Consider the following 72,089-nt stretch of genomic DNA (forward strand, 5'->3'; position numbering starts at 1 on the left):
CAACAGAGAAACCGCAGATCTAAACAACTGCATAGATCAATTAGATTTAACACACATCTACTGCATATTTCATCCAGCAGCATCAGAATATACATTTTCTCAGCTACACATGGAACATTTCCCAAAATAGACCATATTTTAGGCCACAAAGCAAACTTGTCCAAATTAAGAAACCTTGAAGTTATACCTTGCATTCTCTCAGACCACAAGGCAGTAAAATTAGAACTCAACACTAAAAGCCAGCAAATAAAGTCCTATAATACATGGAGGCTGAATAACACACTGCTGAATCACAAGTGGGTCATGGAAGAGATTAGAAAGGAAATTCAAATGCTCATGATATTCAACAAAAATCAACACACAAATTACCTGCTCCTCTGGGACACAGCAAAGGCAATACTCAGGGGCAAATTTATAGCTTTGAGTTCCTACATCAACATATTGGAAAGATCTGAAACCAACAAACTAATGAGACATCTGAGCCTCCTTGAAAAAGAGCAGCAAGATACACCCCAATCCAGTAGACAAAAAGAAATAGTTAAAATTAACTCAGAATTAAATGAATTAGAATCCAAAAAAACATACAAAAATCAACAAAACAGAGTTGCTTCTTCGAAAAAATTAACAAAATTGACAGACCCTTTGCAAATCTTATCAGAAAAAGAAGAGAACACACCCAAATAAATAAACTCAGAGATGAGAATGAAAATATCACCACAGAAACAACCAAGATTCAGAATATTATAAGGTAATACTTCTCAAAATTATATGCTATAAGTTTGAGAACTTGGCAAAAATATTTACATGCCGAAACTAAACCAAGATGAGTTAAACCATCTTAACAGGCCCATATCAAGCATTGAAATACAGCAATAAGAGACCTCCCATCTAAGAAAACCTAGGACCAGATGGTTTTACGGCAGAATTCTACAAGGCATTCAAAACAGAGCTCACAACAATACTCCTCCAACTCTTCAATGAAATTGAAAGAGAAAGCTCACTACCAAACTCATTCTATGAAGCCATCATAACCCTCATCCCAAAAACAGGCAGGGACTCATCAAATAAAAAGAACTATAGACCCATTTCGTTGATGAACATTGAGGCAAAACTTCTTAACAAAATTTTGTCCAATTGACTTCAACAATTCATCCAAAAAATCATACACCACGATCAAACAGGATTCATTTCAGGGATGCATAGCTGGTTCATTATACGCAAATCAATTGCTATAATTCATCACATCAACAGGAGCAAGGATAAGAACCCCTTGTTTATCTCAATAGATGCAGGGAAAGCATTTGACAAGATCCAACAGCCCATTATGATGAAGGTTATGGAAAAATTAGGAATCTATGGAACATTCCTCAATACAATAAAGGCTGTAAAAAACAAACTTACAGCCAGCATTATACTTCATGGTGAAAAACTAAAGCCATTTCCTTTCAAATCAGGACCGAGACAAGGAATGTCCACTCTCTCCAATTCTCTTCAATCTAGTATTTGAATGCCTAGATTCAGTGAAAGACAAAAGCAAACATAAAGGGGATCCAACTAGGGAAAGAAGAAGTAAAACTCTCCCTCTTTTCTGATGACATGATCTTGTAGTTAAAGAATCGCAGAGACACCACTCTTAAATTACTCAAGTTGATTCAAAACATTGGCAAATTAGCAGGGTATAAAATTAACCTCAAAAATCCATGGCTTTTCTGTATGCCAACAATGAGAAAAGTGTGGCTGAAATTAGGAAAGAAACACCAACCATTCGTAATAACACCAAAAATCATATAGTACCTAGGAATTAACTTAACCAAAGAAGTGAAGGACCTCTATGCTGAAAACTTTAAAAAGTTGAAATAGGAAATCAAAACAGAATTTAGAACGTGGCAAAATCTCCCATGCTCCTGGATTGGAAAGATCAACATCATGAAAATGGCAATAATTCCCAAGGATATGTACAAATTCAATGAGGTACCAACCTCATTCTTCAAAGAAATTGAAGTGGCAATCGAAAAATCCATAAGGAACACTAAAAGACACCAAATAGCAAAAACGATGCTCAGCAGAAAGAACAGTGATGGAGGAATATCAATACCAAATTTCAAACTCAACTACAAAGCCATAGTGATCAAAACAGCTTGGTACTTGCACGATAATAGACTTCAGGACCAATGGAATAGAATTGAAAGCCCCGAAATGAACCTACAGACCTATATTCATCTAATCTTTGATAAGGGAGCTAAAAAAATAGATTGGAAGAAAGACAGCCTCTTCGGTAAATGGTGCAGGCAAAATTGGTTAAGTACTTGTAGAAAACTAAAGCTAAGTCCTTATATATCACCCTGGGCCAGAAGCAATTCCAAATGTATCAAAGACTTCGGAAACAAAGCAGACACTCTGAAAACAGTACTTGATGGAATAGAAGAAACCATAGGTCTCCTTGGCACAGGCCGAAATTTTCTTAATAGAGACCCAGAAACACAACAAATCAAAGAAAAGTTGGATAAATGGGACTGCATGAAATTGCAGAGCTTCTGCATGGCAAAGGATATAGCTAGCAATATCAATAGAAAGCCCACACATTGGGAGAAGATCTTCACTAGCCATACAACGGACCAAGGGCTCATATCTAAATTATACCTGGAACTCAAAAAATTAAGTCCCCCAACAGTAAATCTTCAAAGAAACAACTACCCAATAAACAAGTGGGCTAAAGACTTAAAGAGAAACTTTTCTGAAGAGGAAAGAAGGATGGCCAATAGACACATGAAGAAATGCTCATCCTCACTAGCCATAAAAGAAATGCAAATCAAAACACCATTGAGATACCACCTCACTCCAGTTAGAGTGGCAAAAATCAAGAACTGTAATAACAACAGATGCTGGAGGGGATGTGGACAGAAGGGAACCTTACTTCATTGTTGGTGGGAGTGTTAACTTGTCCAACCACTTTGGAAAGCAGTATAGAGGTTCCTCAAAAGACTCCACATAGAGCTCCCCTATGACCCAGCAATCCCACTTTTGGGCATTTACCCAAATGTTTACAAACAAGACCACACTAAAGCTAACAGCACGACTATGTCTACTGCAACGTTATTTACTATAGCTAAGATATGGAACCAACCCAGATGCCCCTCAGTAGATGAATGGATCAAGAAAATGTGGTATACATACACAATGGAATTCTATGACTCCATCAGAAAGAATGACATTTCCCCATTTGTTAGGAAATGGAAGGCTTGGAAAAAATTATATTAAGTGAATTAAGCTAAGCCCAAAGAAAGACAGGTCCCATGGTTTCCCTTATTTGCAGTATCTAGTATATGTGTGAGTCAAGCAGAAAAAGTCAGATAAGTTGATGTTAGGGAAATGAACCCTAAGATATGTATTCAAATGTTGTTTTTTTCTTTCATGCGATTGTTTCTAACACATTGATAAGAACATTTCTTTGTTACTATGTATGTCCCTCCCCGAAAGTATAACCCCTGCTTTCACTGTATTTGATGTCGGTATAATTTGTGGAGGGGAAAGGGAAAAACAAATCGTTTAAATATGGATACAGGTGGACCCATTGCAACAATGAGATGTACCAGTCGTTATGTCGAAAACGAACTTTACAACTCTGTTGCGGCATGGCGGGGGGCGGGAGGGGGAGCTGGGAGTATTGGGTTGGGGGGGCTAGGAGAGGATGGGAAGGAATGGGCAGGGGAAATAAAGGAGGAGGCTACAATGCTTGATAAGAAATGTACTCATTATTCTGCCCATGTAATTGTAACCCCTCTGTACAGTATTTTCACAATAAAAAAATAAAAAATATATATATCACATTAAAAAAAAAGAAATGTTCTCATTGGTGCTGGGAAGGTGGCTCAGTGGTAGAGCCCTTGCCTTGCAGGCATGAGGCCCTGGGTTCAATTCCTCAGCACCACATAAGCAAAAAGCAAAAAAGCTGGAAGTGGGGCTGGGGCTCAAGTGGTAGAGCGCTAGCCTTGAGCTGAAGAGCTGAGGGACAGCGACCAAGCCCAGAGGTCATGCCCAGACACCCTCCCCGCAAAAAAGATATGTACTCATTATCTCGGCTATGTAATTCTAACTCTTTTGTACAGTATTTGCACACACAAAGAAGATGTAACTTATTCAGTTTGGAATATAGTGAATGAGGAGATGAAGAGAAATAGTTTGGAGTAAATATGTTCAAATACTTTATAACTTAGTATGATCACATAATAAAATTTAAGTATAAAAATAGGGTGATGAAATTAATAACAGGAATAAAATATAACAAGCTACACTATGTGGACATATGTGTATAACACAATTAAAAATACTTTGTGAAATTAAAATTTCTAATAAAAAGACAAAAATTCATTCCAGTTGTTATAGATTCATATGTTAATTTCTTTTTTCAGTTAATTCCTTGACAAAGTAAAAGGAGAAATATATTTTGCTCATTTAGAAAGACAATCTTGTCCAATTAGCAGTAAAGTATTCTAGTTAATTACTGTCAATGTGAAAATGTTCAATCAACTTAACTATTATATTAGAATATTTTCAATGCATTCTTCAAAATATTATCTCTATAGGTATATACTTTTGCTATTTATTGAATATGTTTTCTTACTTAATTGCTATATACCATTTTCTGACTGTAGTTTGGTGTATGCAACTAGGATATATTATACCTGATCTCGAAATCAATTATTCAAACAGGTTTTTCAAATAAAAAATGCTTATAGTGAAAGAAATAGTTTGACTTTAAACCAGTGATTTACTTTATGCTTCATTTTGTTTACTTTATATTCAGAAAAGCTAAATTCTTTTTTTAAATTATTTTTTTATTGTGAAAATACTGTACAGAGGGGTTACAATTACATGGGCAAGATAATGAGTACATTTCTTATCAAGCATCGTAGCCTCACCTTTGTTTCCCCTTCCCATCCCTTCTCATCCTACCCCCGTCCCCCACCCTCCCAATCCTCCCCGCTCCCCCCCCCACCCCCCTGCACCAAAGTTGTAAAGTTCGTTTTCGACATAACGACTTGTACATCTCATTGTTGCATTGGGTCCACCTGTATCCATTTTTAAACGATTTGTTTTTTCCCTTCCCCTCCACAAATTATATCGACATCAAATACAGTGAATGCAGAAAAGCTAAATTCATATCTTATTTTCCTTAGGCTTTATACTCAAGTTTAATGACTGATAGGTGACAGATAAAGGTGACACTTTTTAAAAGTGGCTAAATTTCGGCTGAGGAATCTAGGTACAAGTATACTCATGCAGATAGGCCTCATCAGTCGTGAGACCATGATATCAAAATGTTAACCTCTGCTTACTGGTGTCATGCTTATGAGATTATGTGTATTATAAACAGTGATTATGAGCATTTGTTTTGTAAACAACATCATTTCATGGGTTAGGAACTGAAGTGAGACATTACACTCAGAACTAAATTGAAGGAGAAATCCAAAATTAGTTAACCATATACACTTAACAAAATGTTTCAAAAATGCAAACTAAAGGAAATAATTTATGAAAAAATCAACATTTACAATAAATACAGAATCAGTATGACTGATTTTTTTTTATCCAGGTTGCAATAAGGCTTCCATGATGACTTTTCTGATTATGTGTTTAGTTAGGTCTTGATATTTAGTTGGAGAAATTCTGTTTTTTCATATATTCATTTGTCAGATCAAAGAGTAACTGAATTCCATGCCATAGCCAACATCCATAATAATGTTATAGTTGTACCCTGATACTTTACCAACCTTTCACATCAGTTCGGGTATCTTGGGTCTTTTCTCGATCTCACTAAATAGGTATGCAATTTTTTTTGTCAACACTAGAAATAGTTTGACCACCATTTATTAAAATTGTATTTTCCAGAAGCTACTATTCTCTCTTTTCATGAGATTTTTTACTTTAATTTTATAATGTGCTGATGTTTGCCTTTAGATAACCCATGTTCAGTCTTCTACAAACTGTGTAATTTAGAGTAGGTTTATATTAGGTACACTCATGTAAACGGCTCAGATTCTATTACTTGCATATTTTGTGCTTGTTAAATCAATTGTATTTAGTTGTCAATATGGATACTATTGGACTTATTCATTGCATTTATGAATATGTTAAGTATGTCATGATTTTTGTGATTTAATACTGTAGGATTTTTTCCTTCAAATATGTGCACATCTTACTTCATATACAGTTACATTTGTTTTAAATAATTTGATCCTTTCAAGGGATTTGCTATATTAGGTTCACCCAGATGAACTTAATTACAAATAAAAACAAACTTATTTCTGAGAGACAGGTATCCTTATAGTTCTACTCAAATTAACATGTATTTGAGGTTTTTGTACTTTTAAAAAACTGTACATAACATGTTTTTGTTTCTGGGGAAGTTCCACTTTCTTGGTTCTTTTTGCAGATATGGTGACTTCAACATATGTGTGCATTTTATTTCAATTGTTTTGTGTTTATATTTTTTTTATATAAGAGAAAGTACAAATAGAATCAGTGATTTAGAACATTTTCAAATAGAATTCTAAGAGAGACATGAATTTTTATGACAACTGTGAATGGACAGGTCTTAGTGGAGGAGTAGCAAAATAACAGAGACATTGTTGGATGTGAGTTTAATTCTTCCTCCATTTGCCTCACTATTTCCAATGATATTACTTCAAAGTCTTTAGTGAAAAGAAAATAATTTTGTCTGTATGAACTCAGAATTTTTGGTTTAGTAAAAGGCGAAAGATTTGTACGATCTGAAGAAAAACCAGAGTATTTTTGGGGGGGACACACTACACATTCATATTAGATTTTAACACTAAAATCTTTCTTCCTCAGTTTAAAAACACAGTTGTGAATTTATAACGTTAAAATAGCACCTAATAATTTATATGAAATTGTCCAAACTATTTTCATTTCACACTATATGCATTATAGAATGTAATAATACTGTGTAAGATAGTATGTAATAATTGACTTTGTGCAAAGTTAATGACAGTGGCTATTTGTGAGATACTGAGTAATAGTAAAAATTATATTTGAATCTATTAAAAATCCCAGTTACATCTAAAAATAACTCATAGTTATAAATTAATGCTGAAAAATAAGTTTGTTTATTGGAAAAAGCCAGAAGTTTCAATAAGCTTGCTTTTTTAAAATTGCCTTGGATCTGGGCTTTGTTGGCTCATGCTTGTAATCCTATCTACTCATGACTCTAAGATCTGAGGATAATGGTTGAAAGCTATATGGACAAAAAATCTGTGAGACTCTTATCTCCAATAAACGTCCTAAAAACCAGAAACGGCACTGTGGCTCAAGTGGTACAGTGCTAGCCTTGAGCTGAAGAGCTCAGCTGCAGTGCCCAGGACCAGAGTTCAAACTCCATGACCGACAAAAAAAATTGGCATGGTGTTTTACTTTATAATTTCATGATTTTTTATGAATGCTTGTTCAGTGAAAATGTCATTGGTTTTTATATTTTGTGTTGGCATAAAATGAGCCTTCTATTGCCTTAAAGTAATCAGAAAAACACTCTGATTCTATGACAGCATAAATTTTGTGGGTAATGGTTAAGACCAAATTGCCCTTTTGAAAAAAAATTATGTCACACGCCAAAAAAGAGGAACAAATGAAAATATAAGCCAAAAACTTACTCTGTAAATCTTTATGGACTAATAGTCTGTCAGTTTGTTTTAACTATTAATCAAAAATTAAGGGAATACTGGGTAATATTAACCAATTTAAATTTCTTCATCCTTGTCATTTAAAAGACACTTTAAAAAGAAATTCAACAGATGAGTAATAGATGAGTTTTGCGATTATGTAGTTTAATAGAGCTCTGAGTTGTGGATATAGGACATTCATCTAAGTGACTAAATATGTAAATTAAATCCCATAAAGTATATTCCTTCAATTTTCTGGCTAAAGTGTTCTACAATCTAGGTAATTTTAAAAGAAATATTGTATGTTGTTTCCTTGGTGACAACGTAATTGTAAGACTAAAAGTTTTCCTATAGCACGGCCACCTTAAACAAGGTGGATGTGTTAGGGTTGCCATGTAAACCTTTTGGGACAGCTTTAATGTTTGAATCTTGGATAGGATTTGATTGGGAATTGTGGCACACCTTCCTGGTTTGAGAAGAAAAATGACAGGCCATACGAAATACTTTTATCTGATACATTGTTATATTAGTTTTTTCAAACGCACACATACACGCATACATGCACACAGATACACACATTTGTAGTATAAAGACCCACTCCATCTGCAAGAAAGTATTTTAATAGGAATTCCGGAAAATATTTAGTCTGCTGAGATCTAATTAGAATTTATAGAAATATCTAGTTGCTTCTACCCCTGGACATGTCATTATCATTGGTGAAGATGTTGCCATTTGAATTTGGAATGCCCCAGAAAGACCTATGTGTTAAAGAAAAATGACTTTCTATTTCTTACCAGACTCTGGAGAATACCTGAATAGTTCTTCTGGAGAGTAAGTTCTTCAGTGTGAAATCTATGAGAACATAGACTCTCGTCTACTTTCTTCTTACATCTTTTAATCATTCTAGGTCAAAAACTTTTCCCTTTGACATACTCCCCACCTTGATATTGTCTTGTGACATGCCCCAAAGCAATAAAACCAACTAAACATACACTGAAACCTTCAAACTTGTGAATCTGAGTAAGACTTTCTGTTTAATAAATGGACAATATCACTTATTATGGTAGGTTATAAAGCTAACACAAGTCTAGTCTTTCTAACAATGTAGAGTATATTAACTTGTGCTTCATTATAAAATATCTAACTTCAGGTTTTATTTTATGTTCTAGTTTCTGTTGATCCCAGGGCTTAAACTCAGGGCCTGGATGGTGTTTTCGTGTTCTAGGCCAGTGCTCGACATACAATCTGAACTGGAATTCCATTTGCCCTGGTGGTTAATTGGAGATAAGAATCTAATGAACTTTTACTCAGATTGGCTTTGAACTGTGATCTTCAGATCTCAGCCTCTTAACTAGCTAAGATTACATCCTTGAACCACCAGTGCCTAGCCATGTTGCATATTTTGTGCAATTCCAATTTTCAGCATCATATAGATGCTCCTACTGCAATAAAAAAATTACCCCTGTTTTCACTGTATTTGATGTTGGTATAATTTGTGGAGGGGAAGGGAAAAACCAAATTGTTAAAATAGGGATATAACTGGACCTACTGCATCAATGAGATGTACAAGATGTTATGTAGAAAAACGAACTTAACAATTTTGGCTTGGGTTTGGGGGAGGTTCAGAAGGGGAAGATGGACAGGGATGTTAAGGGGAAACAAAGGAGGAGGTAACAATGCTTGATAAGAAATGTACTCATTATGGGGCTGAGAAGGTGGCTCAGAGGTAAAGTGCTTGCCTTGCATGCATGAGGCCCTGGGTTCGATTCCTCAGCACCACATAAGCAAAAAAAGACGAAAATGTAGCTATGGCTCAAGTGGTAGAGTGCTAGCTTTGAGCTGAAGAACTGAGGGACAACACCCAGGCCCAGAGTTCAGGCCCCACGAGTGGACTCCTAACACCCCCCCAAAAAAAGAAATGTACTCATTTCCTTGCCCATGTAATTGTAACCTCTCTATACGGTATTTTCACAATAAAAAAAAAACTTAAAACATACTAAGGATATTTGTAAAGTTTATAATGAAGAATTTTCATTCTTTACAAAATCTATGCTAAACTATATTTTAATGGACATTTCCTGCAACCAGTTTGATGTAGTTTAATACTTGTCACACCAACTTTCTCTATAGTCTACTGGAGATTTAATTGTTCATGTATGTACGTATATGTGTATTTATATGTATATGTATAAGTATCTATCTATATATGTTCCAATGTGGATAATCCGAATTGAAACTTTGCTTTGTTTTACTGTACAGCAGTTAAACCTGGTCACCTCATTCTGTGGCAATATTTGTGTTCATTCTAATCATTCCTTTTTTTACCACACCATCAGCCTTCTAAAATCAGCTTCATTTCCTGGAGAAATTACCAATCAGTCCAACCAATATACACCCAGAGCGTTTTAATAAAGCAAGTTTTAATGAAGGAAGATAAAATGAAGAGACAACTACAGAATTTCTACAGAGACCTGACATCTTTCACATTTCTGCCTTCCTCCTCATACTTAAGAAAGTATTGACGAACACTATAAATATACTGCATTTATAACTTTAGGATCAGTGTTTGTTTGTTTTTTTCCAAATTGAAGCCTTCTTTTCCATGATTTTTGACATAAACTTTTGGGGGATATTTTTTTATTGTGATGGGATTTCATCCAAAACAAAGCCATATATATCAAGAAAGTCAATGTTTTCAACTCAGAGTACTAAACAAAAGAGGGAGAAAATTATGGTTAGCTATATATGTTAAGCACAAATATAGGCAACATCAAGATATTTTGAAATTGCATACTTTTACTGGATAAAGTTGCTCAAACCTATATTATCTACTTGGAAAATAGAGATTAGAGAATTCCAGCTCCAAGCAAGCCCACACACAAAATGAAGTTTCAGATACTCTAACCATTTGCTGGGTGCAATGTTTTATGTTTGTGTTAGGAGGACCGCAGTCCAAGAATACCCAGGCATAGTGATACTGCCTCAAAATAAGCAATCCAATTATAATCTGCAGATATGGTAGTAGTAGGGATGCTGTTTCACAAGTATACGGTTTTGGGTTCAATCCTCCAGTTCCCCTAGAAATATAAGTGTGTGCAAGGGTAAGAATTTGGCATGTCTAAGGTCAAGATTTCATACTCATTTAACAAGCTCTAATAAAGCCTTTACTTTTTTTTGCTATTTTTAAAAAGTATAACCATAACTTCCATGCCACAAAGAAATGATTTCCTTTCATCCATTAAATAATATGTTATGTGTTGGATACTGTCCCACTGAAATCATACTAAAGATCAAAAACCTATTGTCTTAGAAAGTGACTGCATGTGGAAACAGAATCTCAATGGTAACATTGAAGTTGAAGTCTCCTCCAAGAGAAGCAGAAGGTCTTGAATATGCCAAGGAAAGAGGACTCAGAAGAAGAAAACTCTGATCTTGGAGTTTTAGTTCCACCAACTCAGAGGAAATATATTTACAGTGTTAATGCACTCAAGCTGTGGTAGTTTATTATTACAATTACTAGCAAACATGTGTATTCTATAATACATGAAAAGTCATTGACTCTTGGGGTCCATGACTCATCTCTATAATGCTAGTGATTAAGAAAGATGAGACTTGGGGGATAATGGTTTTCGGTGTGGTAGGAAAGTTCATGAGGTTCTATCTCCAATTAACTACAAAAATTTCTGGGCTGGGACATGGTTCAAATGGTAGACTGACTACTGTTAGCAAACTGAGCATGAGTTATGTTCAAGCCCCAAATTGGGAGAAAGAAAAAGTCCTTAGAAAACTATTATGAGAAACAGAATTATGAATAGGAAAGCAGAAACAAAAGAAATAAACTTATTGATACAGAGAAAGCTTCCTAATATGAAATATGGCACAAACTATAATATTTAGGGTTTTCCTTCCTATACAGTAAAACTAAATGATATTTTGACTTGACGAAACTAAAATGTAAATCTGTATGCAATAAATAATCACATTACTTTTATGTTTCCATAATTTAACTTGTTTTCCTACAAATTTATAGAATACTGTAGCTATGGAAAAATCAATAAATGTTTCATTTTCATATAGGTTTACATATCCTTCAAGTGTTGTCTAAAATTGTTCTATACTGAAATGATCGTCATTGATATCTTTCTCAAGATTCCAAATGTTTATACTTTCAGCTGACCTTCCACAAAACTCATACCCCAAACATAAATTTTTAGTTTGTTCATGCAATCAAAAGAATATAAACATATGTTTCAAAATGTTAATTACGTTTATCTGCTGTCATTAATGTAATAATACTAATAGAATTAAGTTTATACCCTGAGAGAAATAAGACACTTCCTTCTAAATACAGACTGGCAGGCACACACACACACACACACACACACACACACACACACACACACACACACATACAAATTTACCACTTTCACTCAGGTTAGGTTCCTGACATTGGGTATCAGACAATGATCTAATAATCAATCTTCCTGCCCAGACATAAAATACATTCATAATTCCACACATACAAAAACACCAGAAATTCAAAATAATGAGAACATTTAACAGAACCAACCAGCTCTTGAGCCATCTACTCCCTGATTTCTTTTATTCATGATGATGCATTTTTCATATCATAATTAATAATAATTTTGAGTCTCTCTGATTAGCAGCCAAAAATATGTTATCATATAATAGAAAATGTAGGTAAAATTACCTGTCTGTAGGTAATCTTTAATATGTCTTAACAAAGACTTCTTTTTAGAGTCTGTTTTTGGCATTTTGCCCTAATTACTCATATTAAATTACAAGGGACATGCCATATTCCTTAATTCATTTTTCGTAAAGGTTATATTATGGAATTGAATCTGATTTGTTTGCTTATTCTAAAGTAAATTTTCTCAAGAACTTGAATTATTTTTTCTCTTACTCCTAAGCAATTTGAAATATCAAATAAAACTGGAAATTCCCTTCAGCAATGATTTGTGAATGGCATTAATATTTGTGGAGGGATGCAGGACTTGAATTATCTAGAGTGCCTTAAAAATGACACTGTTGGGGCTGGGAAGGTGTCTCAATTTTAGAGTGCTTTCCTTGCATGCATGAGGCCCTGGGTTTGATTTCTCAGCACCACATAAGCAAAAAGAAAAAAATCCAGATGTGGCACTGTGGCTCAAGTGATAGAGCACTAGCCTTGAGCTGAAGAGCTGAGGGACAGCGCCCAGGCTCAGAGTTCGGGCCCCACGACCGGACCCCCCCAAAAAATGGCACTGTTATTCAAAAGGCTGATCATTTAGTCATCTTTTAAAGTGTGGTCTTATTTCATCTAAGAAGATAAAAGTATGCTTTTCATCACATTCTTGCATGCAAAACAGTAGAATTATTTCCTTTGTACATTTGATGTCCAGCTGCGAATGTAGTGAAACCTACAAACAACTGCACAGCTGTGTTAGTTGCTCTACATTTTGAAATTTTCTTCCAATAGTCCTTCTGATTTGAGCCCAAATTCATGGGATAGTCACATAATCCACAATTACAAAGCACCAAATTATACAAAGACCACGTGCAAAATGAAGTTTAATTTTTTTCTGTTGTTTCCTTTTTTCGTATTATCTTTTTAGGAGCTAGGGGCTGTTTATTTCTCATTATTGTTGATGTGACTTAAATAAATTTACCAGATTTTTCAAATAAAATAAAGACATATTTAGTCACAAAATACAGCTAAGCATTTGCGTGATTTATTTTTATTCTAGTCCTGTTCTCAGTTATCTTCAAATAACATAGAGATGAGCCAATCATATGTGTAAATCGACACGTATCAAGCACACAGAACTCTAATTACTATATCAACTTCACCTAGAAGAGAAAATTATCATTGTTTCATGTCTTAAGTAATCTACTTAAAACAAGTTTTATTAATTTTATCAATAAATTTCATAATTATGGAATTGATGCATTGCATAAGTATTTGATTGCTCATTTCCACTGAATTAATGTTACATGTAGTTTACTTTTTTACATATGAAATAATGACATTCTTGAGGATAAAACATTCCTGTTTTTCATTTTGGTTGCCAAAATGGAAATATTAGGCATTTTCAAAATTTAACTTTAAATCTAAGCCTATAAATTTCACTAGAACTTGAATTGTGTTACTTACAATTTTCATATTAAAATAAAAAGTATTATTAAATAGAAAGCAAAATTATGTTATCACACCTTAATCCCTGAATTAACTTTATGATAAAAAACAATTATATTTATATAACAAGATATACATATGCAAACAATCAATGAGATATGGAAAAGAAAGCTTTTTGTTTTTTGTTTGTTGTTTATACTTTGTGATAATTCTCTCTTCTTTACCTTATGCCTGGCATATTTATTGTACATCTTCAGGAAGGTGAGGGGTGGGCACAGAGCTTTAGGGAAAAGAGCGAAAAATTGCACATTGATGAAAGTGAACTATTTAACACATGGATGGGGACAGGAGGGTGGAACTGGGAACAAGTGAGGGAACGGAAGACATTTCACAAAAGGAAATGTACTCTTTACCTGACTCATGTAATTGTAATCCATCTATAAATCACCTTAATAAGAACAGCAGAGTAAATTTATTTTAAAAAGGCAAAATAATGTTGTTTCTTAGAATCCTAGAAGTTTGTTTTGTTCACTGGTTTTAGCTGGTTGAGGCTATCTCTGAAAATAGCTAGGTTGACCTTCATTGGGCAAATATGTGAGCTACTAGTAGATAAATGCCAATTATGATTGTACGTTTTTTTAAGACTCTAATTCATTTATTTCTTTAATCTACTTTATATTATTTCTGTTTACCAGTTTTTGGTTTGGCTTGTTCCTGTTTTTCAAAGACATAGTTCCACATCATTAGTGCTGATTCAAGATGGTTCTAATTTGTTGATATGCATACTCAAAGACGTAAATTTTCCTCTGAGTATTGCCATGTTTTTGTGTCCCAGAGGTGGTATTATTTTGTATGTTCACTTCTACTGAATTCCATAAACGTTGCAACTTCCCTTCATATCTCTTCAGTGACTCGCTGATGATTTATCAATGTGTTATTCAGTCTGTGAGTTTCAGAATTTTCTGTGATGACTTTTGAGGTCAAGATCTAATTTGGTCCCATCATGGTCTGACAAGATGTAAAGAGTAATTTCATCTTTATTTTTGAATTTTCATAGACTTTCCTTGTGATCTAAGATCTGATCTATTTTGGAGAATGTTCCAGGGGCTTCTGAGAGGAATATGTATTGTGAAGCTGTTAGGTGAAATAGTCTGTAGATATCTGTTAGGTATAGCTTGTCAATGCTATAACCAATGTTATTTAGCTCTGAAGTTTTTTGCTAAGTTTTTACCTGGGTGGCCTGTCCAGAGGTAAGAATGATGTGTTCAAGCAACCAACAATGTATTTGGATGTATGCATGTTTTTAATGTAAGTAGTATTTGTCTGATGAATTTGGAAGCTTTAGGATTCAAGGCATTGATAGTTAAAATTGTTATATCCCTCTGATGGAGAGTTTTCTTTATGAATATTTAATATCGTTCTTTGTCTCTTTTTTACTTTCATATCACTTTTAATTTAAAGTAAATTTTATCTAATATTAGTATAGCTACTCTGACCTGTTTATGAGGTCCATTTTTAATTTGTAAAGATCATGTACAGAAGGGTTACCATTACATAAGTCAAATAATGAGCACATTTCTTTTTGAACAGTGTCACCTCTTCCCTCATATACTCCCAGTTTTTCCCTTTCAACCTCCCTCCCCCATAAGTTGTACAGTTCATTTACAATGTAGTGTGTATTGAGTAGCACTGCTGTATTTGTTAACCCTGTGTCTCACCATTTCTGTGTTCCCCGTTGCACTTTCCAAACTTACATATGAGACAAAAGGTGCAGAAATATAAAAAATACAGCATCAGAACACAGAAGGAAAAAGCAAAATAATAAAAAAAACCTCTCATTTTCATTTTTTGGAGATTATGTTAATGAACATTATTTTATATGATGATATTCATATAGATATTTACCCTTGGTGATCTTCTCAAAAAGGCATCCTCCTTTGACCTCACTGTATAAATGTTTAGAATCCCTTATAATTTATTATGTGCAAGTGTAATGTTTTCTCTTTTACCATCCAAGTGTTTTTACTTTTAGAATTAGAGGCACATTCTAATAAAACAAATGAGAGATATCAGGCAACTTATATTTCTTTGAGTCTGTCTTCCTTCACTTAATATAAGTTTGGTCCAAGTCTTTCCATTTGCTTATGAATGGTGTAATACCATTATTTTTCTGGGTAAATAGAATTGCATCATACTGAAGATTTTCTTCATGCCAAAGGAAAAAGTTAGCAGGATATATAGAAAGAGAACAGAATGAAAGATTTTTACTAGCTAAGAATCAGACAATTGGTTTCATAATTAACCCATATTTAGAGATCAAAACGTTAAACCCAACAAAAATAAAGCCTCAAATAAACAAGAATCCAATTAATATATGGGATAATACTTCTTAGAAGAAAAGGTAAGCATGACAAATAGACACATCTCTCTCCATAAAAGAAATGCAAATCCAAATAACACTGAGATTCATCTCACCCCTGTTACAATGTCATTATGAAAAAATGAACAATCAGAGTTATTGATAAATGTGGCCCAAAGGAAACTCTATTACCTTGTTATTGGGAATGTAATCTTGTTCAACCCCTTTGGAAAACACTATGGAAATTGCTCAGAGAACTGAATAGAGAGTTATCTATGATCCAGCATTCCACTTACAGGCATTTATACAATGGAGCAGAAACAAGGCCAAACTGAAGCTACCAGCAAAATCATGGTCATTATTGCATTATTTTCTCTGGCCAATATAAGGGAGCAGCTCAGATGCCTCTCATTGTAAAAAGAGATAAAGAATAACATATGTATATATAAATTATATATATATTATATATATACCTAATGTTATTGATCCCAATTTACAATTATATATGTGTGTATATATGTACATTTATATACATACATATATACATATATATATACACATATATATGCATACATAATGGAATTCTATTCATCCATCAGAAAGAATAATATTGCACCATCCTTAAGGAAAATGAAACAATTATAAATAATATTAAGTGAAATAAAGCCCACTCAGAGAAACTTAGCTTGCATGATTTTCCTCATTTGTGGTAGATAGAAGTGCCTATAAATGTAAAAGTAAACACACTGGATGGTATGCAAGGAGGTACAAATGAATTATCTGAAGTGTCAGAGTCACTGGAGAGTGAAAATTCCATAATTCTCTTAAAAGACTAAGTCACAGCTCAACAAAATAATTACCAATAAATATGTAATGCAAGAGAGGACAGTGGGGGGCATTATGTGAGGGGTAGGAAATTGAAGGTGAAAAGGATAGTATACAGGCAAGAATCCATTGTATACTTCCAAGAATTGAAATATACAAAGGAAAGGGTAGCTTTAAGTCAGTGTAGAGTATCATTTGGATATTATTTCATAGAAGATAATAACTTAAGGACAAACTTATATCATGTGACATGTGAATAATTCTTTTTACAATGGGAATAATTATAGTGATAGCAAAGTGAAATATGATTGTTTAGTGGCTCTTGAATCACATCATAGGTAATCATGTAAATGTGGCACAGCCTTTTTAAGTACCTTTTGATGTATTTGAACAATCTCCAACGAGTTAATTGCTTTTAGAAATATTCATTTGAGCCATCAAATACAGATCTCCTTTGATTTTAATTACTTTCTGCTATTAGGACTCAGACACCAAAATCAGAGCATGCTAATTTCTCTGATAAAATACATAATAAAATTTTTATAATTATATAACATTAAGACTGTAATATTAATAGCAATACAAATCCTTGTATTCACATTATATAATATATTGACATCCTTTGGTTTAATCAATTTTTAGAATATTTATACCTAAGTGTAAAATGTTGGCAAATATTTATTTGGTAATGTATAGAAAATGAGAAAAAGATTTGCATACATATTACTACAGATGCAAACAGATTCACGAGGTTATTTATGATCCTTCATTTGTTGCTTACATTCATGCATCCAGAACATGCAAAGAAGTGAAAATTGCCAACTTGAATTTACTAAAGGATTCATTATATGAAGTTTTTGTTGGGCTAAATATATTTTATAAACTAGATGGTTTTGTCCCTTCCTTTTTCGCTCCCTTCCTTCCTTCCTTCCTTCCCTCCTTCCTTCCTTCCTTCCTTCCTTCCCTCCTTCCTTCCTTCCTTCCCTCCTTCCTTCCTTCCTTCCTTCCTTCCTTCCTTCCTTCCTTCCTTCCTTCCTTCCTTCCTTCCTTCCTTCCTTCCTTCCTTCCTTCCTTCTTTCCTTCCTTTTTGTTATTACTCCTGACTTTTTGGTCCTTTTTTATTGCTTTCTTTTTTGAAAGAATTAATTACTGTTCTGATAATCCCCAAATATTTACCCATGTTTGATAATTAGACTTTATCTGCCATTGTGTACACACTTAATCCAGAAATTTATTATTTAATTCACAACCTCTTTCTCTTAAATTCTTTAATATCAGTATTACCAATTTATACCTATATAATTTTAAGGTAACTAAATTTGAGAGTTTTTTTTTAGTTTTTCATGTCTCCTTTCTATCCTTGCCTTCCTCACATCCTATCCTTTTCTTCTCTCAATATCATATTTAAACATACATACTTGTTAAGTGTTTCACTTTTTTAATTTAAACTTTTTTTCATTTTTTCTTGTTTATTTTTTTCTTAATCTCTGTCCTATCATTCTGTCCAATCCATTTCCCTCTATGAGATTAGGACTTGGCTAAATTCACTCTCCTTTTATCTGTCCACATCCTTCTAATCTTTTTTTCCCCACATTTCTCCTTAAAACTAATAATTTCTGGTTTGCCAAATTCTGCTTTGTTGTTCTTAGCCCATTAATCCATAGTTGTTTGATATTGAATAGATTTTATCTGGTAACTAGATTGTATCTGCAGTCTTTTGACTGTGCTACTACAAGACTTTGGTTGATGCTTGCCTTAAAATGATGTTCTAGCACAAAATTGGTGTTACTTTCATACCAAATGGGCAGAACAAGCCGGAAAAACACAAGAGATAATCAGTTGACAGAATAGTTAATAAATAATCCAGAGGAGAGTTCCCAATAATCTCTACAAATACTATTGGTAAACATGGTGAATGAAAAGATTGAAAACCTGCAAAGGACGAGTTTGAGTGTGATACGGAGAGACAGGCAAACCAAGGATTCATACTGGAATCTGATGAGCATGAAGGAGCTACTCAAAGATTGATACAGGAATTGCATGAGCAGGTTGAGGACAGTCAAAGAGAAATACAGAAATTGTGTGTGCAGGCTGAGAACAGTCAAAGAGAAAGACAGGAATTACATGAGCAGCCTGAGAACAGACAAAGACATACAAAGGAATTGTGTGAGCAGGCTGAGAACAGCCAAAGAGAACTACAGGAATTGCATGAACATGAGGAAGCTAATCAAAGAGTAATACAGGAATTGCGAGAGGGGGATGAGAAAAGACAAAGATCAATACAGGCATTCATGGAATCCATAAACAGACAGCTGAAAGAATTCTAGGAGACCACAAAAGCAATGATGAATGGAGACCACCAGAAGGAATGGGAGTCCAAGGAAACCATCACCAATCGACTAAGTGATTTGAGAATAAGCACAGAACACCAAATTAAGGAAGTAAAGAAGTTAATCCAAGACCTAAAACAAAGCTCCAACAAAAAATTTGAAGCCATCAAAGCCCACCAATTAGAAGGAAAAGAAATAAAAGACAAAGAAGAAAGTCTTGGCAGAAGGTTAGACCATGCAGTAGATGGAATCTCAGGTATTGAAGACAGCCTAGGTGTTATAGAGAAAGAACAATTACCTAAGACAAACCCAAGAAATATGATATATCTATTCAATATTTGGAAGACACCATCAGAATTCCTAATCTGAGGAAAATGTGTGTAGAGCAGCACCTAGAAATAGACATTAATGGTCGAAGAAATTTGTTTCAGGATCCTAGCAGGGAACTTCCCAAACATGCAAAAAGATAGGCCTATTCAGATACAAGGGGCTTTTACAACCCCAAAAAGACCAGACCAGAACAGGACATCCCACTGTCACATTATAATCTGAACAGTATCAATTCAGACCAAGGAAAAGAAGCTTAAAGCTGTCAAGGAGAAAAGATCAATCACTTATAAAGGGAAACTAATTAGAATCACCTTAGATTTCTCAGCAAAGACAATTAAAGCAAGTGCCTGGAATGATGTATGCCATGCCCTAAAGACAAATAATTATCAACCAAGAATACTGTTCCCAGCTAAACACACCTTCATAACCAAAGGTCAAATAAAAAGGTTCCATAGCAAAGAAAAACAAACAATATTTCTCCACCAAACCAGTCCTACGAACTGTCATGTACTAGAAACCCAAAATCTCAGAGAGCAGCTCCAAAGGCAGTTCTGGCACTATCACTTTTTATAGATTCTTCTTAAAATCTTCTCTTTTCATGATTGCTATTATTTTGAATTATGGTTAATATTTATTTGACTTCTATTTTTAAATAATGCACCACCCAATTCTGGACCTCTTTTTCTTTTTGTGTCTAATCTATTTCTGAAACATCTTTATTTGAATTACATGAATTTCCTGTAGTTGAGTAATTGTGGAGAGGAAAAGAAAAGATGTCTCTTTGTGCAAGTCACATTAAAATTGTACCTTTAAGCTTTTTACTTTAAAATCATCAATTTTTCATTATGTTTAAATTCTGATAAAATTTAGCCTCTCAACTCACACAACATTAATGCAGTCTTTTTTTTTTAAATTTGTGAACATACTGTACAGAGGGGTTACAATTACATGGGCAGGATAATGCGTACACTTCTTACCAAGCATTGCAGCCTCCTCCTTTTTTTACTCTTCACATCCCTTCCTAGACTCCTCCCAACCGCCCCCCCCAGTCCCAATCCTTCCCGCCACCCCGCACCGACGTTGTAAAGCTCGTTTTGGACATGACAACTTGTACTTCTCTTTGTTGCAACAGGTCCACCTGTATCCTTAAACGACTTATTTTTCCCCATCTCCTCCACAAGTTATAGTGACATCAAATATAGTGAAAGCAGGGGTTATACTGTGGGGGAGGGACATACAAAGCTACAAAGAAATAATCTTATAAATGAGTTAGAAAGTCATGCATGAAAGAAAAAAAAGCCTTAAAATACATATCTAAGGGTTCATTTTCCTAACATCACATTATCTGACCTTTTCCGCTTGACTCATACATATACTAGATATTGCAAATAAGGGAAACCATGGGGCCTATGTTTCTTTGGGCCTGGCTTACTTCGATTAATATAATGTTTTCCAAGTCTTTCCATATCCTAACAAATGGGGCAATGTCATTCTTTCTGATGGAGGCATAGAAATCCATTGTGTATATATACCACATTTTCTTGATCCATTCATCTACTGAGGGGCATCTGGGTCAGTTCCAGATCTTAGCTATGGTAAATAATGCTGCAATAAACATAGTTGTGCTGGTAGCTTTAGTGTGGTCTTGTTTGTAAACATTTGGGTAAATACCCAAAAGTGGGATTGCTGGGTCATAGGGGAGTTCTATGTGGAGTCTTTAGAGGAACCTCCATACTGTTTTCCAAAGTGGTTGAACAAGTTTACATTCCCACCAACAATGAAGTAAGGTTCCCTTCTGTCCACATCCCCTCCAGCATCTGTTGTTGTTAGAGTTCTTGATTTTTGCCATTCTAACTGGATTGAGGTGGTATCTCATTGTTATTTTGATTTGCATTTTTTTGTGGCTAGGGACGTTGAGCATTTCTTCATGTGTCTATTGCCATTCCTTCTCTCTTCTTCAGAGAAGTTTCTCTTTAAGTCTTTCACCCACTTGTTTATTGGGTAGTTGTTTCTTTGAAGATTTGTTGTTGGGGGATTTAATTTTTTGAGTTCCAAGTATATTTTAGGTATTAGACCCTTGTCCTTTGTATGGCTAGTAAAGATCTTCTCCCAATCCCTGGGCTTTCTATTGATCTTGCTAGCTATATCCTTTGCTATGCAGAAGTTCTGCAACTTTATGCAATCCCATTTGTCCAACCTTTCTTTGATTTGTTGTATTTCCGGGTCTCTATTCAGAAAATTTCGGCCTGAGCCAAGGAGACATAGGGTTTCTCCTATTCCATCCTGTAATGTTTTCAGAGTGTCTGCTTTGACTTCAAGGTCTGTGATCCATTTGGAGTTGATTCTGGTGCAGGGTGATATATAAGGATCTAGCTTTAGTTTTCTACAAGTAGTTAACCAATTTTGCCAGCACCAATTACCGAAGAGGCTGTCTTTCTTCCATTCTATTGTTTTAGCTCCCTTATGGAAGATTAGATGGCGATAGGTCTGTAGGTTCATTTCTGGGTTTTCAATTCTATTCCATTGGTCCTGAGGTCTGTTCTTATGCCAATACCATGCTTTTTTGATTACTATGGCTTCATAGTAGAGTTTGAAATTTGGTATTGATATTCCTCCAGCAGTGTTCTTTCCATTGAGGAGCGTTTTTGCTATTCGGGGTCTTTTTTTGTTCCATAAGAACTTCTGTATTGCCTCTTCTATGTCGTTAAAGAATGAGGTTGGAATTTTGATAGGTATCGCATTGAATTTGTAGATAGCCTTGGGAAGTATTGCCATTTTCACGATGTTAATCTTTCCAATCCAGGAGCATGGGAGGTTTTGCCATTTTTTAAGTTCTGTGTTGATTTCCTTTTTCAAGATTTTAAAGTTTTCATCATAGAGGTCCTTCACTTCTTTAGTTAAGTTAATTCCTAGGTATTTTATTTTTTGTGGGGCTATTACAAATGGAGTTGCTTTCCTAATTTCAGCCACACTTTTCTCATTTTTGGCATAGAGAAAAGCCATTGATTTTGGGGGGTTAATTTTATACCCTGCTACTTTGTCAAAGTTTTGAATCAGCTTGAGTAATTTGGGAGTGGAGTCTATGGGATTCTTTAAATACTAGATCATGTCGTCTGCAAAGACAGAGAGTTCTATTTCTTCTTTCCCTATTTGGATCCCCTCTATGTCTGCATCTTGTCTTATTGCTGTAGGTAGGCATTCTAATACTAGATTGAAGAGAAGTGGAGAGAGTGGACATCCTTGTCTTGTTCCTGAGTTAATAGGAAATGGCTTTAGTTTTTCACCATTAAGTATAATGCTGGCTGTAGGTTTGTCATATACAGCCTTGATTATATTGAGGAATGTTTCATGGATTCCTAATTTTTCCAAAACCTTCATCATAAAGGGGTGTTGGATCTTGTCGAATGCTTTTTCTGCATCTACTGAGAGAACCATGTGGTTCTTATTCTTGCTCCTGTTGATGTGATGAATAATATTAATTGATTTGCGTATTTTGAACCAGCTTTTCATCCCTGAAATGAATCCTGTTTGATCATGGTGTGTGATTTTTTGGATGAATTGTTGAAGTCGGTTGGCCAAAATTTTGTTGAGAAAATTTGCATCAATATTCATCAAAGAAATGGGTCTATAGTTCTCTTTCTTTGATGAGTCCCTGCCTGTTTTTGGGGTGAAGGTTATGATGGCTTCCTAGAATGTGTTCGGTAGTGAATTTTCTCGTTCAATTTCATTGAAGAGTTGGAGGAGTATTGGTGTGAGCTCTGCTTTGAAGGCCTTGTAGAATTCCGCTGTAAAACCATCTGGTCCTGGACTTTTCTTAGCTGGAAGGTCTCTTATTGCTGTTTCTATTTCAATGCTTGGTATGGTCTTTTTATGCTTGTTTAACTCATTTTGGATTAGGTTTGGTATGTCAATATTTACTAGGAAAAGGTCCATTTCTGTCAAGTTCTCAAACTTATTACCATAAAGTTTTGAAAAGTATTCCCTTATAATGTTCTGAATCTTTGTTGTTCCGTGGTGATGTTTCCATTCTCCTCTCTGAGTTTATTTATTTGGGTGTGTTCTCTTCTTTTTCTGATAAGATTTGCTAAGGGTCTGTCAATTTTTTTAAGTTTTTCTAAGAACCAACTCTTTGTTTTGTTGATTCTTTCTGTACTTTTTTTGGATTCTAATTCATTTAATTCTGATTTAATTTTAATTATTTCTTCGCGTCTACTGGATTGGGGTTTATCTTCCTGCTCTTTTTCAAGGAGGTTTAGATGTGTCATTAAATTGTTGGGTTCAGATCTCTCCAATTTGTTGATGTAGGAGCTCAGAGCTATAAACTTGCCTGTGAGTACTGCTTTTTCTGTATCCCAGAGGAGCTGGTAATTTGTGTGTTCATTTTTGTTGAATAGCATGAACATTTGAATTGCCATTCTAATCTCTTCTATGACCCACTCGTGATTTAGCAGTGTGTTGTTCAGCCTCCATGTGATACCAGACTTTCTTTGGTGGCTTTTGGTGTTGAGTGCTAATTTTATTCCCTTGTGGTCAGAGAGAATGCAAGGTATAACTTCAATGTTTCTGAATTTGGACAAGTTTGCTTTGTGGCCTAAAATGTGGTCTATTTTAGAAAATGTTCCATGTGCTGCTGAGAAAAACGTGTATTCTGATGCTGCTGGGTAGAATGTTCGGTAGATATCTGTTGAATCTAGTTGATCTATGCAGCTGTTTAGATCTGCAGTTTCTCTGTTGAGTTTTTGCCAAGTTGATTTTTCTAGTGGGGAGAGTGGTGTGTTAAAATCCCCAACAATTAATGTCTTTGAAGTTATATGGGATTTGAGGGAAAGTAGTGTGTCTTGGATAAATTTGAGTGCTCCATTGTTTGGTGAGTAGATATTTAGAATTATAATAACCTCCTGAAAGAGAGATCCCTTAATTAGTATGTAGCGACCTTCTTTATCTCTTCTCACGAATTTTAATTTGAAGTCTAGTTTATCTGATATTAGGATTGCAACTCCCACCTGTTTATGGGGGCCGTTTGCTTGGTAGATTTTGTTCCAACCTTTAACATTGAAAATGTGTTTTGTTTTTTTTTACGGGCAAGATGTAACTCCTGAAGAAAGCAGATAGAAGGATCTTGTTTTTTGATCCAACTAGACAGTCTATGTCGCTTAATTGGAGAGTTCAGTTCTTTAACCTTAAGAGAAAGGACTGAGAGGTATTTGGGAGTTCCTGCCATGTTATCCACCTTCTTGGGGGTTGAAAAAATTGGTTTCTTCCAATGGTTCTTGGATTCTCAGTTTGGGTGCAGTTTCTTGACCTTTATTGTGGTCTTGTTGATTTTCTATGTGTAGGACATCTTTAAGAATCTTTTGTAGGGCTGGCTTGGTGGAGATGTATTGTTTCCATATTTGTTTGCTATGGAAGGTTTTTTTTTTGGCCTTCAGTTATGAAGGAGAGTTTAGCTGGGTACAGTATTCTTGGTTGATAGTTGTTTGTTTTTAGGGCATGGCATACATCATTCCAGGCTCTTCTTGCTTTGATTGTCTCTGCTGAGAAATCTGAGGTGATTCTAATTCCTTTCCCTTTATAGGTGATTAATCTTTTCTCCTTGACAGCTTTAAGGATCTTTTCCTTGGTGTGAGTTGATTCTGTGTGGAATATAATGTGACAGTGGGATGTCCTATTCTGGTCTGGTCTGTTTGGAGTTCTAAAAGCTTCTTGTATCTGAATAGGCCTATCATTTTGCATGTTTAGGAAGTTCTCTGCTAAGACCTGTTAAACAAATTTCCTAGGCCATTAACTTCTGTTTCTAGGTGCTCCTCTACACCCATTATCCTTAGATTAGGCCTTCTGATTGTGTCTTCCAAGTGTTGGATAGATCTATCATATTTCTTGGACTTGTCTTGGATGGTTGTATGTTCTTTCTCTATAATATCTAGGCTGTCTTCGATCCCTGAGATTCGATCTTTGCATGGTCTAACCGGCTGTCAAGACTTTCTACATTGTTTTTTATTTCTTTTCCTTCTAATTGGTCAGCTTTGATGGCTTCAAGTTCTTTGCTGAAGCTTTATTTTAGATCTTGTATGAACTTCTTTACTTCCTTAATTTATTGTTCTGTGATTATTCTCAGATCACTTACTTGATTGGTTATTGTTTCCTTGGACTCCCATTTGTTAATTGGTTATTGTTTCCTTGGACTCCCAATTCTTCTGTTGGGTTCCACTCAGCATTCCCTTTGTGGTCTCCCTGACTTCCTTCAGCTCTTTGTTATTGGATTCCATGAATGCCTTTAGTGATCTTTGTGTATTCTCTTCCTGCTCTCTCAATATAAATGAGTTAGAAACACAAGCATGAAAGAAAAAAACATTAAAATACATATCTAAGGATTCATTCTCCTAACATAACATTATCTGACCTTTTCTGCTTGACTCATACATATACTAGATATTGCAAATAAGGGAAACCATGGGGCTTATGTTTCTTTGGGCCTGGCTTACTTCGCTTAATATAATTTTTTCCAAGTCTTTCCATTTCCTAACAAATGGGGCAATGTCATTCTTTCTGATGGAGGCATAGAATTCCATTGTGTATATATACCACATTTTCTTGATCCATTCATCTACTGAGGGGTATCTGGGTTGGCTCTAGATCTTAGCTCTGGTAAATAATTCTGCTATAAACATAGTTGTGCTGGTAGCTTCAGTGTGGTCTTGTTTGTAAACATTTGGGTAAATGCCCAAAAGTGGGATTGCTGGGTTAGGGGAGTTCTATGTGGAGTCTTTTGAGGAACCTCCATACTGCTTTCCAAAGTGGTTGAACAAGTTTACATTCCCACCAACAATGAAGTAAGGTTCCATTCTGTCCACATCCCCTCCAGCATCTGTTGTTGTTAGAGTTCTTGATTTTTGCCATTCTAACTGGGGTGAGGTGGTATCTCAATGTTGTTTTGATTTGCATTTCTTTTGTGGCTAGGGATGTTGAGCATTTCTTCATGTGTCTATTGGCCATCCTTCTTTCTTCTTCAGAGAAGTTTCTCTTTAAGTCTTTAGCCCACTTATTTATTGGGCAGTTGTTTCTTTGAGGATTTGTTGTTGGGGGGATTTAATTTTTTGAGTTCCAAGTATATTTTAGATATGAGACCCTTGTCCATTGTATGGCTAGTAAAGATCTTCTCCCAATCCGTGGGCTTTCAATTGATCTTGCTAGCTATGTCCTTTGCCATGCAGAAGCTCTGCAACTTTATGCAATCCCATTTGTCCAACCTTTCTTTGATTTGTTGTGTTTCCGGTTCACTGTTCAGAAAATTTCGGCCTGAGCCAAGGAGACCCAGGGTTTCTCCTATTCCATCCTGTAATGTTTTCAGAGTGTCTGCTTTGACTTCGAGGTCTTTGATCCATTTGCAGTTGATTCCGGTGTAGGGTGATATATAAGGATCTAGCTTTAGTTTTCTACATGTAGTTAACCAATTTTTTCAGCACCATTTACTGAAGAAGCTGTGTTTCTTCCATTCTATCGTTTTAGCTCCCTTATGGAAGATTAGATGGCTATAGGTCTGTGGGTTCATTTCTGGGTTTTCATTTCTATTAAGTGAAGGACCGCTATGATGAAAACTTTAAAATCTTGAAAAAGGAAATCAACACAGAACTTAAAAAATGGCAAAACCTCCCATGCTTCTGGATTGGAAAGATTAACATCGTGAAAATGGCAATACTTCCCAAGGCTATCTACAAATTCAACGCGATACCTATCAAAATTCCAACCTCATTCTTCAAGGAAATAGAAGAGGCAATCCAAAAATTCATATGGAACAACAAAAGACCCCGAAGAGCAAAAACGCTCCTCAAAGGAAAGAACATGGCTGGAGGAATATCAATACCAAATTTCAAACTCTACTCTAAAGCCATAGTAATCAAAACAGCCTGGTATTTGCATAAGAACAGACCTCAGGACCAATGTAATCGAATTAATCATGCAAATTTGTAAAGATAGAATGGAAGAATAATTCTGGTTCCAAGCAAGTCAGATTTAAGAGTATGGACTTAATTGGGGAAAAAAAGGCCATGTTGAGAAAACAGGAATTATACTAGCAGTGAACGGGTGGCTAAGATCACATTTCTTTTTCTATTTATTATTTCTTTTTCTTTTTCTTTCTTTCTTCTTTTTTGTTGTTTGGATGGTTGTGGGGCTTGATGTCTGGGCCTCCACTCTTCAGCTCAAAGCTAGCGCTCTACCTCTTGAGCCACAGTGCTACTTCCAGTTTTCTGGTGGTTAATTGGAGATAAGTGCCTCAGAAACTTTCCTACTCATGCTGGATTTGAACTGCAATTCTCAGATCTCAGCCTCGTGAGTAGCTAGCATTATAGGCGTGAGCCACCAGCATTACACTTAACATCACATTTATAGCAGTGTACATTCAGTATATGTAATGTGTATGGTTCTCTATCCTTATATGAACTCGAGTTAAAAATCTGGGCTACAGCTTTTGCGCTCACAAAAATATTTCTAGTTTAAAAGGTGATACTCCTGGAAAAATAGAACCTAAGAATGTAAAGGAGTCTGGGAAGTTCAGTTTGCATCCAGCCTGGGAGAACAGTCTTTGAGACACTATTTATAATTACCAGCCAAATGCTGCATTGGAAGAATTGTTAATGTGATGGAATACTAGTTTTGAGCAAGATTGCTGTATAGAGCTTGAGGTTTTCACATATATATACAAACATGCACATACACACAGAGACACTTATATGTGCAAACACACATATGAAACAACTCCCAGAATGTGTAGAAATGTTAGAAAATAATAAAAAAATATGTCCTAAGGCTAGAATCAAGTGATAATTTTTTAATATTAGAAAGTCCTCAAGTGAAATTTCCAACAAAACTCTTGAGAATATTACATAGTTAGGGACCAGAGATAGTAAGAAATTCAAGTAATCGTTATTGAAGGGGTTGGATCCATGGAGGAATGAATCAGAGGCCACTCACTGCAGGTGCATCTGAAAATGTTCGTATCCTGTGTCAAATGTTGGAAGATCTTCGAAAATAGAACATAAACATTCTGAGCTAACAGTCTTTTGAAAAATATTATCGGAGAAGTACAGAAATGCTAGTCTGTATCAAGATTAAATAAACCAGCAAAGTATGGTAGGACAATGAGATACAAGACTGGCATTCTAGCACTCAGACTAAGACAGGAGATTGGAGAGTGGAATTATGTAGTGATACCTTCCCTGGACTAGGAAATATAATTTTGTCTCAATAATACAAAACATGAAAGGAATAAAAAACAAGAAAGGAATATACGGTTGCAAGTTTGGGCTAATTTGGTCATTATGTTTTAAGAAGTCAAGTTTCCTATTGAAATGCAACTCATATATAATCCTCAGTTGTGTTTTAAATGCTGTCATCATTACAGAACATTCCTAGATCCAAAATAGCTTATGATTCCCAACCAAAAATTTGAAAAAGTAAGCATCATTCTGTTGGATTCCAAAGAAATGATGAAGGATTACAAAAGCTTAAGCCTGGAGAAATAGCGAAGTTCATCTAATGTAGGACTTTGTAGACCTGGCTAAATTAGAATTTAGATTTAAAATAAATATTTTTGTTTGTAATTTTTCTTTGTAATTTCATATTCTATTTCATATTCTATAGGATAGAAGATTTAATTCACAAATGATTCTGGCATTCTATTTGCCTAAAATATTATTTCAAGTGAGGTATAATTAGAACTTAGTTAATAGATAATTGCAACAGTTCCTGTGTAACATGATAATGTGAATTATCTAGACAAAGTTGCCAACAAATTTATGATATTAATTTATAAATTTAGAAAAGGCAGAACTTTTTGAGACTTTGGTATGAATAGAGTAATTGTGTGACATCCTTTTTCTTCTACCTATATATAACACAGGAAGAAATTTCCTTAATTACATACCTTTGTATACAATGAGAAAAATGCTAGGTTTGGAGTTTGTTTTTATTTTGTTTTTGTTGTTTGCTTTGTCCTAGGGCTTAAATTGTGGACTGGGGGACTGTCTCTGAGACTGTTTTGCTCAAGGTTACTGCTCTTCCACTTGAACAACAGTGCCACTTGTTTCTGGCTTTTCGTGAGCAGCTTATTGGAGATAAGAATCGAAGTAACCTTCCTGCCTGGGTGGGCTTTGAACCATAAGGTTCACATATTCATATTCAGATCTCCTGAATATCTGTGATAGATAAAAATATAGCTATAAATAATATTTGCAAGTGTTTTGATCTCAAGAATACCACTGGGGGAAAAATGATGCAGCAAAGTTTAGTGTAGAGTTCTTTCCCCAATAAGAAGGGCATCACCTTAGCAGAAGGGTAGTATTTTTTCACAATAATGATAAACTAGTCCTGATGGGAATTTAGGGAATTTTAAGGTCCACCTTACAAGTTGGAAACTGTTGGGCTAGGATGACTTTACAGCATAAAAACTTAGGATTGATGGTCATAGAAATAATAGTTTACTCTGATGAACATATGTTTACATTTTAGGAATTTATTATAGATACTTCATAGTTTTATCTTCTACCAGAATGTGGCTATTTTTTCTATTGACTTTTAAATTTGTACTCCCCCCCCCACTGGAAACTGCATTTATTGCAGAATAAAATGCAAACAGGTACTGTTTTGAATGTCTCTGGGATAGCATGTTCAGAATTTGAAAATGAGTAGTTAGTAGTCATAGGAATGTTGAAGAACATATATATTCTGTCCTCTTAACAATTAGTCAGTTTTCAAAGTTAGGAGTTTCCATAGAATTGAACTGTTTTCTGTTTTAGTATGACAATACTAAAATAAAGTTTTTTTGCAAAATAATGGCAAGTATTTTCTGAAAATTTTGTATAGTTTGATAACATTCAAGTTGATGACCCTCTGATAAAGAAAGGGGTAATTAATAAAAATTAAAAGACAAATAGAGTTCATTTTTTTAAAGTAATACACATAGAATAATATTTACTATACCAACATAGTGAAATTATATTTTATGTAGCTTATTTTTTAATTTGATTTTATTGTCAAGGTGATATATAGAAGGGGTTGCAGTAATTGTAAGGTAGTAAATACATAGCATGTCAAACTTTTTACCTCATCCCTCATTTTTCTCATAGTTTTCCTTAACCCCAATACCCCTTACAAGTTGTAATGTAAATTTCCAACAAGTCTTGTGAGTATTGCTATTGCACTGGTTTGTCTTTTGCCCTTTGTCTTTCCATTTTGTTGTTCCTCTTCCCTTGCCAAATTAAGGTATGTGTATATACAATATACAGGATCCTGAAATCAAATACAGCAGGGAATAAACCCTAGGGGAAAACACAAAAGAAAAAAGAAATCTCATTGTTCATTAAAAACAACAACCACAAAGAAAAACCTCTGTTTCCATTTCTAGGACTTTATTTTGCTCAGCATTATCTTATATGGTCATATAAACATAACTATTGAGACATACGGCTCATCTGGTAGGACTATCCTAGACACTTCCTACTTATTACAAATGAGGGAAACCATGGAATCTCTTTGTGTCTTGCTTATTTTACTTAGTAGGATATTTCCAAGTCTTTCCATTTCCTTATGAATTAGAAGCATAGAATTCCACCGTGTGTGTGTGTGTGTGTGTGTGTGTGTGTGTGTGTGTGTGTGTGTGTGTAACATTTTGTCAATTCGTCCATCAACTGAGTGGCATATTGGTTTAAGACATGATTGCAAGTAAGTATCATTTAGGGTCATTAAAAATGACACATGCCACTTCCCCAGACATTCTAAAATCATGATTTCTAAGTAAGGCAGGATTTTATGGTGGCACAAGTGTTGAGATATCTGGATGAGTCTATGTCTGTCTTGCACTGAATTAGGCAGGAAGATATCCAATATCATATAGGATAAAAATGGTAGTGACAAAATATTCCCTTGAGAAAGATCTTATAAATACGTTAGAAACACATGCATGAAAGAAAAAAACGTTAAAATACATATCTAAGGGTTCATTTTCCTAACATCATATTATCTGACCTTTTCTGCTTGACTCATACATATACTAGATATTGCAAATAAGGGAAACCATGGGGCCTATGTCTCTCTGGGCCTGGCTTACTTCACTTAATATAATTTTTTCCAAGTTTTTCCATTTCCTAACAAATGGGGCAATGTCATTGTTTCTGATAGAGGCATAGAATTCCATTGTGTATATATACCACATTTTCTTGATCCATTCATCTACTGAGGGGCATCTGGGTTGGTTCCAGATCTTAGCTATGGTAAATAGTGCTGCAATAAACATAGTTGTGCTGGTAGCTTTAGTGTGGTCTTGTTTGTAAACATTTGAGTAAATTCCCAAAAGTGGGATTGGTGTGTCATAGGGGAGCTCTATGTGAAGTATTTTGAGGAACCTCCATACAGCTTTCCAAAGTGGTTGAACAAGTTTACATTCCCACCAACAATGAAGTAAGGTTCCATTCTGTCCACATCCCCTCCAGCATCTGTTGTTGTTAGAGTTCTTGTTTTTTTGCCATTCTAACTGGAGTGAGGTGGTATCTCAATATTGTTTTGATTTGCATTTCTTTTATGGCTAGGGATGTTGAGCATTTCTTCATGTGTTTATTGGCCATCCTTCTTTCTTCATCAGAGAAGTTTCTCTTTAAGTCTTTAGCCCACTTATTTATTGGGCAGTTGTTTCTTTGAGGATTTGTTGTTGGGGGATTTAATTTTTTGAGTTGCAAGTATATTTTAGATATAAGACACTTGTCCGTTGTATGGCTAGTGAAGATCTTCTCCCAATCTGTGGGCTTTCTATTGATCTTCATAGCTATGTCCTTTGCCATGCAGAAGTTCTGCAACTTCATGCAATCCCATTTGACCAATCTTTCTTTGATTTGTTGTGTTTCCGGGTCTCTATTCAGAAAGAAGAGAGCACACCCAAATTAATAAACTTAGAGATGACAATGGAAACATCACCACGGAAACAACCAAGATTCAGAACATTATAAGGGAATACTTCTCAAAACTTTATGCTAATAAGTTTGAGAACTTGACAGAAATGGACCTTTTCCTAGCCAGTATTGACATGCCAAAACTAAACCAAGATGAATTAAACCATCTTAACAGGCCCATATCAAGCATTGAAATAGAAACAGCAATAAGAGACCTCCCAGCTAAGAAAAGTCCAGGACCAGATGGTTTTACAGCGGAATTCTACAAGGCCTTCAAAGCAGAGCTCAAACCAAGACGCCTCCAACTCTTCAATGTAATTGAAAGAGAAAATTCACTACCGAACACATTCTATGAAGCCATCATAACCCTCATCCCAAAACCAGGCAGGGACTCATCAAAGAAAGAGAACTATAGACCCATTTCTTTGATGAACATTGATGCAAAACTTCTCAACAAAATTTTGGCCAATCGACTTCAACAATTCATCCAAAAAATCATGCACCACGGTCAAACAGGATTCATTTCAGGGATGCAAAGCTGGTTCAATATAGGCAAATCAATTAATATTATTCATCACATCAACAGGAGCAAGAATAAGAACCACATGGTTATCTCAATAGATGCAGAAAAAGCATTTGACAAGATCCAACACCCCTTTATGATGAAGGAATCATCATGGAAAAATTAGGAATCCATGGAACATTCCTCAATACAATAAAGGCTGTATTTGACAAATCTACAGCCAGCATAATACTTAATGCTGAAAAACTAAAGCCATTTCCTCTTAACTCAGGAACAAGACAAGGATGTCCACTCTCTCCACTTCTCTTCAATCTAGTATTAGAATGCCTAGCTACAGCAATAAGACAAGATGTAAACGTAAAGGGGATCCAAATAGGGAAAGAAGAATTAGAACTCTCCGTCTTTGCAGATGATATGATCTCCTATTTAAAGAATCCCATAGACTCCATTCCCAAATTACTCAAGCTGATTCAAAACTTTGACAAAGTAGCAGGGTATAAAATTAACCCCCCCAAATTAGTGGCTTTTCCGTATGCCAACCATGAGAAAAGTGTGGCTGAAATTAGGAAAGCAATTCTATTTGTAATAGCCCCACAAAAAAATACCGAGGAATTAACTTAACTAAAGAAGTGAAGGCCCTATATGATGAAAACTTTAAAATCTTGAAAAAGGAAATCAACACAGAACTTAAAAAATGGCAAAACCTCCCATGCTCCTGGATAGGAAAGATTAACATCGTGAAAATGGCAATACTTCCCAAGGCTATCTACAAATTCTACGCGATACCAATCAAAATTCCAACCTCATTCTTCAAGGAACTAGAAGAGGCAATCCAAAAATTCATATAGAACAATAAAAGAACCCGAATAGGAAAAACGCTCCTCAACGGAAAGAACACTGCTGGAGGAATATCAATGCCAAATTTCAAACTCTACTACAAAGCCATAGTAATCAAAACAGCTTGGTATTGGCATAAGAACAGACCTCAGGATCAATGGAATAGAATTGAAAACCCAAAAATGAACCTACAGACCTATAGCCATCTAATCTTTGAGAAGGGAGCTAAAACAATAGAATGGAAGAAAGACAGCCTCTTCAGTAAATGGTGCTGGCAAAATTGGTTAACTACTTGTAGAAAACTAAAGCTCGACCCTTATATATCACCCTGCAACAGAATCAACTGCAAAAGGATCAAAGACTTCGGAGTCAAAGCAGACACTCTGAAAACATTACAGGATGGAATAGGAGAAACCCTAGGTGTCCTTGGCTCAGGCCGAAATTTTCTGATTATGTTCTTATAACAAATTATGGAATAGATTTTTGAAACATTGCAAATTCCTAACCAGTATGAATTAACTTCCTCTCTCTCTGTCACTACACACAAATATTTAAGAGTTTGAACAGTACTTTTTTCAAGTGATATACTGCAAATATTACTACAATATCATGTGTATATCTAAAATTTCTTTAAAGTAATAATCTCTACTTTCAAATCAAGTATTAGTTATTTTATTCTTGGAAACTTTTAGATAAAGACTGTATATCTTTGAAATGAAAAATGTCAAAATATTAGCATAAAAATTTTAGAGGGAGTCGGTCTTCAGAAATACATATATACATATATATATATATATATATATATATATATATATATACGCTATGTGCAGAAAGACATACATTTTTAGAGATTATTTGTCATCAGAAATATGTACAAATATCTAAATTTCTGTGTAGAACCATGTACATTATAATGAAAGATACACCTCAAAACATCATTAAAATTTAAAAAAATACATCAAACCAAATGCCAGTGACTCATGCTTATAATTTGAGCTATTCTGGGTGCTGAGATGGTAGAATTGTGTTCGAAACTAGCCCAGACAGAAAAGTACTTGTTAGAGTCTTATCTCCATTAATCACTAAAAACAGGAATTAGCTCTGTGCTTCAAGTTGTGGAGTGCTGGCCTTGAGCATAAAAAGCCTTGGAGACAATGCCAAAGTCTTGCAAACAAGAACAACAACAAAATGTATCACATTAATTTCACAAAAGCATCTTTTAACTGCTGTGAACATTTCTTAGAAACATGAATACATGCCCCTGGAAAATGTTAAGTAAAAGTATAGAATATTTACTTCTACGTTAAAGACATGACTATTTAGATTGTTTAAGGTATTTAGGTGATGAGTAGGAATTAAGAATAATGAGAGTTAGGTAATAGATTGTGACTGGACTTTTATTCTATTTTACAGTAGTAATAAACTGATATTTGTAATGATTATATAAACTTATTCTTGCTTGGTATATGAATTATATTAAGTGATAAACATTTTAAAATGATTTCCAATGCAAAGGATTATCAATTCTTTTTTAATTTCAAAACAATTAAGAAATGTATTCCAAGGCTAGTTTGCTCTAAGACTATATTTGTTTTCTAAAATTAATTTAGGAATGAGTTAAGATTTAGATAACTCTGCACAGCAGAGGAGAGTGAGAGGGGATAGAATGATGGACCACATAGGAGCTGTATGTCATTGGTACTGTATTTCAAAAAACAGAAAGACTTCAGAGAAGAAAAAGAGGAATATAAGGTGTCGTGAATCAAGTTTCGATTTAATCCACCTAATAGTTTTGACTGAGAGTCAGAGAACATGGGAAAAATAGAAAATAAAATAGAAAATAAAGCATTGTAAAACCCTGTTCCAATGTAATGAAATTGTAATAGGAATATGATAATTAATTTCCAAAGAAATAAAAGAAAGAATAGGTAAACTCTAAAGGGAAAAAGAATGAAGAGAGAAAAGAAGCAAAGTAAAACCTTCTTCAATAACAAACACAAGAGTTTGGAAGTGGAAAGGCAGTAGAAATATTGTAAATAACAATAAAATAACAATAAAAATTGCTAACGTGGATAGAAGATGGATCACATTTTATCATATATGATTTTGAATTCATAGGAAATGAAAATTTTAAAGAAATAATTTAAAACAGTTTTGGAATTATAACTAGACAGTATATCTCAGTGGTAAATCATTGGCCTAACATGTGTGAAGCAATGGTTTGATCGCCCACACATTACAAAGTACACACAAAACACCCACACAAAAACCCACATTAACACAGACACACACACAATTTGGAATATTGATATTATCATATTAAACAGAGGAAATTATCAAAATAGTAAAAATATGTTAATATGAAATCATATTATTGCTCATACTATTTAAAAGTTTAGTAGAAATAAAATAGTCACAATATACTTGGATTCTTATAGATCAACTAAATTGAAAATTAAGAAATAGAAGACATGAGAATCGTTGCAAACAAGTTTTAAATAATAAACATTTTGAAACATGTATACTTTTGGCAGAAGATTTATGCTAATGGTATTTTAATTCAAGATTTAGAATATGATAACCAGGTGCTCTATATCTCGCAAGAGATGGCTATATTTCTAATCATTTCACTCTGGATACTTTTATAATAAAGTCTCATCATTTCAAAGCCCCTCCCAAACCACAAACCCTACTTATACTACCCACCACAGCTAGAGAATGGAAGCCACAAATCACCATGCCCTGCTCAAACATTTTTTTCTTTTTTTTAATTTAATTTTATTTTTTTTGTGAACATACTGTACAGAGGGGTTACAATTACATGGGCAGGATAATGCGTACATTTCTTACCAAGCATTGCAGCCTCCTCCTTTGTTTACCCTTCACATCCCTTCCCAACCTCTCCCTTCCCCTCCATCCCAATCCTTCTCCTTACCCCACCCTTCCCCCACCCCACCGACATTGTAAAGCTCGTTTTGGAAATGACAACTTGTACTTCTCATTGTTGCAACAGGTCCACCTGTATCCTTAAACAACTGGTTTTGCCCCATCTCCTCCGTAAGTTATACTGACATCAAATATAGTGAAAGCAGGGGTTATACTGTGGGGAGGGACATACAAAGCCACAAAGAGATAATCTTATAAACGCGTTAGAAACACATGCATGAAAGAAAAAAACCTTAAAATACATATCTAAGGGTTCATTTTCCTGACATCATATTATCTGACCTTTTACACTTGACTCATACATATACTAGATATTGCAAATAAGGGAAACCATGGGACCTATGTTTCTTTGGGCCTGACTTACTTCACTTAATATAATTTTTCCAAGTTTTTCCATTTCCTAACAAATGGGGCAATGTCATTCTTTCTGATGGAGGCATAGAATTCCATTGTGTATATATACCACATTTTCTTGATCCATTCATCTACTGAGGGGCATCTGGGTTGGTTCCAGATCTTATCTATGGTAATTAATGCTGCAATAAACATAGTTGTGCTGGTAGTTTTAGTGTGCTCCTTTTCGTAAACATTTGGGTAAATGCCCAAAAGTGGGATTGCTGGGTCATAGGGGAGTTCTATGTGAAGTCTTTTGAGGAATCTCCATACTGCTTTCCAAAGTGGTTGAACATGTTTACATTCCCACCAACAATGAAGTAAGGTTCCCTTCTGTCCACATCCCTTCCAGCATCTTTTGTTGTTAGAGTTCTTGATTTTTGCCGTTCTAACTGGAGTGAGGTGATATCTCAATGTTGTTTTGATTTGCATTTCTTTTATGGCTAGGGATGTTGAACCTTTCTTCATGTGTCTATTGGCCATCCTTCTTTCTTCTTCAGAGAAGTTTCTATTTAAGCCTTTCGCCCACTTATTTATTGGGCAGTTGTTTCTTTGAGGATTTGTGGTTGGGTGGTTTAATTTTTTGAGTTCCAAGTATATTTTAGATGTGAGACCCTTGTCCCTTGTATGGCTATTAAAGATCTTCTCCCAATCCGTGGGCTTTCTATTGATCTTGCTAGCTATGTCATTTGCCATGCAGAAGCTCTGCAACTTTATGCAATCCAATTCGTCCAACCTTTCTTTGATTTGTTGTGTTTCCCGGTCTCTATTCAGAAAATTTCGGCCTGAGCCACGGAGACCTAGGGCTTCTCCTATTCCATCCTGTAATGTTTTCAGAATGTCTGCTTTGACTTCAAGGTCTGTGATCCATTTGGAGTTGATTCTGGTGGAGGGTGATATATAAGGATCTAGCTTTAGTTTTCTACATGTGGTTAACCAATTTTACCATTTACTGAAGAGGCTGTCTTTGTTCCATTCTATTGTTTTAGCTCCCTCATGGAAAATTAGATGGCTATAGGTCTGTAGGTTCATTTCTGGGTTTTCAATTCTATTCCATTGGTCCTGAGGTCTGTTCTTATGCCAGTACCAAGCTGTTTTGATTACTATGGCTTTATAGTAGAGTTTGAAATTTGGTATTGATATTCCTCCAGCAGTGTTCTTTCCGTTGAGGAGCGTTTTTGCTGTTCATGGTGTTTTATTGTTCCATATGAATTTTTGGATTGCCTCGTCTATTTCCTTGAAGAATGAGGTTGGAATTTTGATAGGTATCGCGTTGAATTTGTAAATAGCCTTGGGAAGTATTGCCATTTTCACAATGTTAATCTTTCCAATCCAGGAGCATGGGAGGTTTTGCCATTTTTTAAGTTCTGTGTTGATTTCCTTTTTCAAGATTTTAAAGTTTTCATCATAGAGGTCCTTCACTTCTTTAGTTAAGTTAATTCCTAGGTATTTTATTTTTTGTGGGGCTATTACAAATGGAGTTGCTTTCCTAATTTCAGCCACACTTTTCTCATTGCTGGCATAGAGAAAAGGCATTGATTTTGGGGTGTTAATTTTATAACCTGCTACTTTGCCAAAGTTTTGAATCAGCTTGAGTAATTTGGGAATGGAGTCTATGGGATTCTTTAAATACAAGATCATGTCATCTGCAAAGAGGGAGAGTTTTATTTCTTCTTTCCCTATTTGGATCCCCTCTATGTCTGCATCTTGTCTTATTGCTGTAGCTAGGCATTCTAATACTAGATTGAAGAGAAGTGGAGTGAGCGGACATCCTTGTCTTGTTCCTGAGTTAAGAGGAAATGGCTTTAATTTTTCACAACTGAGTATAATGCTGGCTGTAGGTTTGTCATATACAGCCTTTATTGTATTGAGGAATGTTCCATGGATTCCTAATTTTTCCAAAACCTTCCTCATAGAGGTTTGTTGGATCTTGTCGAATGCTTTTTCTGCATCTATTGAGATAACCATGTGTTTATTATTCTTGCTCTAGTTGATGTGATGAGTAATATTAACTGATTTGCGTATGTTGAACCAGCTTTGCATCCCTGAAATTAATCCTGTTTGATCGTGGTGTATGATTTTTTGGATGAATTGTTGAAGTCAATTGGCAAAAATTTTGTTGAGAAGCTTTGCATCAATGTTCATCAAAGAAATCGGTCTATAGTTCTCTTTCTTTGATTAGTCCCTGCCTGTTTTTGGGATGAGGGTTATGATGGCTTCATAGAATGTGTTCGGTAGTGAACTTTCTCATTCAATTTCATTGAGGAGTTGGAGGAGTATTTGTGTGAGCTCTGCTTTGAAGGCCTTGTAAAATTCCGCTGTAAAACCATCTGGTCCTAGACTTTTCTTAGCTGGGAGGACTCTTATTGCTGTTTCTATTTCAATGCTTGATATGGGCCTGATAAGATAGTTTAACTTATCTTCGTTTAGTTTTGGCATGTCAATATTTGCTAGGAAAAGGTCCATTTCTGTCAAGTTCTCAAACTTATTAGCATAAAGTTTTGAGAAGTATTCCCTTATAATGTTCTGAATCTTGATTTTTTCCGCGGTGATGTTTCCATTCTCATCTCTGCGTTTATTAATTTGGGTGTGTTCTCTTCTTTTTCTGATAAGATTTGCTAAGGGTCTGTCAATTTTGTTAAGTTTTGCGAAGAACCCACTCTTTGTTTTGTTGATACTTTCTATAGTTTTTTTGGATTCTAATTCATTTAATTCCGATTTAATTTCAATTATTTCTTTCTGTCTACTGGATTGAGGTTTATCTTGCTGCTTTTTTTCAAGGAGGTTTAGATATGTCATTAAATTGTTAGTATCAGATCTCTCCAATTTGTTGATGTAGGAGCTCAGAGCTATAAATTTGCCTCTGGGTACTGCCTTTGCTCTGTCCCAGATGAGCTGGTATTTTGTGTGATCATTTTTGTTGAATAGCATGAACATTTGAATTTCCTTTCTAATCTCTTCCATGACCCATTCGTGATTCAGCAGTGTGTTGTTCAGCCTCCATGTGATACCGCACTTTCTTTGGTGGCTTTTGGTGTTGAGTTCTAATGTTATTCCCTTATGGTCAGAGAGAATGCAAGGTATAACTTCAATGTTTCTGAATTTAGACAAGTTTGCTTTGTGGCCTAAAATGTGGTCTATTTTAGAAAATGTTCCATGTGCAGCTGAGATAAACGTGGATTCTGATGCGGCTGGGTGAAATGTTCGGCAGATGTCTGTTAAGTCTATTTGATCTATGCAGCCGTTTAGCTCTGCAGTTTCTCTGTTGACTTTTTGCCATGTTGATCTTTCTAGTGGGGAGAGTGGTGTGTTAAAATCCCCAACAAATAATGTCTTTGAAGTTATATGGGGTTTGAGGGAAAGTAGTGTGTCTTGGATAAATTTGGGTGCTCCATTGTATGGTGAGTTGATATTTAGAATTGTAATATCCTCCTGAATGAGAGATCCCTGAATTAGTATGTACCGACCTTCTTTATCTCTTCTCACGAATTTTAATTTGAAATCTATTTCATCTGATATTAGGATTGCAACTCCCGCATTTTTATGGGAGCCGTTTGCTTGGTAAATTTTGTTCCAGCCTTTTATATTGAAAATGTGTTTGTTTATACGGGAAAGATGTGACTCCTGCAGGCAGCAGATAGAAGGGTCTTGTTTTTTAATACAACTAGACAGTCTATGTCACTTAATTGGAGAGTTCAGTCCGTTAACGTTAAGAAATAGGACTGAGAGGTATTTGGGAGTTCCTGCCATGTTATCCACCTTCTTGGGGGCTGAGAAAACTGGGTTCTTCCTATGGTTCTTGGATTCTCAGTTTGGGTGCAGTTTCTTGGCCTTTATTGTGGTCTTGTTGGTTTTCTATGTGTAGGACATCTTTAAGAATCTTTTGTAGGGCTGGTTTGGTGGAGATGTATTGTTTCCATTTTTCTTTGCTATGGAAGGTTTTTATTTGGCCTTCAGTTATGAAGGAGAGTTTAGCTGGGTACAGTATTCTTGGTTGATAGTTGTTTGTTTTTAGGGCATGGCATACATCATTCCAGGCTCTTCTTGCTTTGATTGTCTCTGCTGAGAAATCTGAGGTGATTCTAATTGGTTTCCCTTTATAGGTGATTAACCTTTTCTCCTTGACAGCTTTAAGGATCTTTTCCTTGGTCTGAGTTGATCCTGTGTGGATTATAATGTGACAGTGGGATGTCCTATTCTTGTCTGGTCTATTTTGGGTTCTAAATGCTTCTTGTATCTGAATAGGCCTATCTTTTTGTATGTTTGGGAAGTTCTCTGCTAGGATCCTATTAAACAAATTTCCTAGACCATTAACTTCTGTTTCTAGGTGCTCCTCTACACCCATTATCCTTAGATTAGGCCTTCTGATGGTGTCTTCCAGGTGTTGGATAGATCTATCATATTTCTTGGACTTGTCTTGGATGGTTTTATGTTCTTTCTCTATAATATCTAGGCTGTCTTCAATCCCTGAGATTTGATCTTCTGCATGGTCTAACCTGTTGTCAAGACACTCTACTTTGTTTTTTATCTCTTTTCCTTCTAATTGGTCAGCTTTGATGGCTTCAAATTCTTTGTTGAAGCTCTGTTTTAGGTCTTGTATGAATTTCTTTACTTCCTTAATTTGGTGTTCAGTGTTTGTTCTCAAATCACTTAGTTGATTGGTTATGGTTTCTTTGGACTCCCATTCCTTCTGTGGGGTTCCATTCAGCATTGCCTTTGTGGTCTCCCTGACTTCCTTCACCTCTTTGTTAATGGCTTAGATGAATGCCTTTAGTGATCTTTGTGTATTCTCTACCTATTCTCTAAATTCATGTATTACTCTTTGCTTAGCTTCCTCCAGTTCGTGTGATTCCTCCAGTTCTCTTTGAGTGTTCTCAGCCTGCTCACACCATTCCTCCCTTTCTCTTTGAGTATTCTCAAGTTGCTCACTCAAGTTCTGCATCAGTTTTTAGTAGCTTCCTCGCGCGTATGATATTCCTGTATAAACTTCTGGGATGCCTCCTCTCTCTCCCTATCACGCTCATACAGAGTCCTTTGTAAGTTGTCAAACTTTTCATTTATCATGTTTGCCAGCAGTGTTTGTAGAGCTATTTGGGAACTCTCCTCTGGATTATTCATTATCTGTTCTGTCCCATGATTATCATGAGTGGGAGTGGAGATACTCAGACTTGCCATTTTTCTTGTGTTTTTCCGGCTTACTCTGCCCATTTGAGATGAAAGTAGCACCAGTTTTGTGCTAGAACACTATCTTAAGGCAACCATCTACCAAAGTTTGCATTTGTACAGTCAATAGTCTACAGATACAATCTAGTTCAACTGATACATCTATTCAACATCAAACAACTATATGTTAAAGGGCTTCGAACCGCAGAGAAGAATTTGGAAAACCAGAAATTATTAGGGTTAGGGAGAGATGTGGGTAAAAAAGAGGAATAGATTGGTGTGGGAAGGCACAGGGAGAGGTAACTATGTCCTAATCTCAATGCAGGAAATAGGTTGGGTAGGATGCAAGTAGAGAGAGAGAAAAAAAGGAGAAAGGGAAAGGGAAATGAAAAGAGACCAGAAAAAAATAGAAACGTAAAAATTAATATTATTATGGAGATTTAAAAACAATCTATTTAGAGAGTAATGTGAATATATTGAGAGAAGGGGAGGGACATAGAAGAGATGTGAAAAACTTAAAAAAATGCTTAAAATATTATATAAGTATAAAGAGGTAGTACTGCTATTAAGGAATTTAAGTCTCAGAGGTTTTGAATTGAATAATAAATTTGTGGATTAAGTGTGTACACAATGGGGGATAGGGTCTACAAGTTAACTACGGGTTTATCTGAGGATGTGCAGGACAAGAGTTAAGTCACATAAAGAAGAACAAAAGAGAGGAAAAGGTGAAAAGGATAAAAAAGGGAGAAAAAAAAGATCAGAAGTTCAGTAGAGCTAAACAAAAAAAACAAAAAGATAATTCAAAAAGAAAGAAAAAGAGAAAGAAGACAAAAAAAAAGAAAGGAAAACGCACATTCACGTATCCCTAAAATAAAAATTATAAGAGGAAAAAAACGTTACTGGAAAACAATTTTTTTTCAAAAAAGGCAAAAATTAAAGATTAATAAAAGTTTTAGAAAAGAAAAAAAATATTTTTATATATATAAGGTACCAAAAAAAAAAGAAGAAGAAGAAGAAGAAAAAAAGTTCTTTGATTTTTTTTTTATTTTTTTGGGAGGGGTGGGAAGAATCCTGTATCTCCCTTGTGTCTATAACAAGCCTCTTGTTGGAGTCTCTGGTCTGCTTGAGGTGCTGTGGCTTGATTGGTTTCTTAAGTCAGTTTGTTTGAACAGGCAGATAAATGCTCTGCTTTACCCAAGATTTTGAGATCCCCCTCCCAGGTTAGTTTAATGGGAGGGTGATCTGCTTTGAGAATCACAAAAGAGGGGGATGCAGTGATGAGGCTAGGTTCTGGGTAGAGTTGAGGCCTTTCAACAAACAGTAGCTTTTCCCTGGGGCTATTTTGTGAAAAACTCACAGAGCCCAGCCTGGAGCCATTCTCAGGGTTTCTGTTTTTCAGTTGATTATGGAGGCTGCTAGAGGGAGGGGCAGCCTCTGGCTCTGGTTACCCAGTGAGGAAAGCCACTCCTATGGCTGGCGACTGAGCTGGGTGTCTTTTCCCTGGATGGATCTGAGTCTGGCAGGTCACTTCACCGTTAAGTTCTTGTGACCTGCTAAATGACTCGTTTTATTCCAAGGCCTGAGTTGGAGCTAGCAGCTCCGCCGAGCTTTGTCGGTATCCAAGATCGAGATCACCGGTGCTGGGGGGGAGGGGTGGCCTTCCCTCCTCTGCTCCCTGAGAAGGATTGAGGATGTCAGGATTCTACTCATGCCAAGTCTTGGATCCTGGGTAGTCTCTGGTCTGCAAACTGCAGGTTGAAGATGTCCGCTCCTTGTCGGTTCTTGCTGGTGTTGAGTAGAATCCACTCGCCTGCTGCATCTGGCTCCTTCGTCCCGGACTCTCTGTGGCTCAGGTATGGGTGCCCTGGGGTCGCCACCGCAACCCTGCCGCCGCAGCGGCGGTTGCTGGCAAGCGCTCAGATGTGTCTCCTTGCCTTGGCTTCCCCTCTCTTGTCTAACTCTCTGTCCTGTGATGGCACACTTGGTGTGATTCTCTGGCTTAGGACTGTTCACAGGAACTCTAAAACTGCTTTCTCTGCGAAAGCTTGTTCAGATTTCAGCTTCTCCTCTGCCATCTTCCCGGAACTCTTCAAACATTTTTTTTAATTAAAGTACAAATATTTCCAAAATGTGACCAGGTAATGAAGCCTTCTTAATAAAGTATGTGCTTCTTGAAAACACAGTAACAACAAATATGTTTAGAACTACAAGAAATTAAATTTATTTAAATTCACCAACCATATAAAAATTAAGAAAATAATTGTTAAATATTCATGTTAAATATTTTAAAAGCAAAATATGTGTCTAAATAATTTACATGTGTAAAACTCATGCAAAATTAAATTAACTAATCCGATGACTCTGAAAAAAGAATTACTCTAAAGAAACAAAAGAAAATAATTAAGTTCAAAATTTGAAATTTAGAAAATAAAATGAAATGCATTCTTTAGTTGACTTAAGTAACTGTAAACCCTCTGTATATCAATTTTATAATAAAAAATGCATGAACAAAGAAAGCAAAAATACCCATTGATCAATAGCAACAGCTAAAACATCAGTATTTCTTTTTTTTTTTCTGTACAAGAAAATCGATGGAGGGGATGACAATGTTCTTTCCATTGAAAAATATACTCATTACCTTACTTATGTAACTGTAACCCCTTCGTACATTACCTTTACAATAAAATTAAATTAAAATTAAAAATAAACTAAATAATATACCAATTAAGAATTCTTAGAAGCCATTGTTTAAAAACTTTGTAAAAAGCTGCCCTAAGTACCCAAGGAATATACTTTGATGATACTATTTAAATACTTAAACTTCAGCAGAGAAGCAAAAAGATTATAAATGTTACAAAGTAAAATAATAAATCAGAATATATTACTATTAATAAAAATCATAAGTTGAATTTATAGTGGTAGTCAAATATGTGAGAAATGAGACGAATTGCCATTTGCAGTTAATAAGTGAGAAAGAATTTTCTAGGTCTTTTAAATTTATCTTAAGATAATGAAGAAACTATTTTGTCACATCATATGATAATCAGATAAAGATGATAGTAAACCAAAGAACAGATTGAACTAAGTTTTGGGATGTTAATGTATTTACCTATTTTGGTTGTGGGTAATTGTGGGGATTTCAACTTGGAGTATTGTTCTTGCTAGGCTGGTGTCATATCAGTGGTTAATTTTAGAATAGGGGTTCCCTTTCCACAAGAACATGCACCTGATCTGTCCTTTTAGCCTTCCCATCATCCATGGCATCAGAGTTGCACACTAATTTGTCTAGCTGCCTTCCTTGGCTGGCCTGAATTCTGCAGTCCTTCCAATCTTAGCCTCTAGATAGTGCAGGATGCTTGAAATGATCCAGTCACCCAGCTATACATTGAGAAGGAAGTCCACTAAACTTTTGGCTTGGGTTCTGTTCTCAAGCCTCCTCAGTAGTTAAGATTAGAGATGGGATCCCCTGGTGCCAAATAGTAACAATATTTTTAAAGCACCTAGGCATATATATGAGTTAAGCTTGTGATTACCTCAGGAAAAGAATAAAAGAGAAGTGAAGCATAAAGGACAATCAGAATTTTAACTAGCTACTCAGAGGCTGAATCAGCTTACCTAGCTACTCAGGAGGCTGAGATCTGAAGACCACTGTTCAAAGCCAGTCCAATCATGAAAATACATGTGATTATCTCCAAAAAATCGGAATGGAGCAATGGCTCGAGTGGTAAACCACTATCCTTGGGCACAGAAGCTTATTGATAGTGACCAGGCACTATCAAGCTTCAGGAATGATGAATACATGCATGAGCACCTGCATATGTGTGTGTGCATACACACGTGCGCATGAACACACAAACACACCAATGAGTATTTCAATGCGACCTTCTTTAATTTTTTATCTTGTTGTATCCTTTTGCCATGTATTAGTTCACAAATTAACAAAATCAGCTAAGCAGCTATTTACATCAACTCATCATGTTTCTCTAAAGTCTATTCTCTTTTTGCAATTATTCAGGAGGGCAATTCATCTCCCTCAACTCTGTAGTATTAGATGATTGTTTAGGTTCTTCCTAGCTATATGATTTTGTGAAATTCTGCAGCGAACAGCTTATTTCTTTCACGAGAAGGGAAGCCTCTGTCAAACAATTCATAATAGGTTTTTCTCCTCCTGGCAAGCATCTGTAGTTTTATTATCTTCGTATATTTCATGATCTGTCTCTGTATGCCAAAGACTGCTGTGAAAATAAAAAGACCCTTTTCAGCACTTAGCATTCATATAACATTCATAGGTATGAAGGTGTTTAAATATTACTAAAATTGCTTTGGAATAAATAATGTTGACCTTGACTATCTTGAGAAAGAAGAATTGGTTTCTCAGCACTTAGGTAAGAACGTGAGTGAAAGAAACAAAAGGAAAGTTTGGAACAACTCAACACATACATTCAAATGAAACAAAACAACCCAAGAAAACACAAATTAATTCAGTACTCAAAAACCTGCAAGAAATGCAAAGATTTAAAAAAATCAGCTATGATAAGCTTTTGAAAATCCTGACTACATGGGAGTCTGCTGTTGTGAAGACAGTGGTTAAAACTTAGACTGGACAGAATGATCTGTACACAATGCCATGCACCTGTTATTCTAAATTCCTGGAAGAATAACATAAAGTGGACTGAGCCCAAGATCATACACAAGAAGGAAGCCTGATTCTATTTGAAAAATAATCAGAATAATTTAGGGCTGGGGGCATGACAAAGTGTCAAGAACACCCATTTAGGAGACACAAGACACTCAATGCAAAATATATTATGGTTATTGAAGAAAAAAGCTATGACTTTAAATAGTTGGAATGATTGTAAGATTTGAGTATTTCAGTGGAGAAAAAACCCATGAGAGAGATAGAGTGAACCCATGTTGTGATCCTTTCTACTTAAGCTATAATGTTGTGTGGTACTCCAGACATAACAGAGTTATCTTGCAAATGAGCATGGATGTGCATTTGGGTGATGGAAATACTCTACTTACACAGGTGTAAATTAGATTTTTGGCTAGATTATAGTTCTTGAACTAAGACTCTGTGTGATGTCCCTGACCTTATTCTCTCAAGGCTACTACTCTACTACTTTGACCCGCAGTTCCAATTCTGATTTTCTTTTCATTGTTTGGAGATAATAGGCTCATGGACTTACTTGCCCAAGATGGCTTCAAATCATGATCGTCAGATCTCATCCTCCTGAATAACCAGGATTCTAGGCATAAGCTGTCTATTTTTTAAATAATTTAGTAAACCATACAGTTACAGAAGTTATAAATTATCATTACAACCTGTGTAATAGATGTGTGTATGTATATATCAATGCATACAGATAGAAATATTTTAACGTATCTTTGTATCTACAGTAGATTTATGAAAAATCAACCTTTGTTGTAAAATAAAATGGAAACAAAAGTTATTAAGGAGGAAAACAAAGGGAATTGTCACAAGTTTCTTGTTGTTGAATGGAATATGAATTGTGAGAATCAGTTTAGGAAAACCATCTTAATTTAACAAAATGGATAATGGGTATTAATTCCAATCTCTCTATTTGCCCATATTGTGCATCCTCACACATGAGTGTCAAAATCAAACCACAATTTTTGCTTTTGTATTTAATGCACCTGTTATAATTTAGGGGATTGATGAAGTAATCAAAAAATGATTAAAATAATAGTAAGTGAGCCTATGAGTTAGAGCTGAAAATGTTTTTAAATATTATAATAGCTAATTAAATTGAATTTATCTTACTTTTCCTCTATTGTCATGTCCCTCATTCCCAAATTAGAAAAGTACATAGAAGGTTCTCACTAAATTATTGTACAATAATGAAAAAAATGCATTGCACAGTGTGGTTTTAGCTTATTGAGACCTGTAGCGTGTAGTGTGTTTTTGAGGACTTGCAAAAAGTTGTGATGGTGAAGAAAGGACGGATGTGCTTATTCTGGAAAATTGCCTAGAGGATTGCTCCCAGAAAGATAGTGACGAATTCTTCCAAAAGATACAGTAAAATCACTTTCACAATCATGTTCACTGCTGCACTATTTACTGTAGCCAAGTTATGAAAACAGCCTAGATGCCTTATGGTGGAGGAATGGTTGGAGAAATTGGGGCACATATACACAATTGGATTGCACCCATCCATTATGAAGACTGTTACATAATTTGCAAAGAAATAGATAGATCTCAAAATATGTTAAGTAAACTAAGTCAGAGCCAGACACACAAAGGACCCATGTTCTGTTGCGTATTTGGAACATAGGACTTTATGCAAATTTACACAATAGTATTGCAGAAGAGTATTTAAAAGGCGAAATTTCTTATAAAATTGAACTTTTATTCCAACAAAATGAATACCAAGAAGCTATCATTTGGCAGATATGAAATAGTCAAAGGGAAGGAATAAAGAGAGTTATGGATGAAGAGAGGGAAGGTATAATATTCAATGCAGAAACTAGAAAAAATGAAAGTGGGGTGAGGTTTGGAAGGGTGTGGGAAAGTTATCTAAAGATCCATTGTACTTATAAACTGAATTGTTGAATAGAAATTCCTTCGTACAACTATTTAATAAAAATATAACTAAAAACAATGGAAACACGGGTGGGAAGGTGGCTCAGTGGTAGAGAACTTGCCTTGCATGCCTGAGGCCCTAGGTTCGATTCCTCAGCACCACATAAGCAAAAAGTAAAAAGCCAGAAGTGGCGCTGTGGTTCAAGTGGTAGAGAGCTAGCCTTGAGCTGAAGAGCTGAGGGACAGCTCCCAGGCCCAGCGTTCTTGACCCACGACCGGACACCCCCCCAAAAAAAAAAACAATGGAGACATTTGAATCTTAAACTGTGTTTTCTTAAACCACGAGTCAAAATAATAGTTTCCTTCTCAGAAATTTTCTTTGCAGTTTTTTCCTCAAAATGACATAAAAGTGACCAACAAAATGAATGTCAATACATCACATTGCATATCCTAAAGAAACACAATATAAAAATCACAGTAAAAATGTTAGAATTAATCACATGATAAAATAACAGGGAGAAATGATCAAATCCTGATTGTTTTTCCAAGTACGTTACGTATGGTATCTAATTTGATCCACACAATAATCCCATAAAGTAGAACTACTTCCATTTCTAATTCTCAGATGATGATATCGCAGTCTTCAGAGTTGGAATTATTAGTACAACATTGCACAAATGGTAAATCTTAGCCTGCGCCCCATTCCCACCGTATCAAATAACTTCATTCTAATTTATGGCTAAAATACCAGCACTTAGTCCACTAATTCTAGGAAAATTTCCCAGAATTATTGTCCACATTCTAATAATATTTCACTTTATCTTTGTTAGAAAATAGGAAACTAAGCAGGATGCCGGTGGCTCCATCTGTAACCCTAACTACTCAGGTGGCTGAGATCTGAGGACTGCAGTTCAAAGCCAGCCCAGGCAGGATATTCTGAGAGATTGTTTTCTATAATGAACAGCTAGTAAACCAGAAGTGGCACTGTTGCTGAAGCGGTACAGTGATCAACTTGAGCGGAAGAACACAGGGACAGTACCCAAGCCCAGAGTCAAGCACCACAACCAACCAAAAAAAAAACAAAAAGAAAAAAAAAGGAAATAGGTAACTGTAATATGAAAACTCCAAGTCCATAATCAATTTATACCTCCCTGGTGAAAGGAACTGCTAAATTATAACATTCTTGATTTCTAGCTCAAAATTTTAGAAATCATATTCTATCCCATGACAACACTGCATTGCCTGGGGACCCTCATCTCTGTTTAACACAGTCATACTGAAAGAATAACCTTCCCAATTCCTGATGGAAACAGACTGCTGGTCTATAGACCAATCATTTCCACATTGTAGCTCACATAAGTTGTTTACCATTAGAAGTATTTTGATTGCTTTTTATACCCAACATTTTGAGAGAAATGTATATTACATTAAAATGTTATTAAAGCAAGACTGATATAAAAATCACCTTTGACCCCAGATAAATATTTTACCTTTCATATACCCAAAAATGCAGTCTTACCTATCATTAATGTTAGGAACGAGAGGTTAAAAATCATAGACACCAAGACCTAAGCATCAATTAAAGACTCTCCAACTTGTGAATACAATTGGTTTAAAAAGATATCAATACTACTACACGTTTTTCAAAATTTCTTGTGATACTGAAGATTCAATCATAAAATATTAATACTTGAAAACAACTCATTTTCTTGGTTGTAGGACACAAAACACAAGATTAATCCTAATCATTTTCAAATACCTTTATTTTTCTACAAATTCACTCTTATAATTATAAAGAGTGTGAAACTAACTGAAGTACAGAGCCACAAAGGTAATAATTTAACTGCATCATCTACATTCAAAAATCTATTACTAGAAAACAAAATTATACAATAATTAGCTCACCAAACCACTTTATTCTATTTTATTTACTTTCATAAAAACTGGGTTTTCATAAAATGATAGATTAAAAAAGCCTACATACCCACTTACATCTTCAGAACTTAAAAATATTTATTTCAGAAATGTCTTTAGCTCTATAGTCAATGAACTGAAATAATACTAAAATATTCAAAGGCTTTTCAGAAATTGCAAGACTAGCTCTGGGTTGTTATGTATATTGGAAAAGATATTCGAAAAGCCTTATTTGTTAAATTTGGGATAGTTACTCCCACAAAAGAACCATTAGTGAAGATCCAATTGCATGTACAAAACAAGTTCAAATGCATCCACAATCTGGAGGTGACACAGACTTTTTGTATGTTTGTTTTTGAAAGGTATATATAACAAGCATATCCACAATACTGTTTTCAGTCAATATGATGGGATATTCAAACCTAATAAATACAGAGTTGATTATCTTAGTGAGAATAGATATGATGTTACAAAGAAAGTTATTTTCAACAGAAATCTGGAAAGAGTTTATCCACCTTGTGTTTCACAGGAATAACCAGAGAGTAATACCTGTTTGGTCAAGTAGGTCAAACTCACTCCATGAGTATATCTTAAAAGTATAATCAATTTAAGAGGTCAAATACATGTTTTGTACTGACAGTCATCTTACAGCAATAACTTACTACCTAATTATATCTGCATCTTCTTACCTGACATATAACAAGAGCTGAAATTGGTCTCTTTTATCTAATTTAATGTTGTATATGCTTTGAATATGAGGATGTTATTATTTGACAAATAAAATGTACAGAAGAGTGGCTCCATAGAAATGACATGACAGAACACTGATAAATAAAAACATTGCAACACAGTTAGCTCTTTTCAGCCTCACCCTGTCCACATTGGCAAGCAACATTGCAACAGCACACTCACACATATACACATACACACATGTGTGCACATGTACACACATATATATGCATGCTAAATTCAGGGTTTAGTACAGGATGCTAAGGTCAGAAGATTATGGTTGAAATCTCCAATAAACTCAGAAAAAGTCAGACACAAGTGGCACTGAGATTGAAGTGGTAGCGCATGATCCTTGAGTATAAACAGGCTCAGAGAGAGTTTCCAGGCCCAGATCTCAAGCCCTAGGACAAACCAATAAAACAAAAACAAATCCCAAATGTAGCATTTTTCTTATTGTATACAGAGGCACGTAATTAAGGAACTTGCTTCCTGTGTTACATATAGGTAGAAGAAAGAAGATGTCACACAATTATTCTCTTCATACAATGTCATACAAAACCCTCAAAAATTTGCAATTTTTTCTATATTTATAAATTAATATTGATTTGTTGGCAACTCTGTCTAGATTATTTACATTATCATCTTATACATGAACTGTTGGAATTATCTATTAACTAAGATCTAATTATAACTCTTTTGAAAGCATATTCTAGGCAAATAGAATGCCAGAAACATTTGTGAATTTGTCAATTAAATCCTCTACTTAAAAAGAATTTTGTAGTATCCTATAAAATATTAAATTACAAAAAAAACTAAAATATTTATGTTAACTCTAAATTCTAATTTAGAAATATCTACAAAGTCCTGCATTTGATGAACTTTGCTATTTCTCTAGACTTAAGATTTTGTAGTCCTTCCTCATTTCTTTAGAATCCAACAGAATGATGCTTACTTACTTTTTCAAATTTTGGGTGGGAATCATGAGCCATTTTGAATCTGGGAATATTCTGTAATGAAGAGAGCATTTAAAACACAACTGAAGATTATACACGAGTTACATTTCAATAGGAAAGTTGACTTTTCAAAACATAATGACAAAATTAGCCCAAACTTGCAACTATGTATTTGTTTCTTGTTGTTTGGTATGTTTTATTAGACAAAATTATACTACCTGTTCCAGGGAAGGTATCGCTATTTAATTCTACTCTCTAATCTCCTGCCTTAGTCTGAGTGCTAGAATTCCAGGCTTGTATCACATTGCCTTGCCATGGTTTGTTGGTTTATTTAATCTAGACATAGACTAGCAAATCTGAACTTCTACAATGATATTATCCAGTAGACTGACTGCTCAGAGTGTTTATGTACTATTTTCAAAGATCTTCTAAATTTGACACAGGATATGATCATTTTCAGATGCACCTGCTGGTATCTCTGATTCATTCGATCCTTTTAATAATAATTACTTGACTCTCTTACTATCTCTCGTCCCTACCTATGTAATAGTCTCAAACTTTTTTGAAGAAAGTTCACTTGAGGACTTTCTAATATTAAAATTTATCTCTTAATTCTTACTCAGGACATATTTTCTATTGCTTTTTTAAAACTTTTCTGAATATTGTAAGAGTTGTTTCATTTATGTATTTGTGTGTGCACATATAAGTGCCTCTGTGTGTATGTGTGTGTTTGTATGTATGTATGCAAAAGCCTCAAGCTCTTATTCATCGATCTTGCTCATGACTGGTATTCTATCACCTGAGACATTCTTCCAATCCAGGTTTTGGCTGGTAGTGTGGCAAAGACTGTTCGGCCCAGGCTGCATGCAAACTGAACTTCCCAGACTCCTTTATATTTTTAGGTTTTATTTCTCCAGAAGTATCAACTTTTAAACTACAAACATTTTTGTGAGTGAAAAGCCTAAGCTGTAGTCCAGATTTTTAACTCAAAATTTCATAGAAAGATAGATGAACATACACATTGCATATGCTGAGTGTACACTGTTAGAAATGTGATCTTAAGCCAGGTGGTGGAGAGATCTGAGGATTGGGGTTCAAAGCCAGCCCAGGTAGGAAAGTCCAAGAGACTCTTTTCTCCAATTAACTACAAGAAAACTGGAAGTGGCACTGTGGCTCAAGTGGTAGAACAGTAGCCTTGAGCTGAATAGCAGAGAGACAGCGCCCAGGCCCAGCGTTCAAGTGCCAAGACCAACAACAACAACAAAATGCAAGTAAAGAAAAATAAATGCGATCTTAGCCACTAGTTCATTACTATTATAATCCCTGCTCTCTCAAGATGGACTTTTTTTCCAGTTAAATCCATGCCCTTATAGTTGACTTGAATTGGAACCAGAATTATTCTTCCATTCTACTTTTTAAAAATTTGTGTGATTAGCAAGCGTGATTTAGAAAGGGAAAGGCCTCATACTTCATGTTCCACTTAGGAACATTCCCATAAATCTACATACTGGACTTGGCTTTATTGTTTCGATGTTGTCTTATTTGTAGTCTTCTATAGTGTATTGAACCCTTATATTTAAACACAGTACTTCTCTTTCTCCTATTATTGCAAATGTTTCTCTTACTGTTAACTCATGTGCACTAGGGAAATAATGTACAGCACATATACTCAAAAAAAGAATGATCTGAGGACCTTCTTCCCATTTAAAATTTGGCTTAATTTGCAGAGCAATTATGAAGTTTGAACTAAATGTACTCATGGATAATGTATTTATAAGCAATATAAATTTTATATTTTCTCTTTACTAAGTTGTCTCTGAAACACCTGTTACCTCATGTCCAAAAGTGTCCTTGTGTTAGTTCAATGAAGCCTGAAAACATTCCTTAGATCTCAAGAAGCACCAATGATTGTTACTGGACTTTGTGGAAACTGAGCCCAGGAGAGGAATTGAACATAGAGGAATGATAGAGTTCAAATTAACTTCTGCATTCCTTTTTACTGTACAAGAAAAGAATCCCAGGGCTTGAAGGAAACTCTGTCCCTTGCTTTTTCCGGTGTGTTTTTTATTCATATAAACTTGTCTGTAAACTTCTAGTTGAGAGTATTACAAAAGATAATAATGTGCCATGTGAAGGCCAGCATAGAATAAAAGGAATTAACATTGTTGTTTTTTAGTTAGTTTGTATTTGCTTTTGGCAATTGTGTGGCCTTAACTCTGGGCCTAGGCACTCTCCCTCAGCTCTTCAGCTCAAGGATAGTGCTCTACCACTTGAACCACAGCGTCATTTCTGACTTTTTCTGTTTATGTGGTACTGAGAAATCAGGGCTTCATGCATGCAAGGCAAGTACTCTACCACTGAACAACATTCCCAGCCCCTAATAACATTGTTTTAAAATTGTTCTGCTGCAAAGAATCAAAGACATGGAGGTTTAAACGTGTCTTATGGATGGATATTTCACCCCTGAGATGATTCTCTTTTTGCAGGAGTCAGTTATCAATTCCTTTAGTCTGGTCCTAAGTTCTCCATAGCAATAAGAATTCCAAAAAAGCAGGATCCTGTGAGTATGATCCACACAAACAGCCTCTTCTCAGACCAGTTTCCCTTTAAGGAGAGTCCCAAAGAAATATCGGGGGTTGTTTTTTTTTTGCTTGTTTGTTTAGTTTGTCCTAGTTCTGGGGCTTGAACCCAGAGGCTGGACTCTGTCCCTGAACAGTTGTCTTTCTTGCCCACCTATCCTCCAAGATAGTACTCTACTGCTTGAGCCAAAACTCCATTTCAGGCTTTTTTAGTGTTTATTTACAGATAAGAGTTTGACAGACTTTTCTGTCTGGGTTGACTTTGAACTAAGACAGTAAGAAAGCCAAGTGAGATCAACAGTATGGACTTCTCTTTTGAAAAAAGAAATATTAGATGAAGTTTATTATAAAGCTAATATTTGACAATTTTTAAAAGAAGAGAATATGCCCAGCAAAGAAGCCATAACTTAAATAACTCAGCAAAAATAGGTGTACTGAATCATTTTGGAATTATTTTTTATGCTTGGAAAGATTACTATTGACCTTGTCATTCCATTTGGGGAAACTGAAAGTCATATTTGCACTTTTTTTGTTGGTCATGGAGCTTTCACTCTGATCCTGGGCGCTGTCCCTCACCTCTTCATCTCAAGTTGAGCACTCTATCACTTTAGCTACAGCACCACTTCTGGGTTTCCTGTGATTAATTGAAGATAAGGGTCTCATGGACTTTCCTTACAAGGCTTGCTTTGAACCACAATCCTCTGGTCTCATCCTTCTGAGTAGCTAGGATTACAGGCTTGAGCTACCAGCACCTTGCTCATATTTGCATTTATGTGTACTTAATGACACTATGTAGACAAAGAATGGAAATTTGATGACATTGCAGCTTTTCAGAAAAATTGGGGTAGGAATAAATATGTCCTCATTTTTCCATGTGGTTATATTAATGACTCATGAGCTATGGGACTCTTACATTAGCATCCTATGCCATCTGTGTAGGTGTTATTTAGTGTTAGGCAATATTCATAGAGTAATATAGAAAGACTGAGATATTTAGAAAGCAAAGGAGATCAGGTATGAAAGAACAGCATAGAAGGGGATACATTTATCACACAGATATTAAGAAGTAGCCTAAGAGATTTAGAATGTTAAAGGCAATGAGGTATAAGACTAGTTGATAACTAGCTCTTCAATAACCAAAAATATTTCCCTAGAACAGTTTCTGGTATACATTAGTTACTATCATTTATTCATTCCATCTGGAGTTATTCCTTCTCTTCTATCACAACTGTTAATTAGCCTATGCTTTTTTGGTGCCATGACTGACCAAAAAGATTTCCAAATCTCACTTAGACTAGCCTTCTCTGTGATTAGCAGTGACCACTCAAAAACCTGGAATCTTTGAATTTCCAGAATTCATCTTCACTTCACATCTAAGTACATTCCTGGCATTAACTGCAGTAATCTAATGAACAAAATATTTTTGTTCAACACAGTATCCTAATATAGGCAAAATGCATGAATTAGGGACTGTTGTCAGGTATCCATACGGAAGGAGCAATTATATATTCCAAGTATGTGTTCTGTATTTTGTATTTACTAACTGTTTTGTTTTGTTTTTGATAGTCCAGGGAGCTTAAACTCAGGGCTAGGGAATTATTCCTGAGCTTTTTTTTTTTTTTTTTTGCTCAAAGCCACCACTCTACCACTTGGGGACAGCACCACTTTCAGTGTTTTTCTGTGATGAATTGAACCCAGGGGCTCATGCATGCTAGGCAATCACCACACCATGAAGTCACATTCCCAGCCCTAAATGACTTTCTTAAGATGACATTACGTTTTCATTCTATAACTATGTATCATAATTTTGGCCAGGTGGTAGAAAATGACATACAAAACAATACTAAGTCCAGTAAGGCTGGATGGACAATGAATAACCGTCATGGTCTAGCCAGGGCACAGAGGGGCTTACCTCGTGGAGCTGGTTCAAAAGGCTGAGCAAGACAGCTCCTAACCCACAGCCTACCTCCAGAATGAGAGGGCCACCTTGGGTTCCAGCCACATGGGGACGCTGGGCCACTTCCTCCAGCACGCATTAAACCATTTCCTGTGTGTGTGAGAGAGAAAGTCAGAAGTACACTTAAGCCGGGTGCCCATGGCTCAGACCTCTAATCCTAACTACACAGGAGGCTGAGATATGAGAATCATGGTTCACAGCCAGCCCGGGCAGGAACGTCTGTGAGACTCTTATCTCCAAAGAAGCACCAAAAAACTGGAAGTGGCACTGTGGCTTAAGTAGTAGAGTGCGAGCCTTGATCTGAGGAGCTTGGGGACAGCGCCCAGGACCATAGTTCAAGACCCAGACTGATAAGAATTGGACTTCTTGACAATAATAGCACTCATTGTACTAGGGAGCATGGCAGAGAAGTCAGGCCAACCTTCTTGTGAACTGGAGATCATGAGTATGTCACCTGGCTTCTCCTTGCCTCTGAATCACCAGCTGCAAAACTGAACACAGGGAAATATCCCCTTCCTTATGGGGATAAGGTAAGGATGAAAGAGAGCTATGTTTTGTTTCACAATCCCTCAACTGTTCCACGATTAATAACAGGCCCCACCTGAGCCTTTTCCAGGTATCGTCCTTTCATTTGCTCACAGAATTGCCAAGAACCATATTTGATGGCCGCTCCCTCTGTGCCCTATGCCAGAGATCCCTCTGTATAAATCCCTTGTTGCCTCACAATTGTCCCAAGAGGAGACTGCGGTCCAATGTTTGAGGCCTAACACAGGGCTTAGCCTGTGGTCAAGAATTGGCTGCTGTGCAGTAAGAGTTTGAGATAATCCATCTAAACCGATGCCTGAACATGGTGCTACATGTCTACTATCCCAACTACAGAGGACCAGGCCTGGTGGATCATGCCGGTCACAGATAGGAGGATCATGATCCAGCCCAGCCTGACCATATATTTAGTCTCTATCTTGGAAATGCCCAAGACAGAAAGGCTTGGCTCACATGGTGGAAGACCTGACTGGCAAGCATAAGGCCTTGAGTTCAAACCCTAATATACCAAAAAGAATCCGAGGCCCGGTGCCAGATGCTCATGCCTATAATCCTAGCTACTCAGGAGTCTGAGATCTGAAGACCACAAATCAAGATTTAATATAGGTTTGGCGTCACCCATCAGACATCATGGTGAGAAGACCCGGAGTCTGACCTATGCTGGTGCACTCCATACTCGCAGGGTGCACATCCTTACTAAGTTCTGGCTACACAATCTGTCCTCCTGGGAAACCACCCCCTGTGGGACACACCCCCAGGTCCTCCCATGCTCCCACTGCCACCAACCAGGCCCAAGGGAGTAGACAGCTCCAGGGCACACAAATCCCTTGGTCTTGTAATTTAATGGTGATAAATCCCCTTCAAGCACCTTAACCTTCCAGGCCCCTAGACCTCAGCCATGAAGCCCCCAAAGGTAGCAGGAAAAGTTACCAAAGGGTCCGACTATCTTTGGTGCAACCCACTTCTACACACACACAAATCCAGACTGGTAACAGAAGACTCATCCATGCAGCACCTGAAATTTGCCAATTGATCACTCACCTGAGCACTGTCAGGATGTACAAGTAGAAAGATGATCTCTCTCTCTTTCCCTCTCTCTCTCTCTCCCCCTCTCTCTGTCTCTGTCTCTCTCTCTAATGCACACACACACACACACACACACAGAAACACACACACACACACACACACACACACACACATGACTCAGAGAAGTGCCTCTGTTCGTTCCTCATCTGGCACAATGTACAAGCTGGAGCATGGATGTTCCCTTGAGAGAACCAGGGGCTCCCACCCAAGGGGAGCACCACTCAAATGAAACAGCACCACCCCGCCTCTCCCTTTCTCCAGGGCCAGATCCTCCCCCTTGGGAACAACCAGCCTTGACTCCACATTCACCAAAACCCTAGGCCAGGATGCTGGGTGAAGGAGTCCTGAGACAGGTGTCTCCTCAGAGCCTGAGAAAGGAAACTAGCAGAGGGTCATGATCTCAGAGGGGTGTCTGAACAGGGGTGAGGGGAAATGGATGGAGTCCTAGGGCTACATACATCGACATACTCCTTACTTCTAACCTACATGCTCCTGGGCTAATTGGTGGATTCTTGGGGAGGACGAGGAAATAAAATGGAACAAGAGCACCAGCACATGCTGGCAGAGCTGGTGATGATCCTGTGAGAACTGTTGACAGCTGAGGGGTAAGGGAACAGGCCGGGTGTATGTGTGAGGGGGGTTGAGGTATTCCTCCCAGATATTCACCTTCTGCTTTGACCCCCAGCGCCCTTCACCTCCCTCCTGGGCTTTTCTGGGACCCTCTTCAGGTGAAAGGATGACCAAGCCCAGAAGACAAGGGCTCACACAGCAACGGGGGGGGGGGGTTCTATCTTATGCATCCAACAACCTTCATGCCCAGAAAAAAAAAGACCAGAGAAGGCAGGTGTGGCGGTGCTGCTCCCCACCTTTGACTAAAGCCACCAAGTTCCCACTAGGGAGAAAAAGGGTGCATGGCTCTGTGGCTTCCACTGCTCTAGGCCAGGGACGATGTGGCACCCTGTCTTCACCCATCATTACATCTGCCCTTTTCCTGGGACATTGGCCGCTAGGGATGGGGGTGTGATCCCCGGGTTGACACCCACCCCCTACCCTTTTGGCGCATTAGTGGCAGAGCCCTGGCTGGACTGTTGGCTGTGATGGAGGTGCAAGTCTGGGACCTGGGGGGGATCTCCAAGTACGAGTGTCGCAGGGTGCAGGCCCACTGGGCGGCCACTCACTTGTGCTGCTGGGAGGAGTTGCTGGCTGATGCTCCTGGTGGAGTGAGCAGCAATGGAGGGGGCATTGCAGACACTTAGGTCCAGAGCAGAGGACCAGGGGCCGGGACCAGGTCATGGTTGCAAGCTTACAAGAAGCTTGCCACCACCTGAGGTTTGAAATATGGTGCCTTGGAGGAAGCAAAAGAGGGGGCTGGGAAGCAGGAGGGCACATGAATTTCCTACTCCAAAGTAGCTTCAAGTCTCTTGCTCACAACTCAGCCACCACTACCTTCTTCAACTGCTGGTAGTGGTGACGACCAACAGAGGGAATCCCGGGGGTACAGGGCAGCATGGAATGTGGGCATGGCCACAATTCTTATATTCAATTGGTCAGAAAGAAACATGAAAGAATGGGATTGTGGCCAGAATCCTGTGATGCAGGCAGCATGTGCAGAGTCAAGATGACAGCACCTCCCCAGCCACTTTCTCTGGGAACTATGTCTAATTCAGTTGGGCACAAGAGGATGACCTGCTTTAGTCAATGGCTACACAGATTCTTGTGTATGTCTGTTTGTTGTCAGTCCCAAACCTTGAACTCAGGATCTGGGCACAGCCCATGAGCTGCTTTTGCTCAAGGCTAGCCCTCTACCACAAGAGCTACACGGCTCTACTCTGGCTTAGTTGGCACTGAAGTTGGACAGGGGTCTCAAGGACTTTTGTACTTAGGATGACTTTGATCCTCCCATCACAGCCTTGTAAGTAACAAGGAGGATTGCTGAAAGCTACTGCTGCCTGCCTCATCATTGGTCTTGCTGATGTTCTTGGACAGACTTGTGAGTTCCCTATCCTCGGGTTTAAGTGGTGGGAGCTGGAGCCAACAGTTCGAATCCTGGTCCTGCCACCTCCAAATGGCAGGAGATCCTATGAAATCCATTCCTATCCATATGATTACCAATGGAATGTGATTAATGTCATGAATTAATGAGCAGTTGTTGAGTTATTCTATGAAAAATGTATACACAATTATATTATAGGACACTGATTGATTTTAATTAACACTTTATTAAGCATTTAAACAATCACATTCATAAAATGGAGGCATAATGAAATACCGAAGAATTGGACCTCATTTTTTTATTCTGCCAAGACTGGGATTGGAACTCATGGTCTGGGTAAGTCTGTTGCACTGTGTGGGAAGGGGAAGACTTCCTCCTTGAAGACAGGAAATTCAAGTCTGTTCCTTAGGCCTGAAATTGATCCCCACCACTAGAAAACATCCTACAATTTACATATATGATTTATATTTATATACATATGTTGACTCCAGATTGCATTCAGTGGAGTTTTTCATTTTATTTTTTGTTTTAATCATGTATTGACCGTTTATTTTATTGACTATTATGACACATAGAACATTGATTACATTGAATACATAGTATATAGGTCTGCATATGTATTCCACTTCATACCTGACACCCAGAAGATTCACAGTAAAGGAAAACATGTGTCAACATCAGCTTCTTACTCCACGATTCATTGTTTGGGAGTGCTGGCATCTGAACTCATGGCCTACAAGGCCAAATTCATGAATGGGTGAGTTTCAACACGCCATCCTGGGGCAAATTGAGCTGACAGGCAGTTCCTAGGACCTGAGATCGAGCCCCAGGGGTTGACAAAATAAGAACAGATTGACACACAGATGGAAGTATACTAATAAATATATATCTTTATAGCATGCCAGAGATGTCTGTCCATTATTCACTTATATAGACTACATTTGTACCAATTCTTGGGTATTTATTATGCCTCCATGTAATTATTGTTATTGTTTTCATCCTTAAACTATTAATGAAATCAATCAGTGTCTTGAAATTATTGTGTTCCTGTAAGTAATAGTATTCTTTTAATGCTTCATAAAATCAATCAGACTCCTAAAATTATGCTAATTTTATAGAAGCATCATTTACAATCAACTTATTCAACCATGACATTGATAACATTCCATTGTTATTCCTATGGATGGGAACAAGTCTCTTAGTATCTCCTGCCATTGGTTGTGTCAGGACAGGGATTCGAAAACAGAGCCTACCTTGCCACGTGGGCCTATGGCTTCCCCAGTATTCTGCCAGCCTTCAACAATGCAAGGTGAAGTACCCTTTGCACAGTGTCAGTCAGACCCAGAAGGGTCACTGTGCAAAGGAAGAAAACATAAAAAGCTATCTCACAACATTTTTCTGTGCATTTTTTCCCTGCAAGGCCTGGGGGTTTAGGATCCCAGGAGCAGCTGTGGATCCATTGGCTCCATCCCAGCCTTGAGTGATCAAAGCTGAGGCAGAGTTGCCACAACATGAGTTCAAGTGCCGTGCTGAGCATAAAATAAAATAAAATAAAAAATAAATGAGCTCCCTGGCTTGCAATTCACGCTGTTTATTCTGCCCGGTTTTGGATTTGAACTCAGGGTCTGGGTACATCTGCAGCACTGTGGATGAAGGGGAATCTTACCATACTTGAAGATAAGAAAGTCAGGTCTGTTCATTAGGCCCGAATTCAAGCCCCAGCTCTGGAAAGCATACTATTTATATACATTATAAAGACAGGATGTATACTTACCTATAGATGTTCAGTCCATACATGTTTGGTGTGGTTGTTCCTTGTATTTTTTTATTAATTTATTTACCATTGATTTTATTTACTACAATGACACCCACTCCGTTTATTACATTGATGATATACTATTACATAGCATCTAGATTTGTAGACATGTTCTCCATCATGCCTAACACCCAGGACTCTGAGAGAAAAGGAAAATAATTCTCACACTCAGTTTCTTACTTCATGATCCACTTGTTGGTAATGCTGGGATCTGTCTCAGGGCCTAGCAGGACCAATTGGTGAGTAGGTCAAGGTGAACAAACCAGCCTGTGAGCAACTATGGAGCTAGGCCATTCCCAGGATCTGACATTGATCCTCAGGGTGCCCCCACTATAGCCATAAATTCATTACTTGAACATAGGTTCTATATTAACATATATGTTTGGACAGCATCTTGCATTCGGTGTACTTCGTATTGTCTATTTTCCTGAGTATGGTGACAGATATAACTGTGATGACATGGATAACAACCTGCTCCTATGGCTATAGGGTTGCCTATGCATTCTCCATCTTTGTTGAGGCCCAGGACTTTCACAGGAGAGGAAAGCATGTGCAATGATTGCCTTTTGACATAAGGATGAATCTTTTGTCAGTGCTGGGATTTTAACTCAAGTTTGGGTAGCTCTGTTGCACAGTGGGGGAAGTGGAAGCTCACCATCCTTAAAGACTAGAATGTCAGTCCCAGTCCAGGGCCTAATTTGAAGCCCCAGCACTGGACAAAATAATAAGCCCATCTTTTCTAAACATAGGATCTCTCTTTACCTACAGGTGTCGTATGCATCTTGCATTCAGTGTAGTTTATTTATTTATTTTGTTTTTTATTTATTCATGGATATATTGTGTATATTATTGAGTATGGTGACAGATATAACTGTGCTGACCTGGACTATCTATTTCTATGGCTATAGAGTTGCCTATATAACATTCTCCATCCTCTCTGAGTCCTAGGACTTTCACAGGAGAGGAAAACAGGTAGATCGATTGGATTCTCACATCAGAATGAAACTTTCGGCTGTGCTAAGATTTTAACTCAAGGCCTAGCAGACCCAATTGGTGAAAGGGTCATGGTGAGCACAACAGCCTGTAGCCACTAAGGAGCAAAGCCATTCACTAGACCTGAGATCGAGCCCTGGTGGGGAACAATATAGTCATAAATTCATAATTAAACCAAGGATCTATATTTCCATACATGGGTGGGCAGCATCCAATTTTAGACTCAACTGTTGCATGAACTACTCTATCAATTGATATTCTTATGCGTAGGAACAAGTCCCTTGCGATCTCCTGCCATTGGTAGGTGTCAGGACGGGTTTGAACCAGAAGCCTATGTTAACAGGAAGCCTATGGTTTCCCTGATAGCCCGCCAGCTTTCAGCAATGGCAGGTCAGCTCCAGTTTGCAACCAGGTAATTAAGACCCAGGTTAGTCACCTTGCAAAGAAAAAAATTGTAAAACCATCCAGCCCTCTGCAGCTCACCACTTTTTGTGCTTTCTAACTTTTTTTTCTTCTTGCAAGCCCTCTGGTCCTAGGATCTCCGGATCAAATATGGGTCCAGATGCTGCACCCCAGCCTAGTGTAATCGAAGCTAAGGCAGAGTTGCCACGACGTGAGTTCAAGCCCCATGGTTGGCCAAAAAAATAAGAACAAATAAAAATTAATTAATTAATTAATTAAATAAATTAAAAAAATAAAGCTCACTTGTTTGGAATTTCTGCCAGTTTTCTTTCCTAGCCTGGGATTTGATCTCAGGGTCTTGGTAAATCTGTAGCAATGTGTGGGAAGGTGCAGCATTGTCACTACTTAAATTCAAACCCTGTGCCAAGCCAAAAATAAAAAAATAAGTCACTGACCAGGGCAGGGGGAGTAGTTGTGGAGATGGGAGAGAAGGTATGGTAGGGAGAATACAGAGGAGGAGGCAACAATGCTCAATAGGAAATATACTCATTACCTTGCTCATGTAACTGTAACCCCTCTGTACAACATATTTGCAATAAAAATGTACAAAAAAAGAAACAATGTAGTTCTCAGAGAAGCACTTTAAGGGTAAAGGAAGGATGTTTGAATAGCTGTACAAAATTCTCCACTGTATTTTTGTTTAATGTTCAGTATGAAACTGAATAAACATACCTGCTTCCATTAAAAAAAAATTAAGTCTCAGTCTTGGAACTGGGGCCAGTATTTCTGCCATTGCTGGGATTTGATCTCACTGTCCAAGTAACTCTTTTGCACCATGGGTGAAGGCGAATCTCACTGTCCTTGAGGAAAAGAAATTCAGGCTAGAGTTCCCAGGGCCCAAATGAAGGCCCTGCAATGGAAAAACTATTTCTATACATGTGTAATATATGATATATACTTACATATGTATGTTTATTATATATTATGATTACTATTGATTTTGTATTTTATTTTTATTTAAGTCATTAATTTATTGTTTTATTATACACATATTTATTACATTTTGAACATACATTATAAAATTATACACAATAATTTAGGACATGAACTCATTTTTCATTAATATTTTATTAAGTGATGAAACATGATACATAATTAAATTGAGGCATTTGTCACAGTCTTCACGTTTAGAATCTCACTCAAGTATGAGCTGTGTTTTACCTTTGGACACCTTTCTATAGTGATCTCTTTAGATGATTTATAGTCAGAAACATTTTCTTGAGGATAGGCAAGTTGAGGGATAAAATTGTAAGGGTGGGGCAAGAAATGTGTCTTAGTGGTAAAGAGCTCACTCAGTTTGCATGAATGCCAGGGTTTGAATCCTCAGTGCCACATACTCAGAAAGAGCCAGAAGATGTGGAGTGGCTCAAGTGGTAGAGCGCTAGCCTTGAGAAAAAGAAGCCCCAAGACTGTCAAAAACAATAGGCCAGATGCCAGTAGCTCACACTTTGAACCGTAGCTCCTCTGAGGCTGAGATCTGAATACCACTGTTCAAAGTCAGCCTAGACAAGGAAAACCTGTTAGACTGTTATCTCCAATGAACCAACAAAAGCCCACATGGCGCTGTGGATCAAGTGGTACAGTGTTTGCCTTGCTCAGGAAAAGTATCTAGACATGATTCAATTCACACAACTGGAAAAAAGTAAGGGTTAATCAAAGTACTTTTCCTATTTGCTAATTAGGAGAACATTCTCTGGAAAATGAACGCTGATGTAGACCAGAATTGAAGTCAGAGCTCAAGGTTCAAGTGTAGCAGATCCATATGCCCAGCCCCTCAGACTCTAGCATTATAACCTGTGTCCTACGGGGTTATGAAAGGTCCAATATTGAAAGACTTAATATGCTCCCCAAGCACTTTGTGATGAGCAGTTGACTTGTATTGTCGATGTCATTACACTTCTGAAACAAGCAGAACAGCAGTGGCTCACACCCGTCACCTAGCTCAGGAGGCTGAGATCTGAGGATCACAGGGTGAAGCCAGCCAGAGCACGAATGTCTAGGACACTCTGACTTCCACTTCTGAAATGTCAGATGTTCAAGAGATTCCTGTGTTTCTCTTGGTGATTAGAAGTTACTTGCACTCTAAATGTTCTTAGAATTCTTGAGTTATAGAAGCAGAAAAGAAACATTTTTGACCCATCCTGGGTTCAAATGAAGTTTTCAGGATCCAAGCCCTAGCCGTGTTAGCAGGAAGAACTCCAGTGTATCACTGTATTTCAAAGACAGAAAACAGTTTCAAAAGACATGCTAGATGAAGAGACCTAGGCCTGCAGGATTAGGAGGCAGAATGTACATAATCAACAGGGAAGTCAGCTGCAAAAGCACTTCATGCATTCCAGGCACAGCTAGCAATGGGGGGTTCCGTGAAACATTTGTTAGAGTTACATCAGGGTCAGGCTTTTCTCAGCCTCTTCAAACAATGACTGATTAACTTTCTCCCTCAGGTGAAGGGAGCCTCAGCCTATCTTTAGGTTAACAATAGAGAGCCAGTTTAGTGGGGGAGAGTGGAGGAACAGAGAAGAAAAACTCTGCTCTGTGTCTTAAGGAGTGGGGTTTTGACTATCCATCTGTCAGATTTAAAAGACTCTTCTTCTACCTCTGCCAGTCCATTCTCCTTCCTTCATTTTGCACATCATTAATGCAAATTCCCAGTCCAAGGAGAAGCAGGGCCCTTTCTCTTCTGTCTCCAAGCACCTGAGTTAGAACTTGGCTCTGCCCTCTTGGCTCTGGGGCCTTCGGCTGCCTGAGAAGTGGGACAGAGACAGTCTTCCTGCTCTGTGGTTGTGTGAAGGCAATGTGGTGGCCTGGCACCCTGCAGAAGGCCTCACACTGGGAAGTATTCCCTTCTTTCCTCCTGACATCCAAGATCTATCTATCCACCTACCTACCTACCTACTTTCCTACCTACCTAAGTTGCTATCGATCTCTTACCAGTTTTTGGGATGAATTCAAGGCCTGGGCACTGTCTCTAGCTCTCTGCTACTTGAGACAAAGTACCAATTCTGGCTTATTTTCTGTGTGCTACTGAGGAATCGAACCCAGGGCTTCTTGCATGCTAAGCAAGCACTCTCTCACTAATCCACATTCCCAGGCCCCTCATCTTTTTCTTCATGGTAGTTTTTACATAAGTATGCTCCAATTTTATGTCCCCAAGTTATATTTTCTGAATATTGGTTATTTCTATGAACCCTAACCTTTTCTTCCCCTTTGTGATTTGTGACTTTCCCTGCCTTGGCCTCATAATAAAATGTAAATAAAGGCTGCTGAAAGCTTAAGTGTGCATCATATAAAGACACAGGCCTGGAACCCTGGAAGAGAAAAGCTATGTACTTGAAATGAAGAGAATGATGCAGTATGTGCAATGAGTATATCTAAAAATAAATCAGTATATAACGCAGAAGCATTGAATATGGTCTGTTTGCACTCAGGGTGGGAATATACACACATAAGTAGGTAGGGCACTGAAACATTACTTGATATTCTCTTTTTTAATTTATTTTTTGGCCATCCCAGGGCTTAAACTCAAAGCCCGATGTGTTCCTCAGCTGTTTTGCTCAAGGGTGAGGCTCTACCACCCCCACAGCTCCACTTCAAGCCATCTGGTCATTAATTGGACATAAGCACCTTCCAAACTTTCTTGCCTGGTCTGGCCTGTTTTTCCTGCTGGGCTTTATGTCTCAAAGCTGGAGCTACCCTCTGGGCCAGTGCTCCACTTCTGGTTTTCTGTTGGTTTTTGGAGATAAGAGTCTCAAAGACTTTCCTGCTTGGGCTGGCTTTGAACAGCAATCTCCTGAGGAGGCTTCAAGCGGCTTTCCTCAAGGATTCTCCAAGGAGGTGCTCCACACAAATCCTTAGTCTACATCTTGAGACCATGAGCTCAGAGCAGAAGCCCAGAGCTTTACCATTTTGTGCCACAGCTTCATTTCTGATCTGTGTGTGTGTTTGTGTGTGTGTGTGTGTGTGTCTGTGTGTGTGTGTGTGTGTGTCTGTGTGTGTGTGTGTGTGCATGCACGCTTCTGCTCTGAGCTCATGGTCAGCACATAGGCCCTGCATTCAACCTCAAAACCTAGCCACTCTGGACCCAACTAAGAGAACTGAAACATTTCAAAACCTGATGAGCTTTACCATACTCATATGACAGGAAGCATTGTGATACCAGACATATGTTTGGATTTCCCAAGCTTCCAGAAACCTGGGAGAGGCATCATAGGTCCATCATTGCTGCAGGTCCTGGGGTTGAACTGTGAGCCTAGGCATACTCCCTGAGCTCCTTTTACTCAAGGGTATTGCATTAACCTTGAGTTCCAGCCTTAATTCTGGGGTTTTCTGTGATCTCTCAGAAATAACAATGTCAGGGACTTTCCTATGCTGGCTGGATTCAAACTAAGATTATCTATATCTCAGCCTCCTCAGGAGCTGGGATTACAGTCGGCAACCACTGGCACCTGCCTTTCTCTTCTTCTTCATTTTTTTAATCTGGACAACATGACTTCTTAACAGTGTCATTCCAATGGTTTGAATTTATAAGTAAACTACCCCAATGTTCTTTACAGCTGCTTTCTCTGAGGATTTTCTCTCCTCATCTTCTCCTCTAGTCACAGGTTTGAAGCCAAAAGTGAGAAATGAGTGCCACAGGATTTGGGAGCAAATGTCCACAGGACATGCCAGATTTGTCACTGCATTGAGCTGTAGTGAATGTACTGTGTCAGGATGAGAGGACCAAAAGCTGGAGTGATCCTCATACTCTCTGCATTGCACCTTTTGTCTATAAAATGACCTAATAATTATGAGTGCATTGTGTCTCCAACCTTAAGTATCTACAACACACTAGAAGCATCTACATGTTTCTTTTTTTGTCTAGCACACACACATGCACGTACAGCTTCACTTCTGGTCTGTGTGTATGTGTGTGTGTGTTTGTGTGTGTGTGTGCATGCACACGCATGCACATACACATGTGTGCATACATCAGTCCTGGAGCGTGAACTCAGGACCTGAGCACTGTACATAGTTTCTCTTATACAAGGATAGCCCTCTCCCACTTGAGCCACAGAGCCACTTCAGGCTTTTTTCTAGTGAAGTGGTCCTTAGAAATCAAGCCCAGGGTTTCATATATGCAAAGTACTCTACCTCTAAGGCACATTCCCAGCCCACTAATTCAGGTTTGTTTGTTTGTTTCTGTTTTTTATTGTTGTTGTTGTAGGTTTTAGGAGTTAAAGTCTGGGCCTGGTCCTGTCCCTGAGCTCTTCAGCTCAAGTTTTGTGCTCTACCACTTGAGCCACAGAGCTACTTCAGGTTTTCTGGTGGTTCATTGGAGCTATGTGCCTCAAGGTCTTTCCTGCCCAGGTTAGCTTTGAACCATGATCTTCAGATCTCATCTTCCTGAGTAGCTAGAATGACAGGCATGAGTCACAAGCACCCAGCTTCCACTTCAGGTGTCTTAGTGGTGAATTGGAGATAATGGTCTCATGGGACCTTTTGTGTCTGGGATAGATGGGAACCCAGATCCACAGATCTAAGCTTCTTATAAAGCAAGGTGACAGAATTCAGCTATCAACTGCTAGGCCGTGGCACTCTGCTGCAAGGGGGTTAGTGGCTCCACGTGGTGGAGTGTTAGCCATGAGCCCAAGAGGTAAGTGTCAGTGCCTAGGCCCCGAGTTCAAGGTTCATGACTGAGAAAAATCAAAACACAACACTTGTCCACAGGAGACAACTCACTAGTCTTCAGTAATACATAATTTTGTCTCTGCAATGGGGACATATCTGAGCCTCAATATTCTTGTCTGCATAATCATCTGAGTTGTGGAGGTCGTCGAGTACCAGGTGAAAGAATGCACCCGATGAAGGACACACCACATGTTACTCTTTGCAGAACTCAGCTGACAGCACCCTATGAAGGACTCAGCACATAGATCTATTCGATAAGTTGTCATTAAGATTAGGGTTCTTTCATCAGTATCACCATTCTTTGAGGAATATTTCACAAACAAAACAAGTTTACATCTAATGGTTTAATGGGATTTTTTTTTTGTGGGGGGGGAGGCGCTGTCCTTCAGCTCTTCAGCTCAAAGCGAGCGCTCTACCACTTGAGCTACAGGGCCACTTCCGGTTTTCTGGTGGTTTATTGGAGATAGGAGTCTCACGGTCTCTCCTGCCCAGGCTGGCTTTGAACCACGATCCTCTGATCTCAGCCTCCTGAGTAGCTAGGATTACAGGCGTGAGCCACTAGCGCCCGGCAGGACTGGGTTTTAAAGCCCCCAAGCAGCCAGGATGATAGGGGTAAGCAAGCAGCTTCTGGTTCCTTGCAGCTGGGTTGCAGGGGTTTACATCTGGCTAAGTCAGGTTAGGTGGCAACTGTCAGCACCAGACTCCTAGCTTGCTTTGTGATGAGGTATTTGAAGTCCTGTCCTTCTACAGTTGCAGTTAGAACATTCTGCCTTTTTTGGCAGCAGTACTGGGGCTTGAGTAAGGGCTTTGACACTGTCCCTAAGCATTTGTGCTCAAGGCTGGCACTCAATTGATTGAAAGACAGCAGAACTTCCAGGTTTTCTGTTTATGTAGCACTGAGGAATCAAAACCAGGGCTTCATGCTTACTAGACGAGCACTCAACCACTGAGCCCCAGGAGTGAACAAGATATAAATAGATAGAGATTGCTGTATATAAATATTATATACACAAAAAGAGAGATATCTGTGTATTATTAAATTATAGATAATATTACTACCAATTATTAGGTATTAAATTATGTCTCCGTTTAATGATGTGTCCCAGTTGAACCATTAATAAAGCATTAATTAATAATTACTCAATACCTTGTTATTATTTATCAAATATGTATATACATCCATACATATAATTACATATTCTATAGAATGAGACAGATGTCTATATATAATTAAATTATGTATGCATCATCTGCTACTACCAATTATTATGTACTTAATTATGTCTTCATGCAATTTTTATTCTGTTAGTGCTTAATAAAATATTAACCTTAATGCAGTCCTATACTTATTATATCTAATTTTATCTTACAATGATTCATTACTAATTCAATTTGTTTATCATTTATTGTAGTGATAACTTTTCCACTTATAACATTTATTACATTTATGACATCCTCTTACATAGCATATAGATTTGCATACGAATTATACATCCTACCTGACACCGAGCACTTTCAAAGAAAAAGAAAACATGTGTCATGCTCAGCTTTTCACTCCACGATTACGTTTTTGGCAGTGCTGGGATCTAAACTCAGGGCCTATAAGGTTCAATTCATGAATGGGTGACTGTCAGCACAGCAGCCTTTAGCCAATTCATCTGCCAGGCAGTTCCCAGGTCCTGAGATCAAGCCCCATATGTTGACTCCATATCGCGTTTAGTGTATTCATTTTATTTTTTGTAGTATTCATTTATCTACCATTTATTTTATTGACTGTTATTACACAAGGAATATTTATTACATTTATTACATAAGGCATAGATTTGCCTGTGTATGAAACTTCACACCGGACACCCTGGCCTTTCACAGAAAAGGAAAACGTGTCAAGATGGGCTTCTTAATCCACGATTCAATTTTTGTGAGTGCTGGCAACTGAACTTATAGCCTATAGGGTCCAACTCATAAGTGTGTGAGTGTCAGCACGTCAGCCTGGGGCATATGGAGCTGACAAGCAGATCCCAGCACCTGAAATCGAGTCCCAGGGGTTGACAAAATAAGAACAGATTGACATGCAGATGGTAGTACACAAATAAATATAGATCTTTATAGTGCCAGAGATGTTTATACATTATTCAGTTATATATGCTACATTCCTACCAATTCGTGGGTATTCATTATGACTAAATGTAATTAATATTATTGTTTTCATCCTTAATGAATTAATTAAATCAACTAATGTGTCAAAAATATTAATTAAAATCCATCGGCCTCCTAAAATCACTCTAATTTTATACTAGTATCATTCAAGAAGAACTAATTCAACCTTGACATTCAAAACCTTCCATTGGTATTCCTATGAATATGAACGAGACTCTTAGAATGTCCTGCCATTGGTAG

This window comes from Dipodomys spectabilis, unplaced genomic scaffold (assembly GCF_019054845.1).
Source record: "Dipodomys spectabilis isolate Male_0828 unplaced genomic scaffold, ASM1905484v1 ptg000513l, whole genome shotgun sequence".
NCBI classification, from domain to species: domain Eukaryota; kingdom Metazoa; phylum Chordata; class Mammalia; order Rodentia; family Heteromyidae; genus Dipodomys; species Dipodomys spectabilis.